At 38.0% G+C, this 72,089-nt stretch overlaps 1 pseudogene; it reads left to right on the top strand.

Moving 5' to 3' along the window:
- Positions 1–38,248: 38,248 nt before the first annotated feature.
- On the top strand, positions 38,249–57,456 carry LOC124974588 (sulfotransferase 1C2-like; annotated as a pseudogene).
- Positions 57,457–72,089: the final 14,633 nt, after the last annotated feature.

Below are 72,089 nucleotides of genomic sequence, written 5' to 3'. Positions count from 1 at the left end.
TCTCTGAACTTTCACTCCTCTATCACATAGCTTCCAAATCTTCTCTGCTTCATGCCTCACCTAAATTAAGTCCTCTTTTGTGTAGCCTTAAAATAAATAAATAAAAGTGAAGCATAATGAACAGGTAAAACATATGATTTAGATATTTATTGTCTTTCTTTTGCATTCAAATGAACATTAGCTAAAGTTGTAACCCTCTGCACCAGAATGAATTGGACTCAATTTTTATAAACAGTGGTTAACCTTGTCTCAGATCTTAATATTACAAGACCACTCAGTTCCACTGGAGTTAAGGTACTTTATTTCAGAGAATAAACTTCCTTTAAAGTAAAACAATTCTCTTTCAATTTAACCTTGTTATTCACTTATTTATTAAGCCTACTCTAAAATAATATTATATCAGGCCATATTATAATGAGTCTGAGACATTAGAAGAAAAAATGGTCTAAATGAGTATATATTCTGCCATATTTAATGTGCACATGTTAACTATGTGCAATATTAATTGACTGATCATCAGTATTTTTGTCTCTCAAATGGAAATGAAATTTAGCACCTACCTCTAAGAACTCATGAGAATTAAAAGGCAAAATTTAAGTACTTAACACCATGCCTAGCATATAAGTCCCCAATAAATATTAGCTATATACATAGTAGCCAGGTTAGTGAGTATACTTTGGGGGGCCACCTGTCCTGATTTGCTTAAGAATCTCCTAGTGTTAGCACTGAAAGTCCCATATCTGATACTTTTCAATCCCACGTAAATCAGAACAACTGGCCGCCCTACATTATACATTATGTGCATCTTCAGATCCCCAAATTCTGATGATGGTCATTACAATTTTTTAAATTATTAGAAATCTCCTAAAATTAAAAAGATTAAAATGAATTGAAAACTTAAAGATACTCTCTATAAAATAGTGATCAAATAAAAATTCATGAGAATGCCTGTAATATACCTTTCACAGGTTGACGATAATATGAAAGGGCCTTAAAAATATCCTCTTTTCCTTGTTCATAGCTTCCAAGTGAAATGAATATGCTGAATAGATTCTTGTATCATTTATGAGATGCAATCTTTATTTTTTAAATATTTATTGGTGCATATTAATTATGCAGAATAGTGGGTTTCAATATGTTATACTTATACATGCATATAACATAATTTGGTCAATATTACTCCCCCAAACATCCCCTTTCCCTTCCCTCCTCCCTCCCACTGTTCCCCTCCTATTCCTCTTCTTCTACTCTAATGGTTTACCTTCTAATTTTTTGGGGAGGGAACAATTTTCATTTCTATGGTTGTACACAGTGTAGATTCACACCATTCATGTAGTTATACATATACAAAGGATAATTCTGTCTGTCTCAGTCCACAATCTTTCCTTCCTCCACCCACTCCTGCCCCATTTTCTACACCATCCAAAGTTCCTCCATTCTTCTTTTACCTCCCCTGGTATGCCACACCCCTCATTATGTATCATCATCCACTTATCAGAGAGAACACTCGAACTTTGGTTTTTTGGGCTTGACTTTATTTCACTTAGCATGATATCCTCCAACTCCACCCATTTACCAACAAATGCCATAATTTTATTCTTCTTTATGGCTAAGTAATATTCCATTATATATATATATATAATATAAGTAATATATATATAATATATATAATATATATATAATATAAGTAATATTCCATTATATATATATATATATCACAATTTCTTTATTCATTCGTCAGTTGAAGAGCATCTAGGTTGGTTCCACAATCTAGATATTGTGAATTGAGCATCTGTGAACATTGATGTGGCTGCATACAAAATGCAATCTTTATTTTAACATTGAAGCACCAATGTTCGATTGTTTAAAAACACCAAGATATAGAAGATGGGAAGGAAATATGAATTAAGCACCTAAAATTTCCTTTTTGCTTGTGTTTGTGGATGACTTTAGTATGAATCCCCTATAATGTTATGCTCAGGTAGTGTTTAAACAAAATATGATTAATAATTTCATATTAGTATGCTTTTTGGTCTGTTTCTTCATTTCATTTTATAGAAACAAGCTTTATTTTTTCCCATTATTCTGAATAAAAGATCCTCAAAAGAAAGCACCTTCTATTATTTTTATTTTTAAATTTCTAGGTAGACATTTTATTAAAAATTAGCATATTTTGGGGCTTCAATGTTAAAATAAGGAGTGTGTCTTATAAATGATAATATTAATCTATCTAGCAACTTCAATTCACTTGGAAGCTATGAACAAGGAAAAGTAGATATTTTGGGAAGTCCTTTTGCATCCTCTGAGAGCCTGTATAGACTTGGAGGTCTTTAAGATACTTTCCTTCTTAACACTAAACAGAAATGATTCTGCCTCTAGTTGTCCTTTTAAGACTAAAGACCTGTGGTGGTCTCATTCCGCCTTTACTGATTTCAATAAAGTTCTTATGTTGGAGATGGATGGATAACTTAACAAATTGTCTTTTAAGAATCCAGGATTTTGAAACATATAAGATTAACATGTTTCATTTAAAGTTGATCATTTAATAATTATAAGCAAACATTTTTTTCAAATTGTCTGCATAATGTCAAAACAACTGGTCAATTTCATTTAAATAGTCAGTCAAATGAAATTGATTACTAAATCTTGTACTTTTTGATTTATTTCATATTGCTGTCATATCCTGAATATTTGGAACTTCAAGGGAAAATAAATATTTAAGAGAATTTAAAAATGTATGCATTTATATATAGGTGTATGTACACATCCATTGTCAATATACATATCCTTAGATAGCAATGATCTATTTTAGAACAAAGGAAAGAATGAATAATATATATCACATCTACAGTTGTTAAACTTAATATACCTGTGGTTATATTTAAATGGTGCAATTTCCCTTAAATAAAGTGTTAAATTCCAAAGACACACCTGCAGTTTTTCTGTAATATCCATCTGTTGGAAGCATCATTCAGGATAGATATAAAAGTATCCTGACCAGGTCTAAATGCTTTCTAATCTCAGGTGGAGAAGGACATTTGCTTTGATAATGCCAGTTAATCCCAGAGTACAACTTGGGTTTACTGTATTTGGGGATGAGAATCACAGAAATTGATTGGCATTTGCTTCTCATACAAGCTTTGTGTACAAGCTGTAGAGAGATCTATGCTATGATTCAGCATATTACACTTCCTGTCTCCATAAAGAAGACAACTCCAGTGCCGATGAAAATAAAATGTTTTTTTTTTAATTTTGAAGAAACCTTAAAAACATGAACTGCTTCCCAGGTGATAAACCTGCATTATCCTGTAGTCTACCACTCAGAGGGACCTTTAGTTGTATCTGATGTGAAACATACCACCAAATACAATGAAAAATTCTTAACAATTCTTAGAAGCTATGTGGAAACTGAGCTTGATTTCATGCAACATTAAGAAAAAATATTCCTGAGTAGCAAATGCTTTCATCCATGAGTTAGGCCAAGGACATTGTGACTTGAATTTTGCAAAAATAAGAAAAATATTCAAAAATTAAATAAAAGAAAGAAAAAAACAATCCGCAGTGTTCACTAACAGCTAAGATTGGTTTTTGCAGTAATATACTACCAATAAAACTTCACTTTTTAGAAAAAAAAATTTATTGGTAAAATTATTCTTTTTCTTGAGATGAATAATAACTTTCATGTTCCTAGAATGGGAGGTTGGGAGGATGGGTTCTCAAATTCTTGACTTGTGTAGCATATAGATAGTGGAAATTATTATTTACATTCACATTTTAACAAGACACATTTTCTCTAAAAGACATCCTAGCATGTACCTAGAAGAATTCATCAGATTTTTTAGTATGTAACATAGTACTTAGTACCAAAAATGCACTTGTTCAATGACTAGATAAATTAATGTCACCCAATAAATATTTCTGTTTATATTATCAACCTTGATTCTGAACATGTCCACTAAGATATTACTGACTATCAACATTTACAAGGCCTAAGAACAATCTATCCTGAAAGAACCCTTAAGACAAACTGCCAAACAGGTCTATATCATAGAAACCAGGTTCAAAATAGCACCAGGTAGTTTACAATTCAAAACAATGGATCCATTTTTTATTCTAGTTACTTACAATTTTCACCAGCTGAACAACAGGAATACACATGAATCAAACAGGTCCACTTTTGTCAAAATGACCTGGACACTTTATCTGGTGCCTCATAAATGCTGTGAACGGTGTTCTTTCTAAATTAACCATATGGATAACAAAGAGAAAACTTCCTGCACATTGCAGCCCATGCAGTCTATCAGTCCTATTAAGATGTACTTGACTTTAATTAGTCCTGGTATCAACAGAAGCATTCTCTACCTTAGGAGAATAACATTCTGAAAAGAATTAAAGTTCAGTATTAAAGAAAATAGAAAAATACTTTCATTTGGGCAATCTGGTTCTCATAGCTCTAATTTTTATAAGGTTAGGTAAGATCTAAGCTAAAAAGACCAATGACAGGTAGCATGCATAAAACTAAATGATTGTTAGCACTTATGATTACTGAAATCTCATTGTGTTCTCTAAACACACACATACACACACACACACACATACACACTCACACATTCAACTTATATTCAAACTAACCTTCCTGTCATAAATAACTAAATCAGAACAAAATATATAAAACAAACATTTTAAGATGTTGAGCAATAGGTAACACAGAATAGCAATTACTGGGGGAAACAAACAAAATGAGGTTATTTCCATAATTTCCTGACTTTCTTTTTGTGGGCAGTTTTCTGAATTGTAATACAGGAAGAAGGAACCCAGAGCATAATGGTCTTTCTGGGTATAGAGAAAGAAAACAGAGTTTGGAGTCCCAGTACTGGCTAGAATTTACAGGTCATGGTGCCAGATAAAAGGGAACTGTTCAGAGAAGCACCCTTACTTTCTGTATTGGGGGCCCCTGAGTGTTTGGCTGAACATACAGCTTCACATGTGCAGAGAAAATACTCATGAGGTCCAATTCAGAAAAACAAATGAACAATGACAACTATTGACCAAAGAAAGGAAAGAAAGCAAGCTAGAGAGGAGCTACAAGTAGAAGCTCTAGAACTTGCCTAAGTCTGAAACATTCAAGTTCCAACTAACTAGAGTGTAGAGACCTCTTTAAGCATCAGTGGTGCTTGGCAGAGAACCCAGAAAGGACATGCCTTAGGAAAAGAGCCAATTTATACCTAGAGTAATGTTTCTCCTCGACATGCTGCAATGAAGTTTAAAAACACGACAAAGGAATCAAGAGGTCTTGCTCTAATTGCCTTACAGAACACAACTTGACCCTCTCAGAAGCTGGTAACTCAACAACACAGGATCTATATAGTTCAGCATCAAATCCCACCAACAGTGTACAAGTATTCCTTTTTCTCCATTTCCTTTCCAGCATTTATTATCATTTATATTCTTTTTTTAACACGTATCATTATTATTACTATTATTACAGACTGCATTTTGATTCATTGTACACAAATGGGGTACAACTTTTCATTTCTATGCTTGTGCACAATGAAGATTCATAATATTCATGTAATCATACATGTACATAGGGTCATGATGTCTGTCTCAGTCCACCATGTTTCATAACCCTCCCTCTCATTTCCCTCTACATAATCTAAAGTTCCTCATTATTCTCTCACCCCTCCCCCTGACCCCCATTGTATATCATCATCCACATATCAGGGAAAACATTCAGCCTTTGGTTTTTTTTTTTTTGTTTGTATTCCTGATGACTGCCTTTCCAATTGGAGTGAGATGAGAGCTCAGTGGAGGTTCAGTTTGCATTTCTCTATTGGCTAATGATGTTGAACCTTATTTCATATATTTGTTGATCATTTGTACTTCTTCCTTTGAGAAGTGTCTGTTTAGGTCATTTTCCCATTTATTGTGTTATTTAGATTTTTATGGTGTTAAAAATTTTGAGTTCTTTATTATTGTGGATATTCATCTTCTGTCAGAAGTGTAGCTTGCAAAGATTCTCTCTCATTCTGTATGTTTTCTCTTCACATTCTTAATTGTTTCCCTTGCTGTGAAGAAACCTTTTAATTCGATGCCATTCCTTTTATTAACTCTTGACATTTTTTTTTGAGTTTTGAGGATTCTATTAAGAAAGTCATTGCCTATACCTATATATTGGATTGTTGTCCCTTCAGTTTCTCCTAGGAGTTGCATGCTTTCTAGGTCTTTGTTTTATTTTGAGTTGACTTTTGGGCAGAATGAGAGTTAAGGATATAGTCTTATTCTTATGTATGGATAAACAGTTTTACCAACACAGATAAGAACTTGAAAAACCTGTTATAAATATGGCCAAGATTTAAAGTAAAATATAGATCAAGTGGGTAATAAATAGAAAAACATAAGAAAGAATAGAAATTTTAATAAAAAAAGAAACAGAGCTTCCCCTCAGAACACACACAAGTAAACATAGAGGGTATTTTTATGGCACAGATGTGTATTTGTGAGTGTATATGTTTGCAAATGAAATGAAAATTTTACTTGATGCTCTTAACAGCAAAATAAAAAGTATATTAATTTGAATATGGGAAAATAGAAATTATCCAAACTGACACTCAGAAAAAAATGACTGAAAAAAGTAATCATAATTCAGTAAGTAATGATAATATCCAGTTACATGTATGGAATTGGAATACCAGAAAAAGAGGAGAAAGAAATGGAAAAGAGAAATTTTTGAAGCAATAGTTGTTGAAGATTTAAAAATAATAAAAACTATAAGCTCAGAGATCTAAGAAGCTAATAAATCCAAAATGGATACATCCATAGAAAACCACTTTAAGTCACAACATCACTCAATAGCTGAAAATAAGTAATAATGAAAAAGATCTTAAAAGAAGCTGTGTAAACACATGTAAATAAATAAATACATTACATATGGGAGGGAATTGGGAGAAAAACTACTGACTTCACATCAAACAAATGCAATGCAGAATATAATACAAGGATAATGTTTAAGATCTAGAAGCAATGACAGTCAACATAAAGTTCTACACCCAGTGGAAAATATCCTGATATTAGTCCAAGGTAGACTATGATAAATTAAAAATCCATTTAAGTCCTATAACAAGCATTAAAAAATAAAGTGAGAAATATATAATCCAATAGAAGATATGAAATGGAATAATAAAAAATATTCAATTGAAAATTATTAAGAACAAAAATACAGATGGAAAAATAGAAAAAAAAAAACCAACATGGATGTCTTTAATCATTTAAGTAAATATATTCAATGTAAATGAACCAAATATTTCATTAAAAGGTGAAGATTTCAGAAATTATTAGAAGGAAAGATCCAATATTTGCTCTTTGCATAGACTCACATATACTGTAAAGACACATTTAGGTGAAAAAATTTAAATGGGGGTTATATACCTTGAAAACACAAGCCATGGAATGATGGAGTGGCTATTCTGATATTAGACAAAGCAGAGCTCATGAAAAATAGATTTACCAGAGATAAAGATATTTTATAATAATGGAAATGTCAAATTATAAAGAAGATACAACAATAATAAAATGGTATGCATTTAGCACATAGCATTAAAATTCATTAAGCAAAAATAGAACAGAGAGACACAAATAAATAAGCAATTACGATTGGGGATTTCAGTTGCTAGAGCAACTAGATATAAAATCAATAAACAAAATTAATCAGTAGACATACAGAAAATTTGAATCATCCTATCAACTAACACTATCTAATCCCTTATTTGTAAAATACTTTTTTCCAAATGGAGAAACCACATTCTTTTCAAATTACCATAAAATATTCCATAAGATAAGCTGGGCCATAAGATAACTCTTAATAAGTTTAAAGTACTCAAAATCATTTGGAATATATTTTCTGACCACAACAGAATTAGAAACAAATAACAAAGAACCATTTGTAAAATCTCTTCCATATTTGGAAATGAGTTAAAATACTTATTAAACCATATGTCAAAGACAAATTTGAAAAATGAAATTAGAAAATGTTTTGAAAATATTCATGAAAAAAAGACATGATATATTAATATTTGTATGATGAAGTTAAAGTAGTGTTTAAAAAGAAAGTAAAAAATTTAAATGTTTAAATTATAAAATAAGAATGGTTTCAAAGCAATAATCTGATTCTACCTTGAGGAGTTAGAAAAAATGAATCACCCTCAAAGGAAGAATAAAGAAAGAAATAATAAGGATGAAAACAAAAAGTCATTAAACAGAAAATTGACAAAGAAAAAATAGTGGAACTGCAAAATGGTTTTTAAAAAATTAATAAAATTGTTCATTTCCTAGGTAAATATTGATATAAAAATGAAAAGAAATATATTTTTATAGATTATTCAAACTGGAAAATTTCATTAGCAAATACCATCAATGACTTTATGAGGAAAAATTTGACAATTTTTGTGAAAATTTACATACAAATTTTTAAAAAGAAAAATCATCTTGAATTATAAATAGTATATGTAGAGAATTCAAAGAATCTACCAAAAACAAGGCAAAACTTTTGAACCTAATAAATCAATTCACTCTTATCCCAGAATACAATGTGTGTGTACAAAAATTGATTGAATTTCTACATAGTAGCAGTTAAAAACTGAAGAGTGAAACTATAAACATACCATTTACAAAGTCATAAAAACATGAAATATTATAGAAAGTAAGAGAGTTCGAATATTGGTATAAAAATTAACAAATGGATTGATGGAGCAGAATTGAGAGTATGAAACAGAATTTTGCTTATGTGATTCCGTTTTGAACAAGGTGCCAAAATAATTGAATGGGAAAGAAAATTATTTTAAAAAGTAGAGTAATAGAGAAATGCAAATTAAAACAACTCTAAGATTTCATCTTACTCCAGTTAGAATGACTATTATCAAGAACACAAACAATAATAAATATTGATGAGGATGTGAGAAAAAGGCACACTTTTACATTGCTGGTGGAGTTGCAAATTGGTGAAACCACTCTGGAAAGCAGTGTGGAGAATCCTCAGAAAACTAGGAATGGAATCACATTTTGACGCAATTATCCCACTCCTTGGTTTATACCCAAAGGACTTAAAATAAGCATACTACAGTAACACAGTCACATCAATGTTTATAGCAGTTCAATTCACAATAGCTAGATTGTGGAACCAAACTAGATGCCCTTCAACAGATGAATGGATAAAGAACCTGTGGTATATATACACAATGGGATATTATTCAGCCATAAAGAAGAATAAAATTATGGCATTTGCTGATAAATGGGTGCAGTTGGAGAATATCATGCTAAGTGAAATAAGTCAATCACAAAAAACCAAAGGTCAAATGTTTTCCCTGATAAGTGGATAATTATATATAATGGGGTGGAGGAGTGGGGGGTGAGAGAAGAATGGAGGAACTTTATATTACGTAGAGGGAAATGAGAGGGAGGGGGCTATGAAAAATGATGGAATGAGACAGACATCATTACCCTATGTACATGTATGATTTCATGAATGGTATGAATCTACATCATGCACAACCATGGAAAAGAAATGATGTACCCCCTTTTCATACAATGAATCAAAATGCAGTCTGTAAAAATTAAAAAAAATAAAATAAAAATTAAAACAAAATAGTACTGGAGAAATTCACTATCTATAAGGGAGAAAGGGAGAAACCCAAATCCTTACCTCACACCATTCACAACAGTTAATTTGGGATGGATTATAACCTCTGTATTTCTAAACCTTTTAGAAGAATGTATTCTTCTAAATTCATTTGTGAAGTACAAAGCACTTCACAAAGAAAACTATATGAATGGCCAGTTGGCACATGGAAAGTGCTTAATATCACTAGCCATCTGAAAATGCAAAATAATGTCAAAGTGAGACACCACTGTGCATCAGTAGAATGACTGAAAGACCAACCACATTAAAGGTGTCTGGGTGGTGGAACAACTGAAGCTCTCCTGTATTATTAGTGGAAGTATAAAATGACACAACTTCTTTTGAAATTAGTCTGACCATTTTCCACACTGTTACATATATACCTTCTCTGTGAGTCAGCAATTTCACTTCTAGGTATTTACCCAAAGGAAATGAAAATGTGTACACAAACAGATTTGTACAAAAACATTCACAGTAGTTTTCAGCATGATAGTCCCAGTTGGAAACAATCATGATAAGCACCAACCAGAAAATGGAAACATAAAACTATTATTGTATATCCATATGATGCAATCTGAAATGACCTCAATGGGTAAAATCAAAGTTCGACATGACTGTGCTCTGTCTAGATATCTAGTGGAAAATCCGGTTCCTTATTTTGACCAGCACATAGAAGCTACCTGAGTTCTTGGGTTCATGTCCTCTTTTCATCTTCAAAGGCAGCAATCACAACATTTTGACCTCTGCTTTCATTACACTTTTTTTTATAATTTACTTATTTTTTTTATTTTTTACAGACTGCATTTTGATTCATTGTACACAAATGGAGTACATCATTTCTTTTCCATGGTTGTGCATGATATAGATTCATACCATTCATGAAATCATACATGTACATAGGGTAATGATGCACTTCTTTGATTCTCTGAACTCCCTCTCACATACAAGGACACTTGTAGTTACTTGGGACCTATGTGAATAATCTAGGATAATTTCCCTAGTTCAAGATCCTTAACTTCATCACACGTGCAAAGTCCCTCTTGTCATGTAAGGCAACATATTAACAGGTTCCAGGAATTAGCACATGGTCCTGGTGGGTATTTCCCTGCCCACTACCACCAGCAAAGTGTTCACTCTCCTTCATGCTTTGCAGTGGCTGTTCCAGCTCCCTGGAATGCACTTTCTCTATTTACATGTAACTCTCTCCTGGACCTAAAGTCTTTGCTTAAAAGTATTGTCAATGAGATTCCCTTTACCTGTTCTATTTGAAGTTGCAGCCTGCACTTCTCTTGCTGCTAAAACTCCTGATTACACTTACTCTGTTCTTTGTTTCTTTCCCCATACCTTATCTGTTACATCTATTGGGTTTTTGTTGTCGCTACCAACTTTAGCTAACAGATTGTATGAGGGCAAGTTAACTTTGTCTGCTTTGTGCATTGATATATCACTAGTAGCTAGAACATGACCCAAAACACACAGGGACTCAGGGAACACTTGTTGAAGTAATTGGATGACTGAATGAATGTGTAGATCTCCCTTCTACTTCCCAGCATTTCAGAGGCACATAAGCACCTTCAGGGCTGCACACATAAACAGATTCTTTGGCAAAAATAAAATGGTACACGTTACATGAAAGCCATTGCAAGAGACAAAGTTTCTTAAAAATAAAATGATTATGCAATTGTATTTACAAAATCTGAGCAATGAGAAATTGCAGATCTGAGAACTGAAAGTTATTTGAAGGGCTCTGATAAGGGCATTACTGCAGCACAGACCTCCATGTGACACAAATAGCAAGGGACACTGAGGAAGAAGATGACTAACCAAAGCAAAAATGAGTTTCAGACTGCATCAAGTAGTGGTGGAAATTCTGGCCCAATGTTTGTCGTGACAACACTTGGGAGTTGGAATTTAAACATCCTGTTCCGAGATTGACTTCTTCCTACTTTGTTGGATATACAGGGACACCTAAACTAACTGCATGATGGAGTATGGTCTTTGTGTCAATGTGCATGTCCCACCACTTTCAAGTGACAAACACCTGTGCTGCATTAAAAAATTACCATATTAAAGAAGTCTATGAACTAGTCTTAAAGATAGTGACTGTATCGGAAACAGTGTATACAGGTAGCATTCTTGTGCTCAGAGATGTCTTTTAAAGCAGTATTTCTAACAGAATGGGGATTTTGAAAAGCACGCTTCTTTGTAAATGTCACATATGAAGAGTGGTGTGGTGCTAATACACATTTGAACACACAACTCTAAGAGTATGTGCAGGTTTCATTGATTCTGAAGAAACTGGATCTTTCTGTTCCAGAGCAAACTGAAAGCACAGTCGTTGTTATTAAAAACTTTAAAACATTAGCATCGAGTATAAAGTTGTTATAAAGTTAAAAAACAAGTTGATGGGGGGCTGGGGCTCAGCAGTGGAATGCTTGCCTCAAATATGTGAGGCACCAGGTCTCATCCTCAGCACCACAAAAAAATAAATAAAATAATGGTATTGTGTCCATCCACTAAAATATTTTTAAAAATCAAGCTGAAATGTAGTCACAAGACATAGTGGTAGTTGTTGTTATTTGTCCCAACCTTGATCCAAAGGAGGCAAAATCTTTCCTTTGATTTCATTACAACACTAAGGCAGTGGACTCTTTCAAAATGTTGTTACAGTAACCCTACAAGAGGAAAAAAACCACGGGGTAGGTAGATATAAACAGTATACCTTGAAAAATGGAGGGTTCATTCAGAGTCTACCTTTTTTGTCTTTTTGCTGTTTGATTGCTGTCTTAAAATAATTGTTTTATGGTCAGGCAAATTGTTCAGACACTCAGCTAGGTCCCTCATCTTAGCTCCTCAGAAACTTTTTTGGACCTTCTTTTTTGATATCTCCATCACTATGTTACTAAACTAATGCCTAATTTCAATGTCTGTTCTAAGGGAAGTACTTTTTCCTTAGTTGAATAACACTTTTCATATGAGATCTTATTTTATATCCACAGGAATGGGGACAGATCCTATAAAATAACAAAGAAGCACTGATCTGGTAGTTAAGTAACTTAAATTCTTGCCCTGGTTTTCTCACCAACTTAAATTCTGAAATCTTATCTGTGAAAATGAAATGATTAACCTTGTCTGTCTATAAGGTCCATTTAAGTCCTATGTATCTGTGATCATCATTAACAAACATTACTGAGATCGCTCTGGATGTAGGGTACTTATCAAACAATGATCTATATTCATTTTTCAATAATAGAAAAGGAAGCTGAGAAAGGTCAAGTGACTTGCTAATGTCACACCTCTCATAAATGGCAGAGCTCAGACTCACTGTCAGATCTTGTCTGCAGAACAAATGTCTTTCCAAATGCCACATTGTTGTCCTTAAGAAAAATAACTATAGCGTTACAGACAGAAAAGATCCTGGGTGATGGACACCTGGATGCCTAGTACTTGCACTGGCTCATGGTTTTCTAGGAGCTGCCATATTTTGTAAGATCTTGGCCACTTAGTAAAATTGATTAGTTCTTGATTAGGCATGACCCAAGTTAGGAATGTAGAATCCTTCCACAAAAGTTGGATATATCAAAGTGAACTAGTCTTTCTGAGATAATTAAAGCCATGAAATGGAAAATTCAGGAGATATTAGCAATAATGTCACTTGCCAGGTTAGAAAAGACAGTTTCCTTGAGAGACAGAGAAACAAGAAGGAAAGAGTGAGTGTTCTGGCAAAATTTGCCCCTGAATTTTGGTTGGTCATGAGGTCCTGTTTCATGCATGACCTTCTAATACCTAGGTGGTCCTATCCTCCCTTGCATTCTGTCTGCTAATATTCTCCTTTTTTGCCTTAGTTGTTGAATTAATCTTTACCTAGTTTCCTAGGGTTACTGTAACAAATAGTCACAAGTTGATGACTTTAAAAAAGCAGAGGTGTATTCTTAACACTGCTCTGGAGGTCTGAAGTCCAAAATCAAGGTGGTGGCAGGGTAAGACAGAATATCCATGTGTCTCTTCCAGTTTCTGGTAGTTGCTGGCAAACCTTGGTTTGTAGACTTTTCACTCTGGTCTCCCCCTCTATGTTTATATGACCTTCTCTGCTGTGATTCTTCTCTCCATCTTTCCTCACAGAAGGAGTCATTATTAGACTTAGGACACAACCTTATCAAGGAGGATCTTCTTCAGATCTATCACTTAATTATATCTGCCAAGACCTTCTTTCCAAATGAGATCACATTCACAGGTTCTGGGAGGATCTTTTGGGTCATCACTGTGGACCTATGGCAAAAGAGAATCCCATATTGTCCTGATGACAGTTTCTGAGGGTTAGTGATAACCATCTCAATAGATTCTTTCATACATTTAATTATACCTTCCCTACTGCCATCATTGTCCATTCTTTTTCTCTCTGTAAGGTCATTTTGACATTGAACAAATATAGCACTGTGATCAAAAAATGAATTCCGTGTTGGAACAGATATTTTCGATTTATCTTTTTTGTGTTCGGAAGACAAGCAAAATAATCAAGTGATATCAATCTAAATAGTGGAATGTCTTGTTTCACTAAGCCTCCCATGGACAGCTAAGAATTCATTTTTAATCTGTTTCTAGACTACTATTATAACACCTGGAACAATGGTTACTGAATTGCTCTCAAGTCTAGGTGTTTTTGACTTGTTTTAGTTTTTTTTCAAAAAATAACCAAGAGGAAGTGTATCAGTGTTTGGTCTTTTAACTAATATAAATTGCCTTCTTTTCCAGGGAAATATTCCCTATTATGGGAAGTCAATTTCCATGAAGCCAGTCATTTGGTAGGGTAACAAATTTACCCCATCCTGGAATTTCAAATAAAAATTCATTGTAATGCCATTATATAGCTGGTTTTATGTTTACTAACAGCTGTCTTCAAATCTTCATTATTGCAGAGCAAAACTACTATACTGGTATTTAAAAATATATTCCCATAACAACAACAACAAAAATACAAAGACCCTAGTTTATGAGAGGTGTTTTACTGGGAAAATACAGAGGGATGGATTCAATAAAAAAAAAAAAAAAAAAAAAAAAAAAAAACAGTATAATCTTGTGGATGCCTCCCATCTTCCCAGCAGAAGTGTTGTTTTACCATACCAAGGACATACATAAGGTTTAATTTAGTGCTTTCTGCTCCCTCAGTGTATCACAACTCCCCATTGCACAAGGTCTTTAGAAATAAAGTTAGAATTTAAAAAAATTCAATTTTAAATCTGTCGCAGAGATTGTATATCAGATAATACAGATTCTTCCAAAATAGAGTCAGTGGTACTTCATTCTCAGCACCTTTACTTTGATAGATTTTAACCAGTCTCTTGTGTATCATAGCACACTCTTGACAAAGTAAGTCCAAAAATAGGAAAGCCAAGCTCCTGCCATGTAAAATCTCTCAGTGTAGTACTAAAAAGGAAGATACAGCTTTCACAGAGTGACAAAAATGCTATAAACATGTGATGGCAGATTCTTTTGAGGTAGAGTTAATGACTTCCTTGTTAATTTCTGATAGAACTTTGAAGGCTCTTTAACAGCTTGCTTTGGCTGTTGAAGTATCCTTTTATATAAAGAGCCATAGATTATTAAGATTTTTTCAAAACCTGCACTTTTCCTTGTAGGTTACAGTTCCGTATGTTTTTATAACTTTCCATCTTTAAACTGACCTGATCCATTTTAATGACATTCATGCCCTTAATCAGGACTATGTAAACAATCCATATTACAAATTTTATAAAGACATATGTGAACATTTAACAGGCTTTGGCAGACATTTGCTGTTGAAAATATCTAGGTGGATTTTCTTTCTTGGAGATTATCCTGTACTAGTAACAGCAGAGAAAATATTTCCCAGGCCTGTAAGCATTTAGAAGTTTCTTTGTGTGCCTAGATTCTTTTCCTCCATGAAGGGGAAGTGGTGTACTTTGGGGGTGGGCAAGAGAAAAATGACAAGAAGCAAAAGCCCTTCTGCTTTTAGGATCAGATTCCAAGCAGAATTCCCTCACACACTTCCAGTTCTGTGAAAGTGCAGGGTGATGTTCATTTTCACTGTATCTGCTCGCTTAATTGTTTCTGCCTGTTCATTTCATTCTTCAGTGAAAACATTAGCCTAAGGGACATTTGCAAATCAAAAGCGAGGTTTGAAATTTAAAAGGAAATGAATAGTGGTGTTGCTGTAATATTAAAGTAGAAGTTTAGAACCAGTAAAGAAATAGCCACAATTCTAAACTTGAAATGTTTTCTCCCTTTTTTGTTGTTTCTTTTTTGCTCTCCCAAGTGTTGAAATTAAAGAAAAACATTCCATAGTTTCTACATTTTTAAATGGCCAGGGCCTCTAAAGGATGCTGTGAGGTATGCATTAATGGACTTACCTTAGATGCAGTGGAGATCAAGAGATTTTGAGTTATTATGCAGGAATATATAAAAATTCAGGACAGATTTTCTGACAGCTATAATTATTTAATTCTCTTAGAATTATCCCTCTCTACCCCCAAATCTCCTCTTGCCAAAATTATCCAGATAATTCAGGAAATAGTAGGAAGGTTAGAATCTGAACCATCTCAAAAGCTAAACTGACCAGAGACTCATCCAACTCTCCATTTCACTTGCCATGAGGGGACTGGACTTTCGTGTTTCCATGTGTGCTAGTTAAGTTTAATCTGGCAGGAAAATTGTCTTCAGACAAAACAGAACTTGAACTTCAGAAGTTCATTGCTCCTCATCCTAGTTGCACACGTAAACACAAGTTGGCTTGGCTGAGTTGCAACAAGCACCAGTTATGTTAAATGCTGATATTTTAGCAACTCAAGATGGAGTGTTGGCATTGTCCATCCTCCCTCTGATCACAGAGACAAAAAATCAAACAGATATTCAAAGGCCACTCTCAGAGGTTCTCAACTTTATTAAATAGAGTCTATTTTACAACTGCATTCTCGAGCTTAACAAGGAAATCAAACAATTCCAAGAGAGCAAGGCAAAAACCATCATCAAACTTGTTTAAAATGGCCTGCCAGATACAGACATTTTAATGGTTGAATAATGAGGTGGAAAATATCAGACTTAAAAAAATAAATAAACAAAAACCTAGGTGTTTAAACATACAAAAGTTATTAAACCACTTATTTTTGAAATAATTTGAGTTAATCAAATGGCTGTAATTGGGAATAGTCGGTTAACAAGTAATTCCTTTTCCTGACTTTGAAGAACAATGAATTTGGGATGGATCCAAATTTGTAAAAAGCAGTCATGATTTTATATTCAATTATCTAATGGAAAGATCGCTGTAGTTTTGTGTTAGTTTGCTGACACTGTATTTCATAGACATTGCACCCTTGGAGAAATAATTTAATCAAAAGTTAGATTCAGTTATTCATTGATTAAGTATGGAATTCATTAATTTTAGGAATAGCAAGACAACAGAACTATTGATTATAAAACACCATTTTAGGAAGAAAAACTGACTTGTTTAGCTATCTTTGCACTGATCACTCTCTGTGGCGAACGTAATCCTTTGTTTCTATTACTGGAGTGAACGCAGTGTTTGTGGTGGCAGAGGGTGGGGGTGCGACACTATGTATAGGTCTGAAATGGGAGAGCAAAGCAAATGGACAAATTGCAAGTTAAATACTTTGGGGGTAGGGGATGTATTTTTACAGTTATCAATTATTGTCATTACAAGTAATAAATAATGCTAAATAAAACATGTAGCTAAATGGGCATCAAAGCCCATTTACATACATAGAAGACAAGAAAAGCTTTTTTTTCTCCTATGCTGCAGACTGCAGGCATTTTCCTCTGCCTCTGTCAAGTGTAATTCTTTCTTGATGAATGACAAGGCAGGATAATAGGCTGTGGTCACCATGACAACCAGGCAGCAGCACTGTGTGCCTAGCATTTTTCATCTGAAAATGAAACCGGAAGCAAAGAAAAGCTGAAAATGTAACTAACAGATTAACTGATACAAAAAAGAAAAAAGGAAAGGAAGAAAAAAAGGAACAAGGCAAGTTAGATTACAAGCAATTAAAATTACAGTACCTAGTCTCTCCCTCTCTCTCTCTCTCCCTGCCTCTCTCTTTCCCTCTCTTACACATGCACCAACTAGATGTTTTTAAATATTGTTTGATAAACATGAAACAATTATGGTTTATCTTTGTTTTCCAAAATGCCTCTTTTCTTTTTAAAACCTAGAAAGAAACTGATTTTTTAAAAAGAGATATTTAATTCCATTCAACACTACAATTTATGAAACTTTATGCATTGTGTTTGCGCTGGGATTTCTAAATTCCTTTCCCCTCTAGTACCCATCCCTGAACTATCCAGAGACCAAAGGCTTAATGTGCAACAGTTTTATCTGGGGGAAGGGCTGGGTGAGGTGGAGAGGGAAAAGAGACTTGGAACTGAAAAATAAGAGGACAATTTTATGTTAACACTCCTCAATTCTATAGACACCTTCCTCTGTATTTACTAAGTAGAGTTGCTTTTCTGTTGAGCTAAAGGAGAACTGCAGCTCTGTTTTGCTGTATCCCCATTCCTAAGCATAAAAAGTTTCCTGAATCGCCATTCAGAATGTTTTATTCTGCCTATGTAATTTCCTCTCATTAACTTGATCTCAAAACTTTTATTGCAGTTTTACTTGGAGATGTTGTCTGTCTCTACTAAAAATAAATAAAAAGAAAACACAGACATAAAGGAGTTTTTGAGAGCAATGGTCCCTTTTCATTGGATATTTGGTTGAGCACAAGAACATTGAGCTAGAAGTTGGAGGACAAATGTACTGTCAGGGACTCAGCCTTGCAATTTCAGGCCAGAAGCACAGGAAAAGAGCAAACCAACACACTTGAGTTAGAATCTTATTTCTATCCCTTTAATAATATGATAATAAATATCAATACCTATTGTACGTGACCCAGAGAGTTTTTAACCTCTTTGAACTTCAGTATCTGTCATCTCTAAAATGTAAAGATTTTAGTACTTCATGGGAGTGAGAGACTTCATGAGATCATCTGTTGAAAATGTCTGGTATACAGTAGGAGTCAGTTAAATATTCTTCCTTCTTGTAATCCAAATATTCAGTTTTCTCATCTGTGCAGTAGAAATGCCTGTATAGTATATGTGTGTATGTGTGTGAGGGTGTGTACGAAAGAGAAAGAATAAAGAGAATAAGCATATATAACCACCAATTTCAGAAGGATGCAGCTCCAGTAAGTTCCCCTGTGTCAAGTGCTTTGGAAGTATGCCGTGCTTATGGAAAGGGAATATAGCATCACCCAAAGAGCAATTCCTTTCCAGGAGATTCTTAAGGAAAGGTATCTGATTCCCACCTTCCCTGAGGCAGAGGAAAGGACTACACAGTGAAGAGTTCCCATCTCAGGAAGTTCTTCATGGACAAGAAGATTGAAAATGTAGAAAGAGGCCCTCAGAGCAAGTCCACCAAGTCAGCAAGAGCTTGGGGTACCTGGTGCTGACACGTGTCTAGTACGTGTCAGCACAGAGCACTCCCAGTTTTTCCCTTGCATGCCCAGTGGTTGATTGGCCACCCACAACAAGGCCTAATAAATCCTTCTTTTGTCCCCATTTCTCCTAACACACACAAATGCAAAGTAAACATTTGGATCAAACCTTTTAATGTGCTTTGTACTGTTTTATTTGAAAAGATCAGGTCTGATATTTGAGAGGAAGAGTCCATCTGGCTGGGCTGAGCTCAAGAAGGCTCAGACAAATTCTAAACAAGACCAGGGCACAAAGTCCTCTCTCGCCCACAGCCTGCCACTGCCATCCCCAAAGCATCATCCCATGCTAGCCAGGCTTTCTTGACCATTCACGAAAAGGGAGGGTTAGTATACTGAAATTGACCTTCTCAACAGCTTTTCTAGAATTTTCTAGCATATATATTGCAAATTACTACTGCTAGTTCTGTCTAAGCTTCTACTTGCCTAAAACCATACCTGTTCATATTTTCAAAGTTTCGAACAGTAGATATCACAGTACTTTACATAACACTAAAACCCTCAGTTGTTCAAATAAACTCCTAAGTAACTTCTAGTAAAAAAAGATGGAAGGAAGGACATAATTGCTTCATTAAATGTGATATACACATTTCTAAAACAAACCATTGAAGTTTGCGTTTTTTGCCACTTTTGGAATACAAAGAAGGAACATGTTGATTGTATTTCCTCCATCTCATACTTTATCATACTTGATGTTATCATTTATACAGTTATGTGTTCTAGCTGCTTTGTGCACTCTTTACAGATAGGCCTATGGCCATCCTCAGTACCTAACCACATGCTTGACTCATAGTAGGCACTTCATAAATATTTGTTAACCAAATGGATGAGCTTTGAAGGCAGACACATGTATATTTGTCCTCTAGTTCTATTAATCTCTGGTTGTGAACATGGGCAACTTCACTTTTCTGAGTGAGTTTAATTTCTCTTCTGTAAAATGGAAGGAAAATTTTTCACTTAATTTTCCTGGCTCCTAAAGAACACGCATGTTTGTAATGCATAGTGCCTGGCCTAACACAGAAGATACACAACACTGATTAGTTTTCCCATTTTAAGTTCAATTTCTTTCTATGAGTTTTAGTGAATTGCTTGCCACTCCAAGAGATTTTTCCTGATAGTCTTTGGAAACCTATGCAATGCTGATAGAGAAGCTAGAAATTTATAATATGTTCATTCCCTTGACAATCATTATGTGAACGTCTTTCAAAGACCATACTGTTGTAAGTACAGAAAAGCAAGTGTCTTTTGTGATTAACTAGAACAAGAAGGCTGGATGTGACTGGAAAGATCAGCATGGGAAGTGAATATAGAACCCTGGGTTGCAGAGGGTGAGGAATCAGACATTAAGAGCCCAGCAATAGAGTTGTTAATCAAGGAATGACCATCTGTGTTGGAGCAACTCATGAACAAATCACAGACAACAACATCAGTGCACACAGCATTAGCTGAGTTAAAAAATGGAACTAACATTTGAATGACATTAACTTTTTTTACTTTTGTATTTTTATTTATTTTATTTTTTTAAAATTTGTATTTGTTGGACAACATTCCTTGAGCACTTACTGTGTGTGGTACCATGAATAGGTGGATTCACATATGGATCTCCCTTAACTTAGGAAGCAGTAGCTCAGTGGTAAAACTCAGGCTCCAGAGTATAGTTTCCATCCTATGGACTCTTCTGCTTAATGACTGCATGAAGAAGCACGTTACTTCAATTCTCTTACCACAGTTTCCTCACCTGTGAAAGAGTGGTGTCAACAGTAACTCTCTCACAAAATGTTTGTGGTCACCAAGTGATTCCATGCATATAAAATCACTTAGAACTGCACATGTACATGAAGAGGACTCAGTCGGTTTTAACTGTTGGGGTTTGATCTGTACTTACTCATTCTTTCTAAAGTTGATAGAGTTGGTGAATTTATGACAGAAAACAGCAGGGTTTGAAAATCAGTTTTGCCTCTTATAAGCCTCATTCTCCTCATCTGAAAATAGAAGTCAGAGGACCTGGCTCAAAAGATGTGTTAGAAACTGTCCCTTGATTTAAAGAGAACAAGATCAAGTGCTAATAGTGACCAGGAAAATGTTAAGCCAAGTTTCAAACTGCAGGTAATGAGTATCAGGGAAAGTGGACCACTGACCCTAGACCAAGGCAGTAGGGGTCAGAGATCCGTTCTCTTGGGCACTAAGAAATAAGGACCTAAATATCTGTGATAGACATCTCCAAGATTGACAGAGAAGACAACCTTGAGACACAAGGATGCCAAGTGAATCTTCAAATGTGTAATTCAAGTGAGCTCACATTCTCTCAGGCCTCCACTGATTGTGCTGTCTAAGAGAAAAAAGTCTAGATTTATGCAACCTGCATCCTAGTTCTTCCTGATCCTACTTTCAGTCCAGTTTCAGCACCATCTCCCTTTCAAGGTTGCTAAGGTATTGGTTCTTTCCTCTCCATGCACATAGACATCTAGTATCTCACTTTTTTCTCTCTTAGAATAATATTTCTTTTCCAATGATATTCCACCTGCTTAGGTTCTACATAACCTTCAAGTCTTGGCCACAAGCTTCCTCTGTGGAGTTTTCCAGTCTTCCAGGCAGTAAGTGACCTCCAGCTTTCTTGGAGACATAACTGTTTCTGCTTTGAATTAGAATCACACACATATTGCCTTCTCTCCTCTAAAGAACAAGTTCCTTCAATGGGCAGGACTTTGTTTGCTTAAAGTGGACTTAAACACAATAGTCATGCAATATATATTTGTTGTTTCACAATTGTATGGAATCAATGAATGAACGAGGGGAGGAAAAGATAAATATATTCATCCCTTACCTGTAGCCAGGTTGGGTTTTATAATAAAGACAAACCTGATCATAAAAGTTAGCATTAGTAATGAAAAGTGTGAATGAGCCCTTACCAATGCCTATTATGAACCAGGAATGAACCAAGAGGCAGTGAGGCATTGGCAAGTGAAACACACGCCTCTGTCCTCCCTGGGCTCACAGTGCCATGGAAGGGGCATGCATTTATCAAATCAGTGCCCAAATATATAATTACCAACCATGAATTGTATAAAGAGAGACATTACAACAAGTTACGAGAACACAAAGGGACAAAGGGAGGTCACGGAAGACTTTCGTGAAGAATCAATGTTTCTATTCAGATTTGAAATGATGATAGCAGCTGTTCATGGGCAGAGTAGTGGCTTGATGGCAGGGGATGGAGTAGAATGGCCATTAGAGGCATTTTACCCTGCAATCAGTTTCTAGGGCTGTGTGAGGGTGAGAAGTGGTCTAACATCCGTGCTAATAATTCCAAGTATATGTTGAAAACAAAGTAGTCAGACAGCAAGAAAATGGTCCAACAGAGAACATGAGAAAGGAGGAGAGAGATAAGGGGGAACAATAGCTCAGTTAATAAATAATAAACTGGAAATATGCATAGAAATAAGTGTAAAGTCAAAAAATGAGGGAATGATGAGTATATCATTTATCTGCATCCTCAATATAGCAAATAAATCCTATAACCTATACATATCTTTTCTTTGCAGTTAAACTTTCAGCATATAGAAGTTATTAAAAGAATATTCTACCCTGACCTTACATGACAAATCATGATATCATGTCCTGGAACAATGTGATGACATTGCCTGTTGCAAGCATGGGGTGATAGAAGTAAAAAAGAAGAGATTGCATTGGGTCAGTGTCACCATGTCTTTAACTCTGGCTAGAAATCTATTAAAAATGTCATTGAACTTGTAAAAAAATAATTGGGATAACTGAAGTTTTCACTGGGAGAAGGAGAAGGCAGATAGAGCTGTAGAGATCTCTAGCACTTCTCAGTAGACCCAGAAGAACTGTGAGATGCTGTGTGAATGATTCCATTTCCACAGGGAGCTGTTGGTGACATGGCGTACTTGGACTCTGAGAGACTTCAGGTATGTTTCAAATAAATAGCCTCCCCATGTGGATTGAATGATCTCATCTAGCTTTGTTGGCAAGACCATAATGGAGACACCTATGGGTCAGAGAACTCCTGTTTCTGGGTACATGCACATTTAAATTGCAGTGAACTTGGACTTGCAGGCAGGTGGAAGAAACAATAGGATACTAAGAGTCCAGATGATGGAGAACAAATAATGGAGAAAGTAGAAGCTGTGAATACAAAGGTAAGCCTCCTCTGCTGAACAGTTTTTCCCAGATAAATGGTGGTCGGTAACATGAATAAAAGTGATTTATCCTGAGTTTCTCCCTTCACCCCTCCAATTCTGCAGTGGTGTCAAAAAAATCTATCATGGGAGAATCCTTCTCTGAGCTGTTAAGTCTTTTCAGTCTGTAAGGTTCCTTTATTAAAGCTCTAATGCCCATGGGAGGAACCCGCCTTATTAAATAATACCTTAAAGAAGGATTAACCTAACAGTTATTCTCTAAAAGGTAGACAGAGTAAGCCTGCGACCCTAAAGGGAGGAGACATGTGAGAGCTGAGGTTGGGTACAGAGTGGGAGAATGCCAGAGAAAATTCCACCAGCTTCAGAAAGCAGGGCTCCATCAGGGCTTCGACTGTGCAAGAGCCTCTGTTGGCTTCCATAAATAGCACCTGGCCTAACATAAAGTTGCTATATGTGCAAATATTGTATTCACAGAGGAGTCACTTGCATCAATTATACACATATTTGAGGTATTTGTTCTTTAGTATTCATGGAACTTCATGTGGTCAGATACTTGCCTGGTTGCAAGAATAAGTGATTAAAACCTACATACAAAATGAAGAGCATATAGAGAACTTCTCAATCCTGCACAATTGCCTCAGCCTGTGCACGGGCATTGCAAATTGTCACATCAGAACTCAGCAAAGCCTCTTTCTCAAACTGGTCACATGCCCAAATGCTATTACTTGGAACTGGATAAAACTTTTAAAGTTCTTAATGCAACTTTATAAACAACCACAACAACAAAACCTCAGTTCACACAGTGAATTTTACTTACTCAAAGTCATCAGCTAAGAGTAAGACTCTTTGTTGCAAAACAGTCTGGAAAATGCAAGATGGGGAGTAGGGCTGAAAATGGAAACAAGTGATGCAAAAAAAGGTAAATGTGACTGACTAAGAAAGAACAGAATTTGGGTTTTGTGTGACTTTAAAAAAAAAATGTTCAAAACAACTTCTCAAATTTTTCTTGGCTCTGTTTCAAAGACATGTGGGGTTAACCTGGCCATACATGTGAGAGATTGGCTCTTTCCAGACCTCTTCTCTCAAAGGTCTGAAGAAGGTCCCAGATTAGCACTTAACTCAATTAGTATGTGTGCTGGGGTTGTGCTTTTGAAAAGAATTGAAAAACTCAAACTGGGAAGATAATTCTTTCACTGACTCTACTAAAAGCTGATGTGGACTTGATGTTCTTGAGGCCAAAAATTCAATCCCTATATAACCCTATTATTTTCTACTCCACCAACCTCTCTATGCGCTGTGATTTCAGAGAGTCCACACTAAGCCCAGGTAGCCAGAGGTTTGTGCCATTGTTTAAGGAGATCACAAGTGGAACCAGGCACATCTTTGACATATGTAATCAGCTAAATGTGTGTTAGGCCAACCTCTTGCTCGGTAAAGCAATGAACATCTTACTTAAGCTGAAGGACTGCCTTAGGGACTGACACATAGCTCAGAGGATGTGATATTTTCCCCTTTGCTAGTGCTTCCTCTGCAAATACGCTTTTAATGTACTTGACATAGTTATCCACAAGAACAGATGGAATAGGATCACAGGTAACTCACCTTTCCACATAATCGGAGAGCCATTTCTATTTGACTTTGGGACAGTGTTCACCATTCCTACACAAGCCCACCACACTCATTATTAATGTTTTGCTTAATCTAAAACCTGCTTTTACTAAATAAGGTTGTTGGAAGGCACATGCTAAGGGTTTGTGTGACCTTGTAATAAGCATCTAGATCTTTGTCTGCCTCACCAAGTTCCAGTCTTGGTGGAGACTAGTTTTTGTTTCATGCATTCATTTTTCCATTTGATAACTATAGTAATATTATTGAATGGTTGAATAATGAATTCACTGTGATCATTCTATGTAGTTCATTCTGTTTAGGAGATAAGACATGTTCTTCATCTAAAAGTTACACAGATAGGAGCTAGGGGAATAGCTCCATGGTAGAGCATGTTGAGCAACTTTGAAGTCCTGGGTTTTATTCTCAGCAACATACACACACACACACACACACAGAGAGGGGGAGAGAGAGAGAGAGAGAGAGAGAGAGAGAGAGAGAGAGAGAGAGAGAGAGAGACCTAAAACTAGTCCCACTTAAGTTTCAATAGTATAGCTAAGAAAATTGGGGGCACTGGGAAGTTAATTGATTTCTCTTTAAAATAAAAGTGGGAACTGCTATTAAAGAAAGGTGAATTAGACATGTCATCTTAGTCTGTTTCGTGCTACTATTTTAGAATACCTGAGACTAGCAATCTGTAAAGAATAGAGATGCATTTTTTATAGCTCTGGAGGTGTGGAAGTCCAAGTTCGAGGGCTCACAACTGGAGAGGACCTTCTTGTTGTGTGATAATATGGCAGAAGGCATCACATGATGTGAGACAGCAAGAGGGGGTGAACTTCACCTTCACAACACACAATAGTGTCATGATAACAATAATCAGAACTAAATCACTTCTTAAATGTCCTACCTCTCAAATCAATTACACTGGGGATTACATTTAAAACAATAAACTTTGGGGGACACATTCAAATATTAGCATATGTAGACTACATATTGTGTGATACCACTTATATTTATTTGTATAAAATATCCAAAATAAATAACTCAATGGTGATATAAAAATAAATTAATGGTTACCTAAAGGTGATGAATAGGGGGAATGAAGTGTAACCATTAATTGGTGCAGGGTTTCTGCCACCTCCTCCTGCTCCTCCTCTTCCTCCCCTTTCTTTTTCTCCTCTTCCACCTTCTTCTTCAGTGTGTGTGTGTGTGTGTGTGTGTGTGTGTACACATGCCCATTGCTGCTGGGGACAGAACCCAGGCCTTCAAGCCTGCTAGGCGAGTGCCTTACCACTGAGCCACACACCCAGGGTTTCCTTATGGAATTATAAAAATGCTCTAAAATTTATTGTGATGATAGATACACAACTAAAATCACTTTAAATGGGCGGAGTGAATTAGAACTCAATAAAACTGTGATTCTTTAAAAAAAACAAAAGAACAAGAGCTAGTTCATAGAACAGATTACTTTCCAATAGAACATGAGCAAGGCTTCAAGAAAAATGTAATATTAAAGCTGATACATTTGACCTTATGGAAATTGATTAAACAAAATGATGTACCCCATTTATGTACAATGAATCAAAATGCAGTCTGTAAAAAATCTTAAAAAAATAAGTTTTAAAAAATAATATTTTGGACAAGGAGAATAACAGGACTAAAGCAAAGAGGTAGGGAATTATGAGATGCTTCCAGGGAACATTATGTTGTTCAATTCAGTCATGGATGGAATCATGTTAAAAAAAGACCTTGAATTCCAGATGGAAGCACCAGACTTTGGGCCATACAGGATGATGGGTAACTGCTCTGGACTGAGCTTAATTTATATGCCAAACATAGAAAAGACCAGAAGGAAAGAGTTTGGGAAAAAGGAGAACTGTTAGAAAGTTCTGCAGTGTCTCAGTTCATTGATATAAATGCACAGGGAGCAATCAGAGCAGTAGTTACTGACTATAAATTCTGGGGTTGTAAGAACTATGGATTTGTTTCTTTTCTTTTTTAAAATTCATTTTAATCAGTTATACATGATAGTAGAATGCATTTTGACACATTACACATAAATGGAGTATAACTTCTCATTCTTCTGATTGTACATGATGTAGATTTACACCAGCCATGTAAACATATATGTACACAGGGTAAAAATGTCCGATTCATTCTTCTGTCCTTCTTACCCCCATATTACCTCCCCTCTTGTCACTTCCCTCTGTCTAATCCAAATTAACTCTATTCTTCCCTAGAGACCCCCCACCCTCATTGTGAATTAGCATCTGCATATCAGAGAAAACATTTGAACTTTGGGTCTTTGGGATAGGCTTATTTTGCTTAGCATAATATTCTCCAGTTCAATTCGCTTACCAGCAAATAACATAATTTCATTCTTCTTTAAGACTGAGTAATATTCCACATTTTCTTCAACCATTCACCTGTTGAAGGGTACCTGGATTGGTCCCATTGTTTAACTATTATGAATTGAGCTGCTATAAACATTGATGTGGCTGCATCACTGTAGTATGCTGATTTTAAGTCCTTTGAGTATAAACCGAGGAGTGGAATAGCTGTGTCAAGTGCTGATTCCATTCCAAGTTTTCTGTTCCATATTGCTTTCCAGAGTAGTTGCACTAATTTAAGTCCCACCAGCAATACATGAGCTTACCTTCTTCCACACATCTTCACCAATGCTTATTGATGTTCATATTGATAATTGCCAATCTGTCTAGACTGAGATGAAATCTCAACATAATTTTTATTTGTTTTTCTCTAATTGCTAGAGATGTTGAACATTTTTTCATATATTTGTTGATCAATTATATTTCTTTTTCTGTAAAGTATCTGTTCAGTTACTTAGCCCATTTATTGATTGGGTTATTTGTTTTTTGGTATCAAGTTTTTTGGAGTTTTTTATATGGTTTATTTCTTATTTATAGTTATCCTAAATAAATTTGTGTTAACTTAATAAATGATACTGTTAGGTAGGTGAAGAAATCCAAGGTGATGCTTCAGGTGTGAGAGATGGCAGCCCCATGACCTGAAAGGGAATGAGGCAAGGTAACGAGGTAAGAGAGGAGTGGCACACATGAAGGTAGCTCTGGCATTGCAGACACCCACACAGTTGGACATGGTGCTTTAACTGCAGAGAAAGATCATGAATTAGTCCTAAGAACACATGAGTCAAACCAATGGGGTTGAGTGTTGATGGCACTGGAATAAGTGAATTGGAAAGAGCATAGAAGAAAAAATAGATTGCAATTAAACAAAGAAAATCCCCTTTGGAAAAGGGAAGGAAGAAGATATGTCTGATGTCAGTACAGGATCAAAGATGTCAAACTTAGGCAGGACAGGCAGATGGGCACACAGTTACATCACTGGAGAATAGATTCTCTGGGGAAGGGTCCAAGGATTTCCCAGAGGGGAAGGAGAACTTGACTCAGGACCAGCTGGATTCTTGGCATACATGATGGGAAAGGATTTCAGCACATGCCAAATGGAGGCATAGACAGAAGTTTATTTAGGAAAGTAGATACATATTCAAAAGGGAATGAGGTAAGATGAAATCTTAGAGTTGTTTTATTTGCATTTCTCTAATTACTAGAGATGTTGAACACTTTTTCATATATTTATTAATTGCCTGTGTGTCTTCTTCTGTAAAGTGTCTGTCCAGGTCCTTGGTCCGCTTATTTATTGGGTTCTTTGTATTTTTTTTTGTAAAGTTTTGTAAGTTCTTTATAAACTTGGGAGATAAGTGCTCTATGTGAAGTACATGTGGAAAAGATTTTCTTCCACTCTGTAGGCTCTCTCTTCACATTCTTAATTGTATCCTTTGCTGAGAAAAAGCTTTTTATTTTGAGTCCATCCCATTTATTGATTCTTGCTTTGATTTCTTGTACTTTGGGAGTCTTATTGAGGAAGTCTGATCCTAAGCCAACATGAATATTTGGGCTACTTTATCTTCTATTAGGTGCAGGGTATCTGGTCTAATTCCTATGTCTTTGATCCTTTTTGAGTTGAGTTTTGTGCAGGGTGAGAGGTAGAGGTTTAATTTCTTTTTACTGCATATGGATTTCCAGTTTTGCCTGCACTATTTGTTGAACAGGCTATCTTTTCTCCATTGTATGTTTTTGGCTGCTTTGTCTAGTATGAGGTGACTATTTACGTGGTTTTGTCTCTGTGTCTTCTATTCTGTACCATTGGTCTGCCTATCTATTTTGGTGTCAATACCAAGCTGTTTTTGTTACAATTGCTCTGCAGTATAGTTTAATATCTGATATTGTGATACCTCCTGTTTCACTTTTTCTATTCAGGATTGTTTTGGCTATTCGAGGTCTCTTGTTCTTCCAGATGAAGTTCATGATTGCTTTCTCTATTTCTATGAGGAATGTCATTGGGATTTTAATTGGAATTGCACTGAATCTGTATAGTGCCTTTGGTACAATGGCCATTTTGACAACGTTAATTCTGCCTATCCAAGAACATGGGAGGTCTTTCCATCTTCTAAGGTTTTCTTCAATTTCTTTCTTTAATGTTCTGTAGTTTTCATTGTACAGGTCTTTCACCTCTTTCGTTAGATTAATTCCCAAGTTGGTTTTTTTTTGTTTTTTGTTTTGATGCTACTGTGAAAGGAGTGGTTTTCCTAATTTCTCTTTCAGAGGATTCATCACTTATGAATAGAAATGCATTAGACTTATGCGTATTGATTTTATATCCTGCTACTTTGCTGAATTCATTTATTAGTTCTACAAGTTTTCTAGTGGAGTTTTTTGGATCTTCTAAATATAGGATCATGTCATCAGCAAATAGTGACAGATTTTGTTCTTCTTTTCCTCTTTGTATCCCTTTAATTTCTTTGGTCTAATTTCTCTGGCAAGTGTTTCAAGGACGATGTTGAATAGAAGTGATGAAAGAGGGCATCCCTGTCTTGTTCCAGTTTTTAGAGGAAATGCTTTCAGTTTTTCTCCATTAAGAATGATGTTGGCTGTGGACTTAGCATAGATAACCTTTACAATGTTGAGCTATGTTCCCACTATTCCTATTTTTACTAGTGTTTTAAGCAGAAGGGGTGCTGTATTTTATCAAATGCTTTCTCAGCATCAATTGAAATAATCATGTGATCCTTAACTTTAAGTCTATTCATGTGGTGAATTACATTTATTGATTTCTGGATGTTGAACCAACTTTGCATCCCTGGGATAAACCCCATTTGATCATGGCGCACTAATTTTGTAATATATTTTTGTGTGCGATTTACCAGTATTTTGTTAAGGATTTTTGCATCTATGTTCATCAGGGATATTGGTCTAAAATTTTCTTTCTTTGATGTTTCTTTGTCTGACTTTGGTATAAAAGTGATATAGCCTCATACCTCTTACTCCAATTAGAATGGCTTTTATCAAGAACACAAACAATAATAGATGTTGGAATGGATGTGGGGGGCACACTTTTACATTGCTGGTGGAGTTGCAAATTGGTGCAGCCACTCTGGAAAGCAGTATGGAGAATCCTAAGAAAACGTGGAATGGACCCAGCTTTTGACCCAGTTATCCCACTCCTCAGCCTATACCCAAAGGGCTGAAAAACAGTAAACTACAGTAACACAGACACATCAATGTTTATAGCAACTCAGTTCACAATAGCTAGATTGTGGAACCAACCTAGATGCCCTTCAACAGATGAATGGATAAAGAAACTCTGGTATATATACACAATGGAATACTATTCAGGCATAAAGAAGAATAATATTATGGCATTTGCAAATAAATGGATGGAATTAGAGAATATCTTTCTAAGTGAATTAAGCCAAGTCCAAAAAACCAAAGACTGAATGTTTCCCTGATAAGTGGAGAATGATATATAATGGGGGTGGGGTGAGGAATGAGAGTATAATGGGGGAACTTTAGAATATGTAGAAGAAAATGAGAGGGAGGGGGTATGAAAAATAGTGGAATGAGACAGAAGTCATTGCCCTATGTATGTGTATGATTACACGAATGGTATGAATCTACATTGTGTCCAACCATAGAAATGAAATTATGTACGCCATTTGTGTACAATGAATCAAGATGCAGTAAAAAATTAAAAGCTAAATAAAAATAATTGTTAAAAAAGAGAATGAGGGCAATCTCAAGAGACATGTGTTTGGGGGTAAAGGAAGGAATGAACACACATTCAAGGGAGAATGCAGGCTATATCCAGAGGGAAATAAATAACCCATTGTTGTGGGGTGTTAATATTTATAGCAGACCTATGCTAATGGCTGGACTAGAGGTGGAGCCTGGGCAGAATTACACAGATTTGCACAAGTTTTTCTGTGCTTTAGAATTTCCCTCATTTTGTAAGGATAAAGAAAAAAGGCAAGTTGTTCAAGCATTACAACTATTCCTGAGTGCATTCAGCCTTCTGATGGCTCACAGATGTGAGACTCAGTGTAACTTTGAGACTCAGTGTACCTTTCTTTTATCCTATACCCCTCTCTCTGTTGCACTTATATTCCAGAAGGAAAAGCACTTGGTCAAGAACAAGGTTGGGAGTTGGCAGAAGAGTAGCAGTCAGGGAATATTCAATGCATGATCAGTTTGATTTCCCAGGTAACCATACCAGGTCACCAAAAATTAATCTGTCTTCATAAAAGTAGACCTTTCTTAAGATAAGGCAAGTTGTAAATAAATGCACATCTAAATTCTGCACTTTTGGTGTCTTCTCTGCATGTAGGTGTTGATGAATACTGTTCAAGAAAAAAGGAAAGGAGCACCAGCATTTGTAAGCAGGATGTACTGGGAAGGTTGTTTCATTATCATTGTTGTTTTTAAACTTAAAGCAGCAATTGGAGATGAGCTCCATCACCTACATTTATAGATGCAGAAAGTGAACCTCCAGCTAAGATCACCAAAGGGGTGGGAACGTATTTGGTGCTCTTTCATTTCCCCCCATTAATGAACTCAAGTCCATTTGCTCACCACTCATAAAAGGCCCAATGAATTGAGGACAAATCATCAGGGCAAGGATAAAAATCTATTTGGTAAGCTAGCAAAACTGAGAAGATGATGGACTAGCATCCTGAAAACCCCTCTTAACACAGGATTTAAGTACCTTTTATCTTTAGGTAAAGGGAAAAGAAGAGGGACTTATGTTAGGAAATGATTGATAAAATTGAATGGATCGTTTGGCAGATGATCATGGCATCCTCAGTAGTGAAAGGAGAGGAGAGAGTCAGAGAAGTCAACTTTGGGCTGCTGGTTTAAATGATTAACAAGGGCTATGTGCTCATAGACTTTGACTAGTAAAGGAGAGGACCTGAAGGTCAAGGGACTGTTTTCTCTGAACCATAAGCCTGGCTACACCCCATTCCCTGACAATTGTGGATTCTCTGCCAGTCTAAGGAGGGAGGAGCCAGATCCATGGAAGTGCTGGCTTCTGCTTGAGAACTGTGGGAGCCCACAGATGTGGCCCCTGGGAGGTCATAGAAAGAAAGGAGTGGTCTGCTTACTGCCATGCATTCCTCCAAACAGCCTTGAGTTTCCACCTCAAGAAAGCTGAAATTTGCAGAGCAGTCAAGGCCACAGTTGAGTGATCACTGTACAATGAAAGGTGATTCTTCATCAGGCAAATAGCAACAGGGCTTTTTCCTACACAGTCAGACCCTTTCAGGAATGACTGCAATGTACCACACCAAAAGGAAAACCTCCCAATGTGCCTTCTACCAGCTGAAGGTCATTCAGCACAGAGGTAATATGAGCCTCTGTGATTGTCATACCCAGGGTACACCACCCTTTTTCTTGGAATGTAATTTCTGTGCCTACTGTCCCTTGCTCAGGTCTTTGGGCTTCTGACTCTCTGCTGGAGCTTAAAGGTAAGAATATGGCTTAAAAGAAATGCTGTACTTATCTCATTATATTTTTTCATCTTTTGCCATGTAGGTGTTACTGTATAGGTTAAGTCAAGGCAGCAAAGGTCCTAAGGAAACTGAAAAAAATAGCATAAAATATGTGTAACAGACACCAGCATAACTATGTTAGATCTGGAAATTCAGGTAATAACCCTCCAAAACTTTCTCCTTGCAATACCATCTCTCTCCTCTACCAGTGCTTATGCAGCCAAGCAAGGGATCTGAAGTAAGGTGAAAAGGGCTTGAAATTTCTCCCCTGGCAGGTCCCTTTGCTTCTCAGCATGACCCAGCTGTCTCCACATTCCTGCTAAACCTCCTTTCCTGAGCTTCAGTCTGGTTGCATCATGCCCTGTGAAGGCCTCCAACACGGTCAGACAGTGGGCAAGATAGCACATTAGACAGCCCCACCTTTAACTTCCCTAGTCCTCAGAGAAGCATTGTTCTCACCACACTGCATACTGTGGCCTGTTGAGCTCCAGGTGCACTTCCATATACAGCTGCTGATTTAGGATGGGGTTATATCTTGATAAGTTCACCATGAGTTGAAAATATCATAGATTAAAATTCATTGATACAACCTAACCTACCAACCATCCTACCTCAGCAACATAGCACACTGTAGAGCATCAGTTGTGATCATGGGCCTAGCTGGGGGTTGGGGCTCTTTGCCATTGTCCAGCATCTTGAGAGGATTTTATCACATACTCTAACCCTGGGAAATGATTCAAATTCTAAATTCAAAGTAGGATTTCCACTGAATGTATATGGTTATTTCCTCCTTATAAAGTCATAATTTGTCAGTTGAATTCAGCTCACGTGCTGTCTTGGGCACACCTTGGCCCTCAGCAGCTGCCTCACTACAATGTCAGCAGCAGGGTTGGATGATATGCTGACTGAATGACTCTCAAATCATGCCCTGACCAGAGCTCTAAACCCACCTATATACCTGCCCAAGGGTTCCAGATGTAGAGGACCCACAGGTAGCTCAGAGCCCACCCTCAACTTGAACCTAGCCCATGCAAAGTCTGCTCACCTCCAGTGCTCCCATTTGCAGCAGGTAGACTCTCTGACTCCCCAGTTCACAAGCGTGACTTTCCCTGACCTCCCCTCCACCTCACATCAATCAGTAAGTACTATGGACTCTACCTCCCAAAGATCTCTTAAGTCCACTCATGTCTCCCTGTCCCATTGCCACACCACTAAGCAAGGACATGACCACTGTACTAGTCAGCTTTTTCGCTGCTGTGACTAAATGACTCAATCAGTACAACTGTAGAGGAGGAAAGGTTTATTTGAGGGCTCACAATTTCAGAGGTCTTAGTCCATAGAAGGCCTGCTCCATTTTTTGGGACTCCAGGTGAGGAGAAGAGCATGGCATAGGGAAGCAACTCACATCATCAGGAAGCAAAGAGAGACAGTCTCCACTCTCCTGATGCAAAATATATACCCCAAAGTCATGCCCCAATTCCAATCTCCTCTAGCCACACCCTACCACTTCAATTAATCCCACTAGGGATTAATTCACTGATTGGATTAAGACTTCTACAATCCAATCATTTCTGCTCTGAACCTTTCTGCATTATCTCACATGTGAGCTTTTTGGGAACACCTCACAATGTTATGGTTTAGCATAACAACCACCAACCCTGTCTGAATTATGGCAGAACTCTCCCACTGGGCTCCATTTCAATCCTTCCAGTAGGTCACCCAGAGTAACCTTTCTAAAGTACAGTGTGTCACCTTGGGCAGTCTCCAGATTCACCCTGTTTGGTGACCTCCTATTGCCCTTAGGATAGAAAGCATACCCTGAATTGTCCTTGATAAAATTTGAATGTGGTGTGTGCCTTCATCCCCAAACTCATGTAGGTGTTTGATCTCCAAAGTATTGTTTTAATAATTAATATTATCAATAATATTAATTATTTTCACCTTTTAAATAAAGGGTGGAAACTTTATCTTACTATAGTGTTTAGAGGTAGAATCTTGGGAAGTGATCAGATTAGTTTAGGTCATTAAGATGGAGTCCCCAGTCAAATTTCAGTGGCTTTATAAGAAGAGGTAGAGAGACCACACAGAGAAATACACATATACTTCCTCTGTGATATGTTACAGCCTGAGTTGACCCTTATAAGAACCTGTTCAACATTGTCTGGACTTCCAGCCTCCAGAACTGTAAGCTAAACGAACCTATTTTCTTTATACAGTAACCTGCCTTAGATATTTAATAATAACACGAGCTGACTAATACAGCCCTCATCTGCTTCTCTGTCTGAATATGCCAGTCCCTTCCCATGATACTATCCAGATTTCTATTCTGAATTCTCTCTATATAAGTATATATGTGTATATATAGATATTATATATACATATTTACTAGATTAATGCACAGTTTAATACATGACTAAAAGTAAACATCCTTGTATCTGCCACCCAGGACAGAATATATGAAAACTTGTTGACTTAAAAAGAAGCCACCATTTGCTCTGTCCCTACCTCTTTAGAAGTAGCCACTGTCTTAACACTTAGGATAATCACTTCCTTTCTTTAAAGTTCTTTTTGTTTACTTTTTTATTATTGTTCTCCTCTTTTTTTTTTTCCTTTTCTGCAATACTGGAGAGTAAACCTGCCGTCTCCTGCGTACTAGGCAAGCACTATACCACTAAGCTATGTACTCTCTCCCTTCTTTAGTTTCTTCATAGTCTAATCCCCTAAGTGAACATCCCTGTACATGTCTCTTATTTAATATGTTCTATTAGCTTGTTTTTTAATCTAATGACTCCTCTTTATCTTTTTTTTCAAATACCTTGCAATTTATTTGAAGTATGTGCATTATTGTCCTGTGGGCTTTCATGTGGTTTGCATTTTCAATTGATTTATTTTTAATTGGTGTATTATAATTATACATAAAAGTAAAATTCATTTTGATATATTCATATGTGCACATGACAGAGTTGGGCTAATTTCATTCTGTTATTCCTCCCCTTTGCCATCCCTCTTCCCCTCTCCTAATTCTCCTTCCCTACTCCACTGTTCTCCCTTCTATTTTCCTGAGATTCCCCCCCTTTTTAATTGCTTATTTCTTTCTAGATTTTGCATGTAAGAGAAAACATTTGACCTTTGACTTTGTGAGTCTGGCTTATTTCCCTCAGCTAGATGTTCTCCAGTTCCATCCACTTGCCAGCAAATGACATAATTTCATTTTTATTTATGGTTAAGTAAAATTAAATTGCATGTATGTAAGTATGTGTGTGTATAGAGATAGATAGATAGATAGATAAATGATAGATAGATCACATTTTCTTTATCCAATCTGTTGTTGATAGGCACCTGGAATTATTCCATAACTTGGTTATTGTAAATTGTGATGCTAAAATATTGGTATGGATGCATGGCTATAATATGCTGATCTTACTTATTTTGAATAAAAACCCAGGAGTAGGATAGTTTGGTCATGGAGTGGGTTCTTTCCTATTCTTTTGAGGAATCTCCATATTTATTTCCAAAGTGGTTGTACTAATTTACAGTCCCATCTAAAATGTATAACTATACATTTTTCCTCACAAACTCACCAGCATGCATTATTTATATTTTTGATGATTATCATTCTAATTGGAGTGAGACAAAATCTCACTGTAATTTAAATTGCATTTCCCTGTTTGCTAAGGCTATTGAATTTTTTTTCCATATAGCTGTTGGTCATTTGTATTTCTTCTTTTGAGGATATCTTTTAATTAATTTTTAATCTGTCTATTGATTGGGTTGTTTGATTTCTCTTTTGGTGTTTTTTGAGGTCTCTCTGTATTCTGCATAATAAACTCCTGTTGAAAGAATAACTAGCAAAGATTTTCTCCTGTAGGTGCTCTCTTCATGTTCTTAATTGTTTCCTTTGCTGTGCTGAGGTTTCTTCAATTTGAAGCAATGCCACTTATTGATTCCTGGTTTTATATCTTAGTCTACATTTTTATTTCATTGTTGTGATATATTTTACCATGAATTTCCTTTAAACCAATAATTGCTTACTGATTTGAGTTCAATGTTTTTGGAAGGAACACTTCATAAGTCATATGTTTTCCACTGAGAGGCATACACTGTCCAGTTGTCTTTCATTTCATGATGTAAACATAGTCTCTATTCTCCAGGACTTGTCTCTCTGGGAATGGAAGGCAATGTGAAAGCTTGGCCTGGCCAAGCTGGGCTCCCAGTGTCCTGAGTGACTGAGCCAGCTTCTTTTATTCAATTTCCAACAATCATTTACTATTACATTTTCTGTAAGGACCCTTTCATCTCTAAAGTTCTGTCATTTATACTATGCAAGAATTAATATAAACTCATTTATACAGGCAGTCAGTCCAGCACATGACAAATTAAAGTGTTTGATAAATGCTGGGCTTTGACTATTATCATTTTATTAGTAGCAGTATTAATAAATACCTTCTGAAATCCCCAGAGTCATTTATTCTTCAGTAATAGTGACCCACTCCTCCTGTCCTCCCCCTTTTGTGTATTTAAAAGTCTTCTTTTCAATACAACTTCTTTCAAAATAACAACAAATGCAAAAATGGGCAAAGACTTTGAAAAGACATTTCTACAAATTAATAACTAACCCATGAGAATATGTTCAATATCATTAATCATTAGGGATATGCAAATCAAAACCACAATGAGATATAACCTCACCCTCATCAGGGTAACTATTTTTAAAAATCCAGAAAATATTAAGGGTTGGTGACAGTTCAGAGAAATTGGAGCATGTTTACTGCAAGTGAGAATATGAAATGATGGATCCACTGTTGAAAATGGTATAATCGTTTTTCCCCAAGTTAAACATATAATCCAGCAATTTCATTTCTGGGTATATACGCCAAAGTATGAACAGTGGGAATTCAAAGAGATATTTATGTACCCATCTTCAGAGCAGCATCAATCACAATCACGAAAAGTGGAAACAATCCAAGCATCCATGGATGAATGAATGGATAATCAAAACACAGAGTATCATTCAGCTTCAAAAAGGAGGGAATTCCTGTAACATTTCACAACTAAGTTAATCTTGAAACCATTAAGCTAAGTTAAGTCATTCACAAAAAGACAAATACTGATTGATTTTACTTAAGTAATACAACTAGTGTTTGTGGAAACAAACACTGTGAAGGTTGCCAGTGATTGAGGAATGGGGAATGAAGAGTTAGTGATTAATGGGCTTGGATTTTCCATTTAGGAAAAAGAAAACATTCTATAGGTAGGTAGCAGTGATGGGTGCACAACAATGTGAATGTAATTAGTGCCACTAAATTATACAGTTAAATGGCTAAAATAGTCAATTTTCTGTTATGTGTATTTTACTACAATATTTTAAAGAAAGGCAGCTCTTTTCATTTCCCTAAAGGACCCTCCATCCCAAGACACTATGGCCCTGACCTCAGATTTGAAGAAACAATCACAACTGAAATAGGTAGCAAGGATCCTCCTGCAGACTGCAACTGTAGACAACTGGAGCCAGATTCAGAACTTTGAGGCTAAGCCGGATGATCTTCTCATCTGTACATATCCTAAAGCAGGTGACTGTGGGACATGGAGATAGCACAGACCTCACCCTGCTAAGTCAGAAAGGGCAACTCCACATAAGTCGGAATTCCTCATGATGGAAAACTTGCTCCTTGCTCTTCTAGGATGGGGCTTACCCTTGGAATGCCTGGTATCCCTGGATTACCCAGGAGGAGATGTTGAAGCAGGGAGGTCTGCAGTATAGCAATGTTGGAGGCCCATCTGCTGTGTTCTGCCATGCTCTACTCTTGGGTGGTTGTGAGCTTTTCCTCTTCTGCTCTGCTCCAAGTAGAGACCCAAAGTCTGTAAGTCTGTCCCACATGGATATACATCTCTCATGGTGAACAGGATCCTGGATTGAGGGGCGGTGGAAGTCAACAAGTCTTCATGTCCCTTCATCCCTTCCCTCAGGAAACTTCAAGAAGATCATCTAATAGTTTTCTGCTTATTCTCTTTCTCTTATGACCCTCAGGGACAATGTGGATTCAGGAAATTGTGGACATGATTGAACAGGATGCAGATGTGGAGAAGTGCCAGCGAGCCATCATCCCACACTGCCACCCTTTCATTGAGTGGGTTCGGCCTCCCCAGCCCTCTGGTGAGTCCCTCCTTCCTGCCCTATTTCTCTTCTTTCCTTCTCCACCTCTCCTGTCTCTGTCTTTGCCCTCTCTCTTCTGTTTGTTCATGTCTTTGATAGCTTTTTCCTATCTCTCTTTCTCTTTTCTCTCCCCTCCATTCCTATATCCATGTGTTTTCTCCTTTTATCTTTCTCTCCTCCTCTTTCTACATATTACCTAAGATTTTCTACCAGCAGTGAATCACCAGGTAAGAAGAATGTATGCAAGCAACAGATTCAGCCTTATTTTCAGTTTCTGTCCTCCCTCTTGTCCCATGTGACTGTAGAACATACAATGAAGGCAGAAAACAGTTCATGAGCAACTCATTCCCCACTTCTTTCCATAACATCCTCACAATGACCTGGTTCAACCAGGGGAGAAAGCTCCTGATAGTTTATGCACACACACACACACACACACACACACACACACACACACACACCACACACTTCCCTGAGCTTAGCATTGCAGAGATTCATGGAATAGAATAAATACTCTACAAGTAAGTAGAGTTACAAAAAGGAAGCAGTGCAACTCTTGCATGGAAATCTGGAGTTCTTAGAAAATTGCTGGTGGTGTTCTGATAAACCTTTCCAATGCCTTAAGAAATGAAGTTTCTTGTCTGATTGGTATGCATAAGAACTTGTGAGTTGGTCCAGGGTGTTATGTCCATGTCAGGATGTCTTCAAGGTCCTTTTGGTCCCCTTGATCCATGTGACAATGTAGGTGACACTAATTTTGTAACCCAAAGACTAATGTTCTTCTCTTAAAATCTGTGGGTTGCTGACACCATACACAGGGTAACCTCTGTTTGCCTAACTGGGATCCACTCTACGTGCAATTAAGATCTTCCATTTTCTTCATCTCTAATTCTGACTCCAGATTATGATAAATCTAGACAACTGGGGTTCAAATCCTGAGTATGTTATTTATCCCATGACTTTTAGCAAGTTATTTAACCTCTCTCTTACAATTCCCTCAGCTACAAAATAGCCACAGAATTTAGCACCTACCTCAATTTGTGGCGAGGACTAAGCGAGTTAATATTTTTAAAAAGCTTGAAACAGAGCCTGTCATACATAAGATAGTATCTCAGTGTTAAGTATTATTATAGCTACCTCTCCAGGATGTATCCCTTGCCTCATGATACCATCTGGTTCTTGGAGCATCCAAACCAACTTTTGAATTTGTTTCTATATTCTGTCCCAATCATCTTTGTTTAATCTCTGACAATTTGGGAGATTAAAGAGAGAGAGAATCCTTAGCAAGCTTTCTAATGAGGTTCCTTGGCAGTAGGGAGCAGAATGTCCCAGTGCTAAGTCAGAAAAAATGCAAAATAGAACTTCCCTTGGGTCAACCCCAGCAGCTGTAGAATTTTTAGGAAGCATGGTAACCAATCACCCAGTTTGGCATGTCATATAGAAGCCATGATGGTTCTTTATATGAATCAAGGTGCTGTGAGTTCAAGGAGTAGCAAACAGTCTCTGGTTTTGTGGTCTTCCCAGCCACAGACAGATAGATACTCAGTGGAGACTCACCTGTGAATTGGTTTTATTTCAGGACAGTCTCTGCCCACAGAGGTGAAATGTACTCCTGAAAGGAGGAGGGTAACTGATGACATGGACTCATGCACATGAGTCAAGGGTCAAATCAACCTCTGAAGTGGATGGGCACCACTAGACAATGAACCAACTAGTCAGTCTCCTTCCCAAGCCCCCTTCCACCCTGTGACCAAATCCCAGTATAGAGACATTTCACAATGAAAGCATAGAGTCTAAAAGGAATAGGTTTGGGAAGACTGAAAACATATGTGTACATGTGTGTGAACTACATACAGGTGAAATCTAGGAGTAACCCACTGAGTTCAACAAACACTCATCATGGGTCCTGGACAGCTCATAAGAAGTCAAATGTCCACTGGCCCTCAGGAAGTTATGGTTCCAGGGAAGAGACAAATGCAGACGATATGTATGTCACGAGCAGTGGAGGTTAGCATGGAATGCTATGGGAAGAATGAGGGGAACGTGGCCAAAGAACACACCTGGAGGGGACCAGAATGATCAGCTGTCACTGTCCTCTCTCTTCTACCTTATAAGCTCGTTGAAGACAAGAACTATTTAACTATTAACTATTAGCATTTAACTTTGTATTGCCTGAGGCTATTTCCACAATACTATCTGAACTATTTCTCTCACAAAAACACATGATATATGGCTCAAATCCCAGAGCTAGGACCTCAGTGCACATGATGAAAGCAAAAATGACTGACTCCATGTGGCCCCTGCTCCCTGCCAATGAAGTGGAAATCGGCTCCCTAGCCTGAGGTGTGCCCTTGTCCTTGCACCCTGTGCTTCCCAACCAAGGCTCTGAACAACCAGGGAAGTGTCCTGGGAGGCATGAAATAACCAGCAAGATTCCCTGGAGCACTGAGAAGAGGGAGAGGAGAAAATGTAAATGAAGCTCTGGTGACTGATTTATGTAAGGCCACAACCCCGCAGAAGCTCTCTCTCCTGCAGGGGCTCTTTGGAAGAAGAGTTATGAAACTCTTGCAGTTGGGCCAAATTCACCAGGAGGACTGGTTCAGGAGGAGGAGTTGTGCTGTCCGACTGTCACTGGGGGAGGTAGGGGTGATGACTAAATATAGGCTTCCCAGTTAGAAGATGGCATTAAATTTGGCATGGTAGGAGAAAGTTGAGAGCCACACATATAGGAAAGAAATAAACAAGTCTGTAGAGCTGACTTCCTGGCAGATTGCCTGGGTCTTCCTCCCCAGGTGGGAACTGACAGTCCAACCACCTGTATCCTTCCTTCCTGCCTTCATGTTATGCACCTGGTCATTCATACTCATTCTTCCAAAACCTCTTCAGGCATTTCCATTTCTGGGGATACAGTGCTTTGGACATTACAAGGACCTCTTAGGACCTCTTCTTTTAGGAGATACCTATAAATTCAAATTAAAGCACCACATATGTGCTTTCACATATATAACTAGGGTTACAAGAAAACAGGGAATGACATAGGGACCAAGTGAAGAGGGAGCTACAAGAAGGGCAGGGTCAGATGAAAGTTTAGATGACAGCTAAAAGGCAGGTGCAATATCGAGACCAGGAAAAGGAAGAGTTCAAAATACAACATTACAAAACAAAGCGGAAACCAACTCCATGATTTAGAAAAAAATATGTGGGGTAGAATTAAACCCCTAAAACCTCAATAGAGATGAAGTCAGGAAGGAAGACACATGTCCTCTCTACAGGGGCCTGGAGCAGTGGGCCCATGTGAACAGAGGGGCCAAGTTTGAGCAGGAGACCAGACAGGACCAGAGGAAAGAGATAAAAGGCAGGACAAGTTTTAAAGTTCCTACTAAGAAGTATGACTTTAAAGGCCTCTAAAAGTGGTTTTCAAACTTTTTTTAGTACTAGAATGCTCTCTTATTTAAAAAAAATTGTTGGAACTATATGATCCAGCAATTTCACTTCTAGGCAAATATCTAAAAGAATTGAAAACAGGGACTGTAACAGAGTTTATAGCAGCACTAGTCACAATAATCAAGAGGTAGGAGCAACCTAAGTGTGCACTAACAGATGACTGGATAAAGAAAATGTAGTATACATATACAATGCAGCACAATTCTGACATATGCTATAACATGATGAACACAGAAGACATGTTAAGTGAAATAAACTAGATGTAAAAAGACAAATACTGTGATCCCACTTATGCGAATATTTAAAGTAGTCAAATACAAAGAGACAGGGAGCAGAATTGCAGTTGCCACAGACTTGGAGAAGAATTGTGGAGTAAGTTTTAAAGGGCACAGAGATTCAGTTTGGGGAAATAAAAACGTTCAGGAAATGGATAGTTATACAGAAATGAAAACATACTTAAAGTCACTGATATGTACACTTTGAAATGGTTTAGATGGGGTTTGGAGTGTAGCTTAGTGGTAGAACATGTGCCTAGCATGCCCAGTGTCCTGGGTTCAACCCAAGGCATACACACAAAAAGGTTAAGATGGTTGTTGTGTGTATTTTATCATAATTTCCTAAAATGTTATTGGAGATTTCCATAAATAAAATCGAGATGATCAGAATGTTAAAGTCAATGTTAATGCTAATGCTAAAGTGAAAGTTTCGGAAGAAAGTGTGAAGAACTGTGGAGATGAGAGATCATGCCAGGCTACCAAGCAGAACTGTTCCTCAATCATAGTTGCTCAAAAGCAGCCATGATTTAAAGGCACTAGGTCTGCATGCTTCAAGGTGAAACAAGAATGTCAGCTCCAGACCTGACTCCTCCCTGTTGAAGGGCTCTGTACCCATTCTCTTTCCTAGTAGAGAGACTCCCTACTCCTCAAGGCCAGCAGAACAACCATTCCCATAAAGACTACCCAATAACATGGTTTATAGCATGGAGAGAAGTTTGCACTCAGAATAATATACCTAGCATCACAATTTTTAAAAGACAAAATATGATTTACAGGTATGCCCAGGACAAGGGACAAGAAGGACAGAGAGGCATCATTTCCACAGGTTCCTTCCTGACCCAGGTTCATCCTTGAAAAACAGGCACTGAGAGAAGAGGACCTAGCTTCTCAGTGGACTTGAGGGTGCTTAGACTACAGGCTTCAAACAGGAGACCTGATCACTTGCCAGACATCACACTATGCAAAATGGGAGTTTGTGTGAAAGGCTACTTCTAGGCATAACTTCTTGCTGCACATTTAAAGTAGAATGTTATGTTATATCATTTTTTATTTCTTTATTTTAGAAATACCCTCCTTTCTGTGGTCAGCTTTCCTGACCCTTCATGGAGATGAATCTTTATCCATCAGATACAAGTCAGTGTCCAAATTCAAGTGTGCCTCTTAACAACATCAATTCACTCCAGATCCTTAGAGCACTTTTGAGTCTCAGCATTAACTCCTTTGACTCTCCACTGGTGATTTAGATAAGCCTCTGACTGCTACACTAGAGTTGAAACTCCTTATATAGAAGGTGTTTGTTTTCTTTGTTGCCTTTTCCTGTAACCTCAAGTTTGATACAATATTTCATAGAGCAAATATCCAATAAGGTTTATAAATGAAAGAGTAGAAATCATGACTCACATGCCAGCAAATATCTATGGTTTTAGAGATAAAGAAAAGTGATTGGGGCATAGACCAGTCACAGGGGTTGGCTCTGACTGACTGGGAGGGGAGAGCCCTGCTCTCTGGTCCTGATGGGCTCCATCTCAACAAGATATAATTGTACCTCTCCTTATCTTTGAAGTGAGAGAATAGGTTAACTCAAAGTTCCCTTATAGCTCTCAGGTTGTCATTCTACAAAAGTGAAAGTAATATCAATAATCTGTGAAATTCCAAAAGAAAGTCAAGAAACAAACAGAGATATAAGTGGGTAATGGAATATTCTGGACAGAGCCTAGAACTTAAGGTCTCCACACAGTGCTTACACCATACAGATGTATTCTCTTGAATTATTTTAAAGGTGTGGATAAAGCCAATGAGATGCCTGCTCCACGGATACTAAGAACTCACTTTCCTACTCAGTTATTGCCACCATCTTTCTGGGAAAACAACTGTAAGGTAGGATCACTTCAGGCCCCTAGGGGCAGAGGGAGAGGAAGTCCACCCAAAGTGAGGCCTCCAGACCCTAATTCAGAACTTCCTCCTCCATATCTTTACCTCTACTCTACTTCTGATGGGTTGACAGCTTATCAACAGTAAGGAAAAATGCAAAGTTCTATACTCAGCAGGATATTCAGTTGAACAGTTTCAAACAAGATTTGAAGGCAGACGGGGCGATCCAAGATGGCGGCCTAGAGGGAGACTGCACCCCCAGTTGCTCCAGAACCCAGGAGTTAAGAAGGGGAGGCATTGAGAGACTCGGACTGAAATAGAGCCACAGGTGAGTCTGCCCACTGGGTAAAGCTCGGCCCGGGTGGCAGGCCCAGATAGAGGTGGCTTATCGGAGCCAGGCAGGGCAACTAGAGTCATCCACAGGCAGTCCTGCGCACTCCGGCGGTGGGCCCCGCCCACACAGCCAGCTTCTCCAGGTTCTCGGAACGGAACTGGCCCACTAGTGAGAGCCTTTCTAACCAGAACAAGCTCCGAGTCTCAGAGCCACTGCAGCGCAACGTACTCCGGCACACAAGCAGCTTCAGGGACCAGGATAGGGCAGCCAGAGACCTCCCCAAGTAGCCTGGACCCCTGCAGTGGGAGGTGCCTTTCAAGTCTAGCTTCTCAGACCAGACCGCCCAGTGAGAGGTTTTCTACATAGAACCAGCCACAAGTCCCCGAACCAACGGAGAGCTTCGATCTGCAAGCAGCCTCTGGGATCAGGGCAGGGCAGCCCTCTTCAGGCGACTCTGCCCACTCCGGCTGCAGGCTCTCTTCACGGGGCGATCCAAGATGGTGGCCTAGAGGGAGACTGCACCCCCAGTCGCTCCAGAACCCAGGAGTTAAGAAGGGGAGGCATTGAGAGACTCGGACTGAAATAGAGCCACAGGTGAGTCTGCCCACTGGGTAAAGCTTGGCCCGGGTGGCAGGCCCAGATAGTACCTTCCACACTCCGGCAGTGGGCTCCTCCCACACGGCCAGCTGCACGGTGCAGGCCCACAGTGAGAGCATTTCCACACAGAACCAGTTCCAAACCGTGGAACCAGTAGGGGGCTAGGGGCAGTTTTCTTCGGATGCGCTGCTTTATCAGATTCCTCCAAGACATCAGGCTACTGAAGGCTGGGAGGTGATACACTGGAAATCTACCGGGACACTATAAGCCAATAGTGGAAAACTGCAATATCTCAGGGTCCCACTGACAGCTGACCAATATGAGAAAACAAGGGAAGAAAATGTCCCAAACAAACCTAGATACTACATCAATAAAACCCAATGACAGCACAGCAGAAGAAATGTCAGAAAGGGAGTTCAGAATGTACATAATTAAAACGATCAGGGAAGCTAATGAGGAGATGAAAGAGCAAATGCAGGCATTGAAGGAGGAGATGAAAGAGCAAATGCAGGCAGTAAATGATCGTACCAATCAACAGTTAAAAGACCAAATACGGGAAGCAAGAGATCATTTCAATAAAGAGTTAGAGATACTGAAAAAAAAACAAACTGAAATACTTGAAATGAAGGAAACAATAAACCAAGTTAAAAACTCCATAGAAAGCATAACCAATAGGATAGAACACCTGGAAGACAGAACCTCAGACATTGAAGACAAATTATTTAATCTTGAAAGCAAAGTTGGCCAAACAGAAAAGATGGTAAGGAATCATGAACAGAATCTACAAGAATTATGGGATATCATGAAAAGGCCAAATTTAAGAATTATTGGGATTGAGGAAGGCTTAGCGAAACAAACCAAAGGAATGAACAATCTATTCAATGAAATAATAACAGAAAATTTCCCAAATCTGAAGAATGAAATGGAAAACCAAGTACAAGAGGCTTATAGAACTCCAAACATACAAAATTACAACAGACCCACACCAAGGCACATTAGTATGAAAATACCTAACATACAAAATAAAGACAGAATTTTAAAGGCTGCAAGAGAAAAGAATCAAATTACATTCAGAGGGAAACCAATAAGAATATCAGCAGATTTTTCAATCCAGACCCTAAAAGCTAGAAGGGCCTGGAACAACATATACCAAGCCCTGAAAGAAAACGGATGCCAACCAAGAATCTTATACCCAGCAAAACTTACCTTCAAATTTGACGATGAAATAAGATCCTTCCATGATAAACAAAAGCTAAAGGAATTTACAAAAAGAAAGCCAGCATTACAGAACATTCTCAGCAAAATATTCCATGAGGAAGAGATGAAAAACAATGATGCAAATCAGCAACAGGAAGAACTAGCCTAAAGGAATAGCCAAATAAAGGAGAAACCAAATCATGTCAAAAATAAATATGAGTCAATTGACTGGGAATACAAATCATATCACAATAATAACCCTGAATGTCAATGGCCTGAATTCATCAATCAAAAGACACAGACTGGCAGATTGGATTAAAAAGAAAAATCCAACAATATGCCGCCTGCAAGAGACTCATCTCATAGAAAGAGACACCCATAGACTAAAGGTGAAAGGATGGGGAAAAACATACCATGCACACGGACACAGCAAAAAAGCTGGAGTATCCATCCTCATTTCAGATAATGTGGACTTCAAACCAAAACTAGTCAGAAGGGATAAAGAAGGACATTACATTCTGCTTAAGGGAAGCATAAATCAGCAAGATTTAACAATCATAAATATCTATGCCCCGAACATTGGCTCATCCACGTACGTCAAACAAATCCTTCTCAATTACAGAAATCAAATAGACCACAACACAATAATACTAGGCGATTTTAACACACCTCTCTCACCACTGGATAGATCATCCAAACAAAAATTGAATAAAGAAACTATAGATCTCAACAACACAATCAACAATTTAGACTTAACGGACATATATAGAATATACCATCCAACAAAGAACGAATACACTTTCTTCTCAGCAGCACATGGATCCTTCTATAAAATAGACCATATTTTATGCCACAAAGCTACTGTTAACAAATACAAGAAGATAGAGATACTACCTTGTACTCTATCAGATCATAATGGATTGAAATTAGAAATAAATGACAGAATAAAAAACAGAAACTTCTACAATACCTGGAGATTAAATAATACACTATTATATGATGAATGGATAACAGAAGACATCAGGAGGGAAATTAAAAAATTCTTAGAAGTAAACGAGAACAAAGACACATCATATCAAAATCTCTGGGACACTATGAAAGCAGTATTTAGAGGAAGATTTATTTCATGGGGTGTATTCAAAAAAAGAAGTAGAAATCAACAAATAAACGACTTAACACTACAGCTCAAAGCGCTAGAAAAAGAAGAGCAGACCAATACCAAAAGTAGTAGAAGACAGGAAATAGTTAAAATCAGAGCCGAAATCAACGAAATTGAAACAAAAGAAACAATTGGAAAAATTAACAAAATAAATAGTTGGTTCTTTGAAAAAATAAATAAAATTGATAAACCCTTAGCCACACTAACAAAGAGAAAGAGGGAGAAAACTCAAATTACTAAAATTCGGAATGAACAAGGAAACATCACAACAGACACGAGTGAAATACAAAACATAATTAGAAGCTATTTTGAAAATCTATACTCCAACAAAACAGAAAACCTCGAAGACATCAACAAATTTCTAGAGACATATGAATTACCTAAACTGAACGAGGAGGACATACACAACTTCAATAAACCAATTTCAAGCAATGAAATAGAAGAGGTCATCAAAAGCCTACCAACAAAGAAAAGTCCAGGACCAGATGGGTTCTCAGCCGAGTTCTACAAAATATTTAAAGAAGAGCTCATTCCAATACTCCTCAAACTATTCCAAGAAATAGAAGAGGAGGGAACCCTCCCAAACTCGTTCTATGAAGCCAATATCACCCTGATACCTAAGCCAGACAGAGACACATCGAGAAAAGAAAATTTCAGACCAATATCCTTAATGAACATCGACACAAAAATTCTCAACAAAATTTTAGCAAATCGCATACAAATATATATTAAAAAGATAGTGCACCACGATCAAGTGGGTTTTATCCCAGGGATGCAAGGTTGGTTCAACATTCGGAAATCAATAAATGTCATTCACCATATCAACAGACTTAAAGTTAAGAATCACATGATTATTTCAATAGATGCAGAAAAAGCATTCGATAAAATACAGCATCCCTTCATGCTCAAAACACTAGAAAAAATTGGGATAGTGGGAACATTCCTTAACATTATAAAGACAATCTATGCTAAGCCCATGGCTAATATCATTCTAAATGGTGAAAAACTGAAAGCATTCCCCCTAAAAACTGGAACAAGGCAGGGATGCCCTCTTTTTCCGCTTCTATTCAACATCGTCCTTGAGACTCTAGCCAGAGCAATCAGACAAACCAAAGAAATTAAAGGGATACGAATAGGAAAAGAAGAACTCAAACTATCCCTGTTCGCTGATGACATGATTATATATTTAGAGGAACCCGGAAATTCCACCAGAAAACTTTTAGAACTCATAAGTGAATTCAGTAAAGTAGCAGGTTACAAGATCAATGCTCATAAATCCAATGCATTTTTATACATAAGTGATGAATCTTCAGAAAGAGAAATTAGGAAAACTACCCCATTCACAATAGCCTCAAAAAAAATAAAATACTTGGGAATCAATCTCACAAAAGAGGTGAAAGACCTCTACAATGAGAACTACAGAACACTAAAGAAAGAAATTAAAAAAAACCTTAGAAAATGGAAAGATCTCCCATGTTCCTGGATAGGCAGAATTAATATTGTCAAAATGGCTATACTACCTCAAGTGCTATACAGATTCAATGCAATTCCAATTAAAATCCCAATGATGTACCTTGCAGAAATAGAGCAAGCAATTATGAAATTCATCTGGAAGAATAAAAAACCTAGAATAGCTAAAGCAATCCTCAGTAGCAAGAGCGAAGCAGGGGGTATTGCAATACCAGATCTTCAACTCTACTACAAAGCAATAGTAACAAAAACGGCATGGTATTGGTACCAAAATAGACAGGTAGATCAATGGTACAGAATAGAGGACATGGACACAAACCCAAATAAATACAATTTTCTCATACTAGACAAAGGTTCCAAAAATATGCAATGGAGGAAAGATAGCCTCTTCAACAAATGGTGCTGGGAAAACTGGAAAACCATATGCAATAGAATGAAATTAAACCCCTATCTCTCACCCTACACAAAACTCAACTCAAAATGGATCACGGACCTCGGAATCAGACCAGAGACCATGCATCTTATAGAAGAAAAAGTAAGTCCAAATCTTCAACTTGTTGACTTAGGATCAGACTTCCTTAACAGGACTCCCATAGCACAAGAAATAAAAGCAAGAATCAACAACTGGGATAGATTCAAACTAAAAAGCTTTCTCTCAGCAAAGGAAACTATCAGAAATGTGAAGAGAGAGCCTACGGAGTGGGAGAATATCTTTGCCAACCATACCTCAGATAGAGCGCTAATTTCCAGAATCTATAAAGAACTCAAAAAACTCTACACGAAGAATGCAAATAATCCAATCAACAAATGGGCTAAGGAAATGAACAGACACTTCACAGAAGAAGATGTACAAGTAATCAACAGATATATGAAGAAATGTTCAACATCCCTAGTAATAAGGGAAATGCAAATCAAAACTACCCTAAGATTTCATCTCACCCCAATTAGAATGGCGATTATCAAGAATACAAGCAACAATAGGTGTTGGCGAGGATGTGGTGAAAAAGGAACACTCATACATTGCTGGTGGGGTTGCAAATTAGTGCAGCCACTCTGGAAAGCAGTGTGGAGATTCCTCAGAAAGCTTGGAATGGAAACACCATTTGACCCAGGTATCCCACTCCTTGGCCTATACCCAAAGGACTTAAAATCAGCATGCTACAGAGATACAGCCACATCAATGTTCATTGTTGCTCAATTCACCATAGCCAGATTGTGGAACCAACCTAGATGCCCTTCAGTTGATGAATGGATAAAGAAACTGTGGCATATTTATACAATGGAATATTACTCTGCAATGAAGAATGATAAAATTATGGCATTTGCAGGCAAATGGACGAAATTGGAGAATATCATGCTAAGTGAGATAAGCCAATCTCAAAAAACTAAAGGACGAATGATCTCGCTGATAAGCGGATGAGGACATATAATGGGGGGTGGGAGGGGTTAGCATTAGGTTTAGGGTTAGGTTTAGGGTTAGGGATAAGGAGAGCGGTAAGAATGAAGGAAAGAAGGACTGTATAGAGGGAAAAGAGGGGTGGGAGGGGTGGGGGGGAAGGGAAAAAAAATAAACATCATTGCCCTATGTAAACGTATGATTACACACACACACAAAAAAAGATTTGAAGGCAGAAGCTATACTAAATTGCTAGAGAGAATGAGACATGGGGAGGCATGAGCATCCACTGCTCTGAAGAGCAAGACTGGCTGTGGAAGGAAGAGGGGGAACAGAGGCCACAGGCTGGGTCATGGGGAGGGAGGAAAGGGGGATAAAAAAACTTTGCAAATTGTTCAAAAGGGAAAATTGATGGATAGATGGAGCAATGTTCTTGAGTAAGCACTTGCCCACAGTCTCTGGGATCCTTGTTTTATTCATTCTCATACTTTATTTATCATGCACATCAGAGTCTGATAAATTTCTGTCACAATAGAGGCAGGAAAATATGCTTGTTGAATCTATAAAAGATAAGAACTGTGTAGTCAAGGGAAGGAAAGAGCACAAATTAAATATTTAACCTTGCTAAGAAAATAGGGCATTGTTTTCTCAGAGGTGGAAATGAAGAGGTGGGAATGACTAAGAAGGTAATTTCTGTATGACAGGTGTGCAGGTGGCGGGACTCACATCAAATGACATGACTCCCTTTTGGTAAAACTGGGTAAGGGGTGAGAACTTTTGATTCCAGGATGATGGTAGACCAAATATCCTGAAAACATTTGTGTACAACACCAATGAATGCTTCAAGACATAGGAAAATTTCGTTTTAAAATGCCTAACTGAGATAGTTTAAAAAGTAAGGAAAGTCCCTAAATTCTAAAAATGAGAAAAGTAAAACTCAAGAGAAGTTAATTAGGCCTGAACATGTCCTGGGGGAAATTTAAAGACTTGGATAATCCAGAAACTTGAGTTTTAATGGTTGCAAAGACACAAGGCCAAAGCAGAAGGTATAAGGAACCAGAAGGAGAAGGAGAAGAAGCTGGGACACAGAAAGGTTGAATCCTCAATGGGTGAGTGTAGAAGGTGATGGGAGACCCCAGGGAGAAGACCCCAGGGAGCCTGTCTTGAGCAGACTCCCAAATCCCATGAGAATGTGTGGCATAGCCCTTCTTTCCCAACACTTTGAGATTCCATTTGTCCTTCCTTTTGTTATTCAAGAAAGTACAAGTTGACTAACCAGCATAAAATAAACCCTACTGCCAGTGTCCCCAGGATGCCTGGCAGGAGCACTGCCTGGAGAAATACAGTTTCTGTCTAGGCCCCATGAGATTCTCACCTGAGCTCACCATCCCACATTACAAAATACAGAAATGGTCAGATTACCGGGATAGAGATAGATGACAGATGATAGATGATAGATAGAAAGATAGATAGATAGATAGATAGATAGATAGATAGATAGATAGATAAAAAGCAGCAGAGTTAGACCTTAAGAACATTAGGTAACAATTTATCAAGTACAGAAATGAGAGAAGAGGACTGAGGATGTAGCATAGTGTTAAGGTGTTTGCCTAGCATACAAGGTCCTGGTTTCAATGACCAGCAATGGAAAGAAAAAACAGAAAGAGAAGAGAAGAGAGAAAGAAGAAAAGAAGGAAAGGAGGAAGGAAGAAAGAATAAGTTGTGTAAAAAAATAAAAGATTTAATCAAAATTAAGTTCAGGAATAAGATATAATTAGAAAGAGAAATATTTTTAAATGGGGTTTACACAACTGAATATATATCATTTATTGAATTTTAAAACCCAACAATAGGCTAATATGCAGTAGAAATACAGATAAATAAAGAATTGATTAACTTAGAGAATGGATGAAGGTTTGAGTAGAAGGTTTGAGAAGAGTGAATGAAGGTCAGAAATATGAGATGAGATTCACAAACTGGCAAGCAACAAGGAAGTGAAAGGCAGCTGAAGTTAAAAGGCTTAAGAATTCAGGTGCTTTTTTAAAAAATCAACATTTTAAAAAACTTGTTCATTGGTGCTTGGCAGTTTGGTAAGTTGGAGAAGATGGGTACTGAACTTAGACAACAGTGGTACAGGAACCAATTTTGCAAGCAGGGCTTCTCAATCTCAGCATTTATTTTATAATTCTTTGCTTAAGACACATGGGATTTGTCTAATTGGGTATGATAAATAATGCAGACATGGAAATGACTGTCAAGAAGAGAGTTTTGTGCTCATAGTTTCCTAGAAACAGGAGCACAGCATGCCACATAGAGCCATATGGAGAAGTGGCAGAGTCAGGCAGGAAGCAGAGAGATGAGAGAAAAATACATTATTGTAGTTTCTGCAGGATGGGGACAGCAGATGCAAGGTAGGCAGGCTTGGGGTTGGTGGTTTGAACAATTTTAGCAGACTCTGAGGCATAGTGCTGTGTCTAATTGTTTGGTACCTGGTCCTGTGTTGAGTGGGCAGGTGGAAAGTAGTTCAGAGTATGAGAGCTTCCTAAAGGAGGTGGTGGAGCTGTGGGTTCTGAATTTGTTGGTTGTATATTTGCTATCATTAGGAATGAGCTACTCATGGAAAAGAAAAGTCCCCTAAAAACAGGAAGGTTAAAAGCTCCAAAACATCATAATAGAGAATATAAAAGATGTTTTAATACAAATAAATATACACTACTGACATTTTGAGCCAGATAATTCTTTTCTGTGGGTGGGAGCAGGACTCTCCTTTGTATTGTGGAGTGTTGTGCAGCATCCCTGTTTTTCACTCACTAGATGCCAGCATCACTGTCCCCAGTGTCACAACTAAAAATGTCTCTAGTGATTGATAAATGTCTTCTAGTAGGAAAAATTATTGCTGATTGTGAAGCACTGCTTTAAGGTAAAAATCAGCACAGCACTGAAATAACTGTGCATGGATCCTGGGTGACTAGCTGAGAGATCACTTTGGAGTTGATACAAAGTAAGTTTATCTACCTATCTCATTTTATCATAATGAGACAAGGTCGTGAAGAGGAGGATGTGAAGTTGTAGTTAAAGTGAAACCTAAAGCAATGCTTTGTAGGGACAGAGTTGAAGTGATTAGAGAAAGAAATAATAAAGTTGGAGATGCCAGAAGGAAGATATAACTATTTTCTTGTTCCACAGTCTAAACTCTAACCATGAAGCTATCCTGATTTACCAGGAAACCAAGATGAGGTTGTTAGAAGGCTCATCCACCTGCATGTGCCATTTTTTTTTTAGTCACATGACAGTTCAAACTTTCTAAAGAAGGATTTTGCCCCTGCTACCAAGTGGGAAAAGAAGGATTTTGCCCCTGCTACCAAGTGGGAAATCAGGAATCAGACTAATTGATTAAAGAATTAATAGGACCAGGTCAGAAACAGAGCATAATTGTCACAGAAGCATAGAGAATGGGCAGGGAGGTTACAAAGCCAAGTCACATTGCCAGCTCAGAAAAGCTAAACAGGTGTGTGCAGACATTCTCACACACTCACTTGAAGACTAAATCCAAGTGAGTTCTGTGAAAATCCATTTTTATACCATTTTTCATCCATCTGCTTCCTTACCCTAAAGTTTCTTTTTGTAGCTCAAAATGCCAAAGACTGTATGGTTTCCTACTACTATTTCCAAAGGATGAATCAAGTGCTACCTGACACTGGCACCTGGGAAGAGTATTTTGAAGCCTTCATTGATGGAAAAGGTAAAAGAAGATGCTTCACAAACCTGTATTCCCATTCTAGTGAGACTGACTACAGAGAATCAGACATACATTTGACACTTTAGAACTTTATGTGCCTCTTTAGGTAAGTCCTACCATGGACTGGGACCAGATGGAGCAGCTTGGCCGCTTTTCTACTATAGACCCACAGTCCTCAGCAAATATCTCCCACCTGATCTGAAGGCCTTTATTCCGGGTCACATGTGCTGCAGAGGCACTCCCATTCCAAAGGGTATCCCTGTCTCAGTGAGGGCACACATGTTTGTACCATGATGACTCTTTAGGTAGCAAATAAATCCAAGCCTATCCCCGTCCACATGACCCACAAAATCAAACAGATCAGGACCCTTAGGAGGTATCTGATCCAGAGTTTGTCCACTCTCTTCAGTGCACTTCAGATCAATGAACCCCTGACCCTCAGATGGTTTTGTACCATCTCTATGTAGACTGCTCTTTTTGTCTCTTCCAGTGGGTTGGGGTTCCTGTTTTGACCATGTGAAAGGATGGTGGGAGAAAGACAGATATCAGGTTCTCTTCCTCTTCTATGAGGACATAAAAAAGGTAAGTAAAGAACCACTTCAGACACAGGGTCAGAGAAACCTGAAGTTGTTCAGAGCTGTACTTCTGAGAAGAAAGTCTGGAAGGAAGGAATGATAATTTTCTGCCACTCTCCTCCATTCAATCCTATGTCACCCTCACCACAGGACCCAAAACATGAAATTAAGAAGGTGGCACAGTTCATAGGAAAGAACTTGGATGAAACTGTGCTGGATAAAATTGTCCAGGAGACATCATTTGAGAAAATGAAGGAAAATCCCATGACAAATCGTTCTACAGTTCTCAAAACTATCCTGGACCAGTCCATCTCCCCCTTCATGAGAAAAGGTGTGTGGGGCCTCTTTATCAAATGATTAGCTTGTCTAGTAACATTGCCAAGATGATATTGGGTTTCATTAATTTCAAAGCAACACATTGACTACTCATTGTCGACTCTAGTAAGATTGGGTACTTGATCTTATTGTAGAAGACAGAGTTTTACAAACAGCAAAGGAAATGCAATCTTGTAAATGACTAAGGGCAGGAGCCACTGTTGATTCAGAATTCACAGGAAGCCCTGAACATGAGCATCTGGGACCTCAGCAGCAGGAGGTCACAGCTCTTTGCTCTAAGATTCCATCACTTACAAGGCTCAGCTACTGTCCACATCTAGGCATGTCTTCTGTCATGACCAGTGTCCTGTCTTTTTGTCCATTGTGCCTTTATCCTACCTGTACTATAGCTTCTACTGCCTCAATTTCTGCTCATACCTTGGTCTTGACCATGACCCAAACCTGCCCTACATCATGATTTTCAACTGCAACTACTGCTGAGAACTGCCTCCTCTTAGTTATTTCTTGCTTCCAGTTCGCAAAAGAGGGATTCTAATTGGTCCAGCTTATATTTTTCAAGGAAAAAAAACTTCATCATTTTTAAGAAACAATACATTAAAATTGTTTAAAGTTAAATCAATTCAATACTATCTCTTTAAAGAAAATCTCCACCATATTCCACTGCCCAAAAGTCCTTTTGCTCTGTTTTATAATCATACTCTTTTCATTTTTTACAACAGTTGAACTATGGTGTGCATACTTGCGCATGCTGTTTTGTGATGTCTTTTCTTCCTTCCCCTTTTTTTGGTAAGCAACTGAAATTATTTCATTGTACTTTTAAATCTAAGAGTACTTGATGCTTCAGAAACAAATCAAATGATTCCACATCTTTTCACATAATGGTGGTGATTTGACAAATAGCCCTTCTTTGGGCCCTTATATACCCACTTTCTATGCACACTTTTCCTTCGGTCTCATACAAACACAGAGATATGTATATCATATGTGGCTATCCTATACAAATTTGCCTACCAGAATGTGAGGCAGCCTTTCAGAGCAAGGCATATAGATCCAATTCCCTCACTGCTTTTTAAAAGTCCCCAGTTATACCAAAGTGGCATAACAACTCATAATTCACCCAACTGTGAATAGACCCTTCAGTTATCATTGCCTTCAGTTTTCATTATGAATAATGTTACAGTGAAAATTTTGTGCATGTGTTCTTACTTCCTGATGCTTTTCTGTTACATAATTTTTTGGAAGAGACATTGGTGGGACAAAGAATATTTCCTAATCTAAAATTATTTTAATTACTGCTATGTGAAAATAGTATCTCATTCTAGCTGATTTCAAATTATTTTATGTTACTGTATAATCTACATTGATCTTAAGAACACGGTTTAATAAACTTTGATAAATATATGTAGCCATACATCCAGAACCCCAATCAAGATATCAGACATTTTCATTACCCCAGAATGGACCCTCTCATGTCCTGTTTTGATCAATCTGTACCTGCAGAGACAACTGGTATTCTCATCTCCATCCTACAGATTGATTATACTTGTTCTTGAATGTCATATGCATGGAACCACACAGTATACTTGCTTATATCTGGGACCTTTGGTCAACATAACATCTTGAGATTCCTTCAGGTGGTGTATTTCCATAGTTCATTTATTAATTGATTTATTTTTGTCTTTAAAGTGCCCAATGTGTGAGTATACCACAGGTGGGTTGGGTCATGCCAGGTCACCAGCTCCTGGTACCAGTTGTGATTTTAGAAGCCCATTCTTCTGCACAGAGTACCATAGGACTGCTTCTCATAGCAGAGAGCTGCAGATGGAAGGGAATCCATTGATGGCAATTGGATGAGTCAGGCTATGGACAAGCCAAGCCTAATGTGGGTGCCCCACTGCTTAACTCGGGGCTGCTCAACCTGTCAATAAGATAATGACATGCCTCTCTGGTTTCCATCTTCTAGGAACTGTGAGGGATTGGAAAAACCACTTCACAGTGGCCCAGAATGAAAATTTTGATGAAATCTATAGGAAGAAGATGGAAGGAATTACCATAAACTTCTGCCTGGAAGTACCATAAACTACTATCTGAGAAGGTAGTAAAGAAAAGGGTGGAAGACAAGAACACAAATGCTATCTTCAATTCTCTGCTGCAGTCAAACAAATCTCTGAAAGCACATTGTGAGTGTTCATGATTATGGTACAAACCATGTTTGTGATTATGAACAGTATATCACAACTTTGCCAAAAGGAACATGCCTAATGCCTATTTTCTCCTCTATTTTCCAAAGTAAGAATAAGACATCTTAATAAACTAGGTAAAATATAAAAATTAAATACTACAAGGATCTTTTAATCCCCATTCTTTAGGGAAGTATATTCATTTTCTAGACTGTAATATAACAACACCTGAAGAACAAGTAGACAAATATTAGAAACTAACAACATGAAATTTCTGATGTCTTACCTAACCGCTTAGGGAACACTGGTCTGGGCTCAGTCCTGGGGTTCTTCCTGGTCATAATGGGAAGTGATATAACGCTGGTGCAGTCAGTACTAAAAAAAATGTTTTCTAAGCACCCTGACTGTAAGCAGAGAATGGTCACAGAGTAAATATTGAACATCCAAAACCAAATTAAGAGACACCTGGTGCTAGGTCATTTAGCAAACAAAAACATGAGGGTGGTATTTGTGAGCCCAGGTTGGATCCCTGGTAAAGGCAGAAAGTAGGGTACACAACTGGTGTCAACAATGTCAGTCCAGGTGTGGTGCTAAACTTGGAGACTCCTGGACCTGAGCTTCACTGCTGTACACTCTGGGGGACACTTTCTAACCGAGTTAGGTGTCCTTTTTACCCAGTTCCTATATTTTCCCCATTGCTCTGCATTTACTCATCCATTTACTTATCTGTATGTCCCACTACATTGTAAACCCCTTGGGGTTCAGTTCATGTCGTATTCACCATTTTACTTCCAGTGCCTAATGAGCTTAGCATATGCCAATAAAATCTTGTTGCATGAGCAAATGAAAGCACAGATTACAGGAAGGTAGGCACATTTAAAGTTACTAAGTCCCAACTTTGACCCTTTCCTTTAAGACCCAAATCATAGGGTGCACTAAGCCAAATAAATTATGGATTTCTTTTAATCACTGCTAAAGTTTGGACCTGAATTCTCCCACAAAGTTCCATGAGTTAAAGGCTTGGATTTCAGTGTGTCCCTACTGGGATGTTGTGGACCTTTTAAGAGAAAAGGCTTAGTGGGGGGTCTCCAGGGCATTGGGAATATGTTCTCAAAGAGGATAGTGGGACTCCAGGCTCTTCTTCTTTCTCTCTTACTTCTTGGCCATGAGGTGAGCAATATCTCTCTGCCATGCATTCCCACCATGCTGCCTCCTTACCAGAGACCTAAAAATAACATGTCTACCCAATCATGGACTAAAACCTCAAATGCATGAATCAAAATAAACCTGATTGTATAAGGTACTTTTTACAGTGATGGGAAGCGATTAACAGAATCACCATGCTCTGGCAATTCTAAATGATGTCAGTGGTAAAACACACCCCTCTGGAAAAAAAAAGAAAATAATCTTCCATTGGACCAATTCCTAAGCAATTGTTTAGAATTAAATTTATACAGTTAAAAGCACTCAGTTTTAAACACATGTATATAAGATTCAAATTAACATTTTTATTATGTTAAAAAAAGTTACCTGTATCCTCACTGATTATAAAATTATTGGATTCTATGTCTTATTCACCTTGTAAGGAATTTGATTCAGAGATTCACCTGGTAAAATCTTCCATAATACACAGAAAGCCGTGAGAATTCATAGCGAGAAATAAAGCCTGTACTATAAAGCATACTCAATGAACTATTTCATGAAGAAAAAATGAAAAATTAAAGTAAGAACCAGCATAGGGATAGCATTACACTAGAAGAATGATAAAAGGAGAACCAAGTCTGAATTACACATAAGAAATAAATCAAAATGGCAGGAAAGAAGGAAAGAAGCAAATGAAGGAAATAGGAGAGGCAGCTCAACAGTAACCACACTTGTATTTGGGACAAACCTGCAGATGGGGTCCAGTGGAGACTGAGACCCATCTTCCACTTATAGCCTGGAGTAGATACAGGGGCATAAGGGAGTAGAGGAATTTTGGTGTTTAGGTCATTGCTAGGAGGTTGTCATGGAAGAGTCCTTTTGGTCATCACCAGTATTATTTGAGGTGGTCACTGTTTCTCGTTGAACCAGGTGTTTTCAGAATTCCGATCTCAGATAGCAATTCCATTTCTCTCTATGATGATGAAGTATTACTTGGGATTTCTTTGCATGATGGTAGAGTATTGTCTGGGGTTTAACGTCAGGCTAAGTCAGAGTGATCAAATGGTGACTGTTATTCTAAGATGGGGTATATATTTTGAAATGGTGTTGCCTATGTCAAGTTCTACCTAATATTCCTGCCTTTTTCTTTTTATTTGGTAAGAAAGAAGTGAGGGAAGGGGTGAAGTGAGAAGAGGCAGTGATGTCTCTTACACTACTTCCCACTGAGAGAGGACATCAATTGAAGACTCCTGTAGGCATTTATATTGAGCAATTCTAATGGAACTCAGCAGGAGAAAGTTCTGGATTATGTGATCAGTATTGGCATTGATGGTTCTCTGTGAAAAGGAAGTGAAGAGCTGAAACAGGGAGGGCCCAATAGCAAGGTAAATAATTATACAGAGAATTGGGAAGAGGAAAGGGGCTATCCAAGAAAACATAGCTAGGGAAGAAGGTCATCACATGTTCCATGAGGAGGAATACTGATCAAACTTGGCAACCTGTTCTCTTAATTTTTATTGCCAATCCTCACCAGGCCAGATTTGCTAGTGTAAAAGCAGCAGATTTCTTGTAGAAAGACACAGATACCTCATCTATGGTTAATAAATCTGGACATCCTCTGTTTTGGAGGAAAGTTGCTGCCAATGAATCTATTTGGTCCTGAAGCATAGATAGTTGCATTGCAATTTCTCTAAGGCTACCAGCCATTTCTTTAGATAGTACTGCAAAATGAGGGTGGAAACTCCTACTCCTGACTCCTGTGCCCACTGCTGTAGTTAAGCCAAGGCCTATCAGAAGAGGAGTAAAAGGGATAGCTCATTGTGTTCTGAGTAAGGTATAGTACTGGGATAGAAGTGGGTCCTTCTCAGTGGAATATAGGAGGGGTGGTGTGAGAAAGGCCAGGGTGCAAGTTTCTGTCCAGTTAGTGAGTAAGCAGACATAAGGTGTTATTTTCACATAGGATGAAGTTTCCTTGATTATATTCAAGACAACCAGGGAGGTGATAGGAGACTACTTGTTTTAGATGGAGACTACTGTGGTCTCATGTCCACCCCTGGGAAAAGGTAAAGGTGGTAGCCCCAAGAATCTGGAGACCAGTATTGGTGTTTGAAAGATGAAACTTTTCAAATAAAATTTGATGTGTTTGGAGATTTAAGAATACCCACCCAGGTAGAGGAAGGAGATTTTAGTGGTCTAGATGGTAGGGGGTAGGTTTTAAGTTTAGTAGAGGCACATTGGTTAGTGGACCTCTACCTTGGCAGGACAAGGACTGGGTTTTGGTTAGAGGTAAATTCCAGAGAGCACAGAGAATGAAGGCTCTCATAAGTTTGCTTGTGGGCTCTTATAGTTAATGTGTTCAAAAGTGGGATTTGGAAGAGAAAAAATAGAGTTACACAAAGAAGAAGGAAGCCCACTGGAGTTTCCTTTTCTGTGCACTGGATACAAAGAGGAGTCTGAGAAATAGGGGGTTAAGTAAGGGCACCCATCTGACCTGTTATGGGGATAATAATGCTGAGACAAAGTATTTGGCAGTCATATATCAAAAAGTGATGTATTATATGGTTGATTCTCTGAATTCTGTTCTGTCTTCTCAGTGCACGTGAAGGAATACTTTGGTGTTTGCTCATGTGATAAGAGGAGCTGGCTGGGCTTCATACGCTGGTGCCCATAGGGGTAAACAGATCCAGCAGGAGGTACTGGATGTGTTAGTGGAATTTAATTTACCAGCAGGTCAACAGAGGTTTTAATAAGTGCAGACATGTAATGAGGTATTGGGGCCAGATAAAAGGAGGCAGAAAAGAGAAGAAGGAAAGCTAAGATGTGAGAAGTCCCAGTAAGTTCCTTGAAGCCATGGTTCATGCATGAATTTGAAAAATTGAGCTGGAGTGTTCAGGGGTTTGGGAACTAGAGACCAAGCAAATCCTGTCTAGTGGGGATAATAAATTGGCAAAAGTTGGGACAGCAAAGAGATGGGTAATAAAGAGACATAAGTTTATAAGGACAGAATCTTTGGTTCTCTAGGTCTTCATCTGGGTCAAGTGTATATAAGTGGGGCTTATGAAAAAGTGCAAGAATATTTTATAGAGCAAGAAGGAGTGTGGGGGAGATGAATTGTGTGCTGATGAGTGGAGATGTTGCCTTTTTAAGCTTGGATGGTATATCTCATGTGGGAATGATTTCATTTTGGCTGCTGTGGATGTGTCAGGGCTACCTGATGTGGACTGACCTGTTCATGGTTAAGGGAGTAGGAGAAGTCTGTTCTCCACATCAGGTCTCCTGGCTGTAGCTATTAGTGGATATGGAAAAAGATAAGCCCCAAAATAATATGGCCTAGGGAGAAGGAATGAGGGAGTCACTTTCTTTCCCAGTAACAAGACAGGCCCTGGGGAGGAAATTTCCAACAATTCTGAAATGACAGCTTCTGAGAAGAGGCCAAAGCATTGATGTAACCCTAAAACTGACACCACACCTTCCATGTGGCCCAGTAAAGACAGCCCAGACATGCTCCTTAATTGAGTCACCTCTCACTGTAACCAATATAAACCTAACCTTCCCCCATTTTGGCCAGTGGCTCATCTTCTACCAGGAAAATGGGTCTATCAGTGGTGTCGTTCTGTTCCTGAATAAAAGCTGCATTGAGCTCATCTGTAAAGTTGGCGTCCAACCTGGTCCTTTTGCGCTAACAGTCACAATGGAGTCTCATAATTGTCAATAGGTTTAGGAAAGAATTTTTCTGCATGCTATCTGTTTATGTGTTGCCTCAGGTGTAAGGCTGGTCACGTATCAGGAATGGGAGGGGCTGAGAAAGAGAAATGGAGCTCAAAGGGACAGTCTTAGAGAAGCTTGAAAGGGCTTAGTTTGAGAGGTTTTTGCAGGAGGATCCATAAATGAAGAAGAGCCAAGGGGAGAAACTTGGTTCAGGGAAGGTTAGTTTCAAGCATTAGTTTGGTCAGGTGCAGTTTTAGGAGGGCATTTGCACATTCTACCTTTCCTGAGGATTGATCCTGGGGGCCTGATGGGATATGGAGACAGTGATTTACAATCAAAAAGGTAGGGACCCCTTGGCTAATTAGGTTTCCTGAAGAAGAACTGACAGAAGAGGAGAGGAACTGACCTTTTACCCAGTCATTGATTTCTTACTATAACATATTTATAATTTCATTTTACAATCAAGTCTGGTTTTGCCATCACAAATAGGTGAAAAAAAGGGGCAAATAACCTGAGTGAAAATGGAAATGGAAAACCAAAAGAATAGATTGGGGGTCGGGGGCACTGAGAAGAATCATTTTTTGGCGATCTATTAGAAACCAGCCATTTTTTACAGGGAGTCCCAGATGAGAATACATATATATATGTATTTTAAATTTTTCTGAGGCAGAATAAGATGGAGTAGGAAAGAGAAAATAGGGAGTATGGAGAGGTGTGATGGGGACTATTTAAGACTTTGTGTAAGAACAGTGGTGGTCAGTCGGGGAAGGGTCTTGTCAGCAGCCTGCTGTGCTGCTACACCTGCTAATGCATTACTTTTGCTTATCAGGTTGGTTGATCCTTGGTGTCCTTTGCAATGAATGACTGCTACTGCCATCCATTTTGCAGCCTTAAGTAGGTTGTGAATGAGATGACTGTTAATGATGGGTGTCCCTCTGGTGGTTAAAAATCTTTGCTCTTGCCAGATCACGGTATGGAAGTGAAGCATGTGAAAGGCACACTTGGAGTTGGTGTATATGTTTACTCTCTGTCCCTGACATAAAGTAAGTGCATTGGTTAAAGCTATTAATTCAGCCTATTGGGAGGTGGTTTGGGGAGGTAAGGTGCCTGGTTTTATAATCTAATTATTAGATATTGTGGCATATCCTGCCTTAGGAAGAGGATTTCTGAAGGAACTTCCATCAATAAACCATGAAGGGGTATTGAGTAAAGGAATATCTAAGATATGGGAAAAGTGGGAAAATATGATATCTAGAAGGTCAAGATGAGTGAGAGGGAGGAGGGTCTGAGTTATCTGAAAGAAGAGGTAGAAGGGTGGCTGGGTTAATGGTTTACAGTGATGGAAAGATATCAGTGGATTGTCTACAAAGAAAGTATGTATTTGTTGTACTCTGAATTGGGGGAGGGATAGGACACAGAGCTGGCCATTTAGTTCCTTCAGGTTATGAGAGGAAAGGATAGTAATATGTTGATATAGAGTTAATTTGTTGGCCTCTGAGGCTAAAAGGGTGGTAGTTCCAAGTGCATTTAGACAAAGGGGGCCAGTCTTGAATTTCTGCCATCCATTTTGCAGCCTTAAGTAGGTTGTGAATGAGATGGCTGTTAATGATGGGTGTCCCTCTGGTGGTTAAAAATCTTTGCTCTTGTCAGATCACGGAATGGAAGTGAAGCATGTGAAAGGCACACTTGGAGTTGGTGTATAGGTTTACTCTCTGTCCCTGACATAAAGTAAGTGCATTGGTTAAAGCTATTATTTTGATATGTCTAATTATTTTGAGAGATAAGCCACTGCCTTGGGGGAATTTCCAAACATCTTACATAGGGGTCCCAAGGCTATGTTCCAGACTGCAAAGACATATAGAGAAAAAAAATGGTTATTGTGGGTCTGAAAGACCCAAAGTGGGAGCCTGTAAGAGGGCCTGCTTTAACTTTTGGAAGGAGTATTAATGGGAAGAGAAGGTTGTGTGGCTCAGAAAGGTCACTGTGAGAAGCAGATAGAAGGGCTTACAATAAAGCCAAAGTTAGGAACACAGAGTTGGAAATAATCTGCTACCCCAGAAAAGAGAGAAACTCATATTTGGTAGTAGGGTCAAGAAGGTCCTCAATGAATTATTTACAGCAGTGGGAATGACTCAAAACTGAGGAGTGAAAGTGAGGGAAGGCACAGTAGCCTAATTTATTTAGAAAATTTAAAAGGAGGCTCATGTATTTAATAGAAAGTTCATGGGAGGGACTACAGAAAAGAAGATCATCTATATACTGCAGAAAGAGACTAGGGAGAGGTTAAGATTAGTTAGGTCATGACATAAGGCCTGGCTGAACAAGTGGGGCTGTCTCTAAAGCCCTGAAGAAGGATGTGCAGGTCATCTGGGTATCAAAATGAGTATCAGGGTCCATCCACACAAAAGCAAATAGATCTTAAGAAGAAGGATCTAATGGGATAGTGAAGAAGGCATCTTTAAGATCAAGTACTGAGAATTGAGTTGTAATTGAGGGAATATGAGAGAGCAGGGTGCAAGGGTTAGGGATTTCAGGATAAATTGTGACTGCAGCCTGATTAATCAGGCAGAGGTCCTGGACTAGTTAGAAGTACCATGAGTTTTTTGACAGCCAGGATTGGGGTGCTATGAGGGGAGTTGATGGGTCAAGGACTGTTAGCCTTGAGAAGGCAAGAAATGATGGATTTGAGACCTCAAAAGCTGTGGGCCTCAGGAAATATTGGGATTATCACAAGGAGGAGGCAGGTTCTTGTAGGGAAATCTTAACAGAAGTGTGGTGGGTGGTCACAGGGGACTTGGAGGTATCCCATGCTATGAATGACACCTCAGGGAGGAACACTGACAGAGATGTAAGAGGGGAAGGAAGAGCATCTGGTCAGCTTAAGAAGATAAAGGAAGCAGAGGAGTGTGGGGAGTTATGGTGGTTTTGTTGGAAATTAAAAGAATGGAAGCATTGAGTTTGGTTAGGATGTCCCCACCAGGGTTAGGAGTTGGGAATTGGGGTACAATTAGGAAGGTGTGAGAGAATAGATTGTCAAATAGGTTACAGAATAAAGGACCTGTTTGTCTAGGGTGCTGGGTTTTCTGCCAATGCCAACAATAGAGGTGGAAGAATATTAGAGGGGACAGGAAAATTCTCATAGCACTGAAAGATTTGCCCTTGTGTCCAGTAAGAAAGAGATAGGCTTACCAGGTACTGACAGCATTACCCTGAGCTTGGACTGAGTGATGGTAGTCAGGGTGATGAGTACAGGGGCCATCAATCTTCTGCTGTTAGGCTGTCCACTGTCAGGTGGAGGACGTTTACCAACCTGGGGTTTGTGTCCAGAGACCTGTGGGAATTGGAAGTGATCAAATGAGAGGGAAGAGTTTTTGCTGAGTGCATTCCAATTTCCAGTGTCCCTTAAGTAGCAGACAGGGCATGGCCCAGGCAGAGGTTTAGGGTTAGGGCATACATTGACCCAGTGTCCCTGTTTACCATATTTGAAGTATGTTTATAAGGTCCTTGGGGCTCTTGTCTGAGTGTATCTGCCAGCATTTGGTATTTAGTTTGATCTTGTTTGAGTTTTTGTGTTTTTCATTCCTTTTCTCTGTTTTGTATACCTTAAAGGCTGGTTTAACAAGTTCATGTTGAAGGGTCTGTGGTCCCTTCTCCATTTTTTGTAGTTTTTTTCTGATATCTGAGGCACACTGGGAGATGAAATGTAAATGAAGATAGAGTCTGCCATCTTCTGAGTTAGGGTTAAGGTTAGTATATTTAATCATTTCTTTCTGTGGTGCAAGAGAAAGAGGGCAAGGTTTTCATCATTGCCTTGGGTGATTTCATTAATCTTTTCATTGTTGACTACCTTTAGGGCAGCCTTTTCCATGCCTGCCAGTATGCAGGTGCAGCCAGAATTCAAGACAGGCAGTTAGTGTACAATAGGCGATCTGGTGGGATGGAGAAAATGGAGGCCAATTTGAGTTGAAACCAACCATGGGAGATTGGAATGTTCATGTCTCCAGAGCCCTTTGATACAACCACTTCCAAAAAGGTTGTTAATGGAGCAACTCCTGAGCAGACAGGGAGCTGCTAATCAATGCCTCCTGAGTTGCTGCTCCATTCCTGCCTACTACTCTACCTTGGTCCTTCCAGTCCACTTGCTAACCCCCAACATCTTCCAGTCACTATGCAGGTTGAAGGAAAATGAACAAGATAAGGGAGAAGAATGCAGGAAAACAAAGGAAACATTAGTCTATAAAAGAGCAAGGCCCTCTCATTTCTTGGGATACCAGAATACCAGCAATGACCCCTTCTCCCTCCCAGGAGGAGTCTGTGTTACTACTTTTAAATAAAACCTGCTTTGTATGTTTGCCTCAAGTATGCTTCTCTAATGTTCGAACTTCAACATTTGAGGAAGCAGAACTCGTCACTGATAACTAGAGGTATCACGGGTAATTAGGTGACCTAACTTGCTCTGTCAACAGAATTGATCTGATCTAGTTAGGGTCACTGTGGGGAACTGCTGTGGTACCAATGGGGTTATTGACAGGATTTGGTTGGCAGAGGGTGTCTGCATGGGCCTCGGCTGATGACAAGATGCAATCCTTATCCTCAGGAGAAAGACAGGAAGAAAGGATGACATAAATGTCATGCCATGTGAGGTCATATGACTGGGTAATGCGTAGGAATTCCTTTCAAAATGTGGTGGGGTTTGAAGCAAAAGAACATAATGTTTTTCTATCTAATGTCCATTTAATGGGACATGGACACATATAATACCTTCTGCTCCTGCCATCTCATGGAGGGGAGGGACTTTGGAGGGAGCAGAAGTGTTCATTGGGGGAATCCCATGGGTGTGAGTGTGGTGCAGGGAAAAAAGGGGTGAAGGTGGGTGAGGAGGGGAATAAGAGGTAGTTCATTCTGAGGCTGAGGGGGAAGTTGTTCATCTGCAGGGGCAAAATCAATGACTGAGGAAGAAGCTAAGGAAGCAGAGTTAGCTGAGGGAACTGAGGGAGAGGTGCATCTCAATAGATACAGAAAAAGCATTGGACAAACTCGCATTCATGTTTAAAACACTAGAGAGACTAAGGATAGCAGAAACTCACATCAGCGTTGTAAGCGCTGTATATGAGTAACCCAAAACCATCATCATATGGAGAAAAACTGAAAACATTTCCTCTAAAAATGGGAATAAGACAGGATGCCCACTTTCGCCACTCCTATTCAACATAGCCCGTGAAACTATGCAGAGCAATCAGGCAAGAGAAGAAAATTAAAGAGATACAAATAGGAAAAGAAGAGCTCAAAGTATCTCTGTTTGCTGATGACATGATCCTCTATTTAGAAGACTCAAACTCCACCAGAAGACTTCTAGCACTGATAAACAAATTTAGTAAAGTGTAGCAGGATAGAAGATCAGCATACATAAATCAATCACTTTTCCATACTCCAATAACAAACCCACTGAAAATAAAATTATGAAACTATTTCACTAACAATAACTTCAAAAGAAATGAAATACTTTGGGATTAATCTAACATAGTATGTTAAGGGCTGCTATAATTAAAACTATAGAACACTGAAGAAATCATTGAAGGAGAGCTTAGAAGATGCAAAGACCTAGGCAGAATTAACATTATTAAAATGATCATAAACCAAAAGCATTACACAGACTTAAAGCAATTCCCACCAAAATATCTAAGACATTCTTCACAGAAGTAGCGAAAAATATAAAATTTATTTAGGAGAATATCCAAAGCAATCCTGAACAAAAAGAGTGATTCTGGCAGCAGCATAATACCAGACCTCAAAATATACTACAGAGTTATAGTAACAAAAATATATGATACTGGCTCCAAACCAGACATGAAGACCAATGGAATGGAACACAAGATATAGAGATAAACCCACATAACTGCAATTATCTAATACTAAACAAATGTGCCAAAAACATTTGTTGGAGAAAAGAGACTTTTAAGCAAATGGTAGTGAGAAAACTGAAAACCCATATGTAAAAGAATGAAACTTAACCTCTATTTATCACCCTGCTTTAAAGTAAACTCAATGTGTATCAAAAACTTAAGAATTATACCAGAAAATCTGCAACTACTAGAACAAAATAAAGGCTAACATTCCAACAAGTTGGCACAGGAAACAATTTTCTTAAAAAGACTCCAAAAACTCAAGTAATAAAATAAAAAATCAATAAGTGGAATGTCATCAGATTAAAAAGCTTCTAAACAGCAAAGGAAATAATTAAAGGCAGGAAGAGAGCGCCTACAGAATGGGAGAAAAATTTTGCCACCTACTCCTCAGGGAGAGTATTAATATCTAGAATATGTAAAGAACTCAAAAAACTTGACACACAAAAATATCCAAAAAAGTCAATTAATACATGGGCAAAAGAACTAAATAGTTCTCAAAAGAAGAAATACAATTGATAAACAAATATATTTTTAAAAATGTTCAACACCTCTGGCAATCAGGGAAATGCAAATCAAAACTACACTAAGATTTCATCTCGCTCTGGTCAGAATGGCAATTATCAAGAAAAAATAATAAAAAAAGCATTGGCAAGGATGTGGGGGGAATTGTATACTCATTTATTATTGATGGGAATGAAAATTAGCACATCCACTGTGGAAAGCAGTATGGAGATTTATCAAAAAAATAAGAATGAAATCACCATATGATCCAACTATCCCACTCCTCAGTATGCATCCAAAATATCTAAATTTAGCAAACTTTAGGGATACAGTCACATCAATTTGCATAGTAGCACAATATCCAATCTAAAGAACCAGCCAAAGTGCCCTTCAACAGATGAATGGATAAAGAAAACGTGGTATATGCAGAAGGGAGTATTACTCAGTCACAAAGAAGAATGAAATTATGTCATTTGTACATAAATGGATGGAACTGGATACTGTCATGCTAAGTGAAATATGCCAGACTCAGAAAGTCAATGGTCAAGTGTGTTCTCTTATGCATAAGGGAGTCCAAAATAAGAAGGGAAAAGAAAGATAGAGAAAAAGGGTAAGGGGTGCATCCACCAAAATAGAAGAAAGACTGGTGGACCAGATGAAGGGGACTGTTGGGGAGGGAGAAGGGATGGAAAAGGGAAGAACAGCAGAATGAACCTGACCTAACTTTCCCATGTACTTATATGAATATGCCATGGTGAATCTCATCATCATGTATATCCAAAAGACACTAAATAAAAAAGAAAAAAAAGTAAATAACAGAAATATCAGTAGAGTAGAAGAAAGAATGGAGAGGAGAGGAGGGAAAGGGAAAATATTGTAGACTGAATAAATAGAGTAAATTATGTTGCATTCTGTCCAAATTAATCCTAATATTATGTATAACTAAAAAGAGTCAATTTTTTAAAAGATGCAAAAAGAAAGAAAGAAAGCTGGGGAGAGGCCTAACTCAACTACTACTGTCCAAATAGTAACAAGGTGGAATTTATCTTTCTTTGTCCTGCTTATTTCACAGAATACAAATACCAATTGGTTTTCACAGTGGAATCTGAAAAGCTGTTCTCACAGAAGTAAGGCACAGATAGATGGTTACCAGAACCCTGGGTGGGGAAGCAAAAATAGGGAATGTCTGATGGACAACTACAAAATTACAGTTAGGAGAAGTAACGTTTTGTATTGTATTGAACAGCAGAGTTGTTGTAGATAACAATAATGTTACAAAACTTTACACCAAAAATACAAAGAACCCAATCAATAAGTGGGCCAAGGAACTGGACAGACACTTTAAAAAAGACACACAGGCAATTAATAAATATATGAAAAAGTGTTCAACATCTCTAGTAATTAGAGAAATGCAAATTAAAACAACTCTAAGATTTCATCTTACTCCAATTAAAGTGGCTATTATCAAGAACACAAACAATAATAGATGTTGGCATAGATGCGGGGGAAAAGGCATGCTTTTACATTGCTGGTGGAGTTGCAAATTGGTGCAGCCATTCTGGAAAGCAGTATGGAGAATCCTCAGAAAACTTGGAATGGACCCACCTTTTGACCCAGTTATCTCACTCCTCGGTTTATACCCAAAGGACTGAAAACCAGCAAACTACAGTAAGACAGCCACATCAATGTTTATAGCAGCTCAGTTCACAATAGCTAGATTGTGGAACCAAACTAGATGCCCTTCAACAGATGAATGGAGAAAGAAACTCTGGTATATATACAATGGAATACTATTCAGCCATAAAGAAGAATAATATTATGGCATTTGCAAATAAATGGATGAATTTGGAGAATATCATGCTATGTGAAATAAGTCAAGCCCAAGGAAATGAGAGGAAGGGGGGTATGAAAAATGGTGAAATGAGACAGACATCATTACCCTATGTACATGTATGATTATACGAATGGTATGAATCTACATCATGTACAAACATAGAAATGAAATGATGTACCTTATTTGTGTACAACAAATCAAAATGCAGTCTGTAAAAAAATTAAAAGATAAATAAATTTTAAAAATAATTAAAATAGCTAGAAGGGAGGATTTTGATTACTCTCAGCACAAATAAATGAGCAATATTTGAAGTGATGTATATACAATTACTCTGATTTGATTACTACATGATGTCCACATGCATAGAAATTTCACATTATACTCCATAAGTGTGTACAGATATCATGTCAGTTAAAGTGCAATAAAAATAAATGAGATGGATTCAAACTAAAAAGCTTCTTCTCAGCAAAGGAAACTATCAATAACATAAGAGAGAGCCCAGAGAATGAAACAAACATGAAAAAATGTTCATCACCTCTAGCAATTAAAGAAATGCAAATCAAAATCACTATAAGATTTCATCTCGCTCCAGTCATAATGGCAATTATCAAGAATACAAGCAACAAGGAATGTTAACAAGGATCTGGGGTGAAAGGTTCATTCATACATTGCTGGTGGGACTGCAAATTGGTGCAGCCACTGTGGAAAACAGTATGCAGTTTCCTTAGAAAATTTGGAATGGAACCACCATTTGACCCAGCTATTCTACTCCTCAGTTTATACCCAGGGGCTTAAAATCAACATACTACAGTGACACAGCCACATCAATGTTTATAGCAGCTCAACTCACAGTAGGTAAACTATGGAACCAACCTAGATGCCCTTCAGCTGATGAATGGATAAATAAAATGTGGTACATATACACAATGTAGTATTACTCAATCTTAGAAAAGAATGAAATTATGGCATCTGCATGTAAATGAATGGAGTTGGAGAATAACATGTTAAGGAATATAAACCAAACCCAAAACCAAAGACCAAATGTCTTCTCTGATAAGCAAATGATGATACATAATGTGGGGCTTAGGGAAGAGTGAAGGAACTTTGGATTGGGCAGAAGTGAGTGAGGGGAGGGGAGGGGTACAAGGGAGGGAAGGAAGGACAGTGGAATGAGACAAATATTATTACCCTATATATATGTATGCTTACCCTACCAGTGTGACTCTGCACCATGTACAGCCAGAGTAATGAGAAGTTGTGCTCCATGTGTGTACAATGTGTCAGAATGCATTCTGCTGTCATGTATAATTCATTAGGATATTTTTAAAAAGTATAGTGATATAAATATAACCAGAAAAAATGCAACAAAACATTAAAAACCTAAAAAAAAATTCTAATGTTAAAATGTTCAGCAAAAAACAGAGAAGCAAGTATAAGCTA

This window comes from Sciurus carolinensis, unplaced genomic scaffold, assembly GCF_902686445.1.
Source record: "Sciurus carolinensis unplaced genomic scaffold, mSciCar1.2, whole genome shotgun sequence".
Lineage (NCBI taxonomy): Eukaryota > Metazoa > Chordata > Mammalia > Rodentia > Sciuridae > Sciurus > Sciurus carolinensis.
The sequence above is the reverse complement of the archived record's forward strand: the minus strand, read 5'-3'. Positions and strand labels throughout refer to the sequence as shown.